Consider the following 60948-nt stretch of genomic DNA (forward strand, 5'->3'; position numbering starts at 1 on the left):
GGTTTATTATGGAATAACATAAATTTGTATAATTACTTGCATAAGCGTGAGAGTCCGAAATTTATACAGATTACTAACTTTTGGGCATCACGATACGCATCTGATTAATATGTTAGTTATACTACTAATGTCGAATTGATGGCGAAAATAACGCCTGTATAGTTCAGAAAAGCTGGGGCCAAATTAAAAATAAATTAAACGGTCAGTTTGAATTTTGGAGGAAAATGAATCGTGTAGAATCATCAACCAATTGGTAAAATAGTCGTTAGATTATTCCATAGAAAAATAGTCGTTAATGGCAGCCCTAATATGATGTTAACATGTCGTGTATGTATTGTCTATGCGTTCAGGTATTTTTGAGCTTGGGAATCAATGCAGAACAAGCATGCCATGTTTCAGTCTCAAGCAAAGGAGATTGAGGGGGGACATGATCCAGGTATATAAGATTCTAACAGGTTTGGATGCTGTTCAACCAAATAGTTACTTCAGCATTAGTTTAAATACACGAACTCGTGGCCATAGGTGGAAATTAGCGGGAGAACATTTCAAGCTGGATTTAAGGAAGCACTTCTTTACGCAGTGTGTAGTCAGAGTATGGAATAGCCTTCCTGATAATGTAGTGCAAGCTGAATCCTTGGGTTCCTTTAAATCAGAGCTAGATAAGATTTTAACGACTCTGAGCTATTAGTTTAGTTCTCCCCAAGCGAGCTTGATGGGCCGAATGGCCTCCTCTCGTTTGTATAGTTCTTATGTTCTTATGTTCTTATGTTCTTATGATGCCTATATGGACAGGTTGTGAATTAGGCTGCAATCTTCTCCTACACAATGTCTCTTTGTCCTACATTGTGAAACCTACAGTGCTATTCCTGTCCAGCTTTAAGTACTGACAATACTTGGATTTTTGGCGTCAGGAACATACCAACGAGAACTGGCTGACAGAGAAAAGATATCCTAGCCCACGCTAGTTCCATTATTCCTCAAGTTGTGGCTGGTATTAACTAACTTAAGACAGTATATTAAGTTAGCCTAGTATGGATGTACACGCATATATTACAATCCAATCTGCAGCAATGTCAAATAAACTGTTTTGGCATTCCTTAACACTGAACCCTAATTTGCACTTCCCATCCTGAGAAATTCCTTTTTGTTCCTTGTTTGTTGCTCCATTTTCTCTGAAATGTCATTGTGAATGTAGTATATGTGCGCTTACATATACATGCAGCTAATTTGTATTGCCAATTTAGGTCATTTCTGGGTGCGAATTGGGTGGTTTTTCAAGCGCGCACACTTGCAAACATTTCTGCAATAAGTAGGGCTTATAAAACTGTAAGACGCGTACTCTGGTATAAGCAAGGTTTTATAAATTTGACTTGTACTATTCATGCAAACAGTTTTCATCCATATGTCAATTCTTCTATGATATATGAACATTTTTATAAATTAGCTCCCTGACTCAACATAAATCGCTGATAGCCATCGTCACGATACCATGTATCTCAGATTGCATTTTGCTTGGTTTTGATTTTGTTAAACGACTTTCATAACGCAGGTCCCATATCAGTGCAAACAACTGATTACAACTGCAAATGAGGTAATCCTGATTCAGGTGATAAGCAATTAATGTTCCTCATTAAGGATCTCTTGGCAACAATTAGTTTGTGAAAGAAGGTGCTTTACCTCTTCAAATAAAAAAATGAATGTTTCAGAATTCAGTTTACATCTGAAATTTGTATGCCGATTGACTTTCTTCAAGCTTTAGTAAAGCAGTAACTGTAGTAATTGTTTATTATAATTGATTTTAAAGTCTTTGAGACAAAGCCACACCTCCCAAGAAGTTCATAGGCGGGATTATGGAGTTCTTTATATAAGGAACCTTCTGGTTAATTGCCTTGGTTCTGCAGTACGGGTGAGTTGTGGCTTGAACAGTTTTTTTGTTTTGGCTGTTAGTTCAGTTAGAGTAATTTTATCGTTTGTGTTTCTCCCCCCCCCCCCTGTTTAGGTGTTTTGGTTGGCTCAAGTATTGTGAGTCTTGACTGTTTAGTGTAAAATGGTAAGTGTTTTAAACCACATCCTGATGAATCCAGGAGGCTAGATGCATTCAACAAGCTGTCACCCTGCTTTTCACTTTGGTTTAATTATTGCTTTAAGGGTTTGTTTCATGATCTTTAACTAGTTGTGCATCAACTGTTTATTCAGAGGGAGTGCATTTCCGTTCACATTGGCCAAGCTGGTATTCAGATGGGCAATGCATGCTGGGAGCTGTATTGCCTTGAACATGGTCTGCAGCCTGATGGAACAATTGCAGTAGGTGGCTCTATCCAGACAGATTCTTCCTTTGGAACTTTTTTTAGTGAAACTGGTGCTGGTAAGTTTGTCCCAAGAGCTGTTTTCATAGACCTGGAGCCCACTGTTGTAGGTAAGGGATTCAATGTTCTTGTGGTACTTCAGATACTAGTTTTAAACTAAACCATGTATTGGTACTATGGTTAATTTGGTTGGATTGTCTGTACCATCGTGCGTCTTAGATGAAATTCGAAATGGGCGCTACAAACAGTTGTACCACCCAGAGCAGCTCATCAGCGGTAAGGAGGATGCTGCCAATAACTATGCTCGTGGCCATTACACGATAGGCAAGGAGATCGTGGACTCCGTACTTGATCGTATGCGCAAAATGGTGAGTAGAGGTTGCATTATTGTGTGGCGCTTTTGGTTGAAACCTGACTAAGACTGTCTGTCTTTCAGGCTGACCAGTGCACTGGACTGCAGGGCTTCCTCATCTTCCACAGTTTTGGTGGAGGGACAGGATCTGGATTCACCTCCTTGCTGATGGAGCGTCTCTCTGTGGATTATGGCAAGAAGTCCAAGCTGGAGTTCTCAGTCTACCCAGCCCCCCAGGTATCCACAGCAGTGGTGGAGCCCTACAACTCGATCCTGACGACCCATACTACTCTGGAACACTCGGATTGCTCTTTCATGGTGGACAACGAGGCCATCTTTGACATCTGCATGCGTAACCTCAATGTTGAGCGTCCTTCTTACACCAACCTCAACCGGTTGATTGCCCAGATTGTGTCCTCAATCACAGCTTCCCTGCGCTTCGATGGTGCTCTGAATGTTGACCTCACAGAGTTCCAGACAAATCTAGTACCCTACCCTCGCATCCACTTCCCCTTGGTGACCTATGCTCCCATAATTTCTGCTGAGAAAGCCTACCATGAACAGCTGTCTGTGCCTGAAATCACCAATGCCTGTTTTGAGCCTGCTAACCAGATGGTGAAGTGTGACCCCCGTCGTGGAAAGTACATGGCCTGTTGTCTGCTGTACCGCGGTGATGTGGTGCCAAAAGATGTCAACGCTGCCATTGCCAACATCAAGACACGCCGCTCCATCCAGTTTGTGGACTGGTGTCCCACAGGGTTTAAAGTGGGTATCAACTATCAGCCGCCAACTGTAGTGCCTGGTGGAGATCTGGCTAAGGTCCAGAGGGCTGTGTGTATGCTGAGCAACACCACTGCCATCGCAGAGGCCTGGAGCCGCTTGGATCACAAGTTCGACCTCATGTATGCCAAGCGTGCCTTTGTTCACTGGTATGTTGGGGAGGGCATGGAGGAAGGGGAGTTCTCAGAGGCTCGAGAAGACATGGCAGCCCTTGAGAAGGATTATGAGGAAGTGGGTGCTGATTCTGCAGAGTGTGAGGAGGAAGAGGAAGAATATTAATGTGACCTGTTGACATCTTTCATGGAGTGTCTAAATAAATGCATTTAAAACGTCAGCTGTGATTGTTCTTGGTGTCAACTAGTCTCTTCAGCACCACTTCCCCCTCATTTAATTGATCATCAAGCAGTGGTTTTGGGCATTTTGTACAAGATGGACACTTTTCATGGAGCTTCACACTGGCAGATCGGTAAACACTTTTTTTTTTTTTTTTTTTTTTTTTTTTTTTTTTCCCCCCCCCCCTGGTGTGCCTGGACTCTTCACATAAATGACTCGGGGGGGGGGGGGGGCATCTTTCTTTTGAAAGCTGAACTCCTGATTTGTGTCACATTTCAAACATACCGTACACTTGCATGCAACTTGCTTTACCTTTTTAGTTTTTCCAGTGGGACACTTTACAGTAAACCATAATAACTATGCTTTAACTGAAGTGGCGTAAATGATTCCGCTAACTGGGGGGGGGGGGATCTTCGGTTGTCACTTGGTCCAACAGAGTGACCACTCCAACACTTTTACCTAAATATCCCATTTGTTAAATATTTGTACTTGCTACAATCTAGTGCCATGGTATTTTGGTGTGCTTGTATTATGGTTTTGGTTCACTATAAGAAGTTTGGTGCTGTTTGCAGTCAGTCACATTACTCCAAATCAGTGGGATCGGGGGAAAATTACATTTCTCCTGTTTTGTCCTAACTTTGCATAACAGTGGCAGCCGTCAGGGACATAAACGGTCACCCGACCCTGACTGGGGTTCTGAACGAGACCCATAAACGTGCACTTGGGTGCTGTGCAGGACTTTCATTAAACACAGAACATAAAGAATGAAAATCGGAATATCTGGCTGAATACACCATCAGTGGAGATTGATTACAAGTAAAATTAACCTGTCTTCAAAAGAAATATTGGTGTCAATACAGGATTTCATGAGAAAGACAAGATGTTAGACACCCCAGTTTGCAGGAAGTGCCGATCAACAGTGAGAGCGAAAGGGGGTTTCAGCCGGGGTTGTCTCTTCGCTATCGATGTAGTCGATAACGATGACATCGTTGTCGTGGATTCTTTTGCCCACGATAATCATGTACTGAAAATCCGATATTGTGACAGCCCTAGTTGAGAGGACTGCAAGCACAGTCAAAGCCCGGTACCAGAATCTGCGTGGGCTTCATCGTTTCACAGCAATTAAGAATCATCAGTCTTTTGATAACCACGAATCTCACCATTAAAATGGGCATTCCAGCTGTTCAGTTTCCAAACTACCTTATAATTCGGAAAGATCGATGTGCTCCATCTGCATGTGACGCTTTTAATTGATTTTCCACCAAGAGGCAACTAGAAAAGCGTCATTTTATTATTCTTAAGACCGGGCAGAACTGGTCATGCAGCATGGCAGGAATTTTCCAAGTGAGTCAATGGGAATGGGGGCTGGAAAAATTTATAGAGGGGCCAGGGAGTAGGAGATAGTTTGATATTGGGAGCTGGGGGGGGGGGGTGCATGGGCACAACGTAATTTAAATGCAATGGTCTATTTTTTTGGGAAGGATGAATAGAGTCAAATTTAATATTATGGGTACATGTCCTCCATCCCACCTGCCCATCATCCCTGCCCCGAGGGACCCCAAAGTCTAGGGCTGATTTTTAATCCAGTCCAGTATTTCCTGAGGCTCTAAATTTCACACTTTAAGTTATACAGAGAATATTGATACTGTGCTCAGCCACGTTGTCAGGCTGGTGGGATCCTCATCATCTTGGGATGGATTTCTATTTGGGATGGAATTTCGGTTTGTTTAGTATGGTGACTTTTTTTCAGTAGGTGTAAAAGTAATTTAGCATCCATTTAAAGTGTTTTATTCCCAGTAACACCACTAGATGGCAGAAATGGTCTGTCCTCCAGTAAGAAGACCTACAGCTGGACTACTGAGTTCGATCTGATATTGAATGGGCTTTTCCCAGACAAACTAATCTATATTTACACCAATTTTTAATGTAATTTTGAATTTTTCTGTAATCTTTTATGCATCAAAACTAGGATTGGTGTCCCGCTGAGGGGTGGCACACATAGGGGTTGTAAATCTTAAGGATTTATATCCTGCGAATGATGCTCAGTGCCTCAGAAATCACTATTCAGTGCTAATACTAGGCAGCAAGAAGTTTAACCACCATAACCTGACCCCACCCGCTCAGCAAACTGTACTACCTCCCTCTAGCTGACAAATTTGACCGTTAGTCCTGGACACCAAGCCTAACATGGTACCTGAAGGGAAAAGAACATAGAAATTTACAGACATTTGAGATTCACCTCAGAAAAATATCTGCTTAAGATTTTTTTCCTATAATCCTCTTGGGCAAGGTGTTGCTTTTCTGTAAGGCTGAGTGGTCCAGCCTTAGCATGATGATAGGTCTGCTATAGCTTCAGGTTTGTGGGGGGGGGGCTAGCATAGTGCCTAAACTAGAGGGTTTGGGGGTCACCAAACGGTACATACAGGATCCAGTATGTTCTCCTTTTCCATCTGACGCATCGGCATTCACAGCACACTGCACCCTTTCAAGACAGGGATATGCATGGTGTCCCACCCACCCACCGTGCGCCACACCCAGCTGGTGAATGCACCCTTGCAGCAGCTCTGAATCACCGAGGTTTGCTCCTCAGGAGATAAATAATGGAGAGGCTCATTTTGACTACGTATGGGATTGCTTCTGCTACAGAGTTTACTTTTTTGTGTGTGTGTGTGTGGCGGGGGGGGGGGGGGGGGTGGACTCTTTAAAGAATTATCATCCCGATCCTAGCAGCTCTGCTTTACTGTCTGGTCCACTGCCCATTGATTATCATCACAAACAGGGCCTACATCTCTACTGTAGTTCCAGATCTGACCTCCAGACTTAGGCTTCAAACAGACAGGGCTGGATGGCCTGAGTCTCAGTAAGCTCTTTTATCCACAGGCCCTGCCAAAGACAACCATGGTGATGATAAGGAGGGATGAGAGCCCTTTGAGTGGCTCCAGCTGGCCCAGGTTAAAAGCTGTTCCTATGCAAATTGGCCTGTGTGACTCCCAGGGTCGGACTGCGGGACGCAGACTGGAGCATCATGGGAGCATGACGAGTCTGAGCAGCCCGAGGAGGGAAGGAAGGAGAGACCGAACCGCGAGGCCCGGCTGGCTGTGTGTGCTGGAACTTGGGATCTCAGTTGCAGCCCGTGCTTGTGTTGGAACCTCATACACAGCAGATGTTGCAGATGGGGGCCAGGGGGGGTTGTGTTTTGGGCATGAATGGGCGGCTTTGGCTCCATGCAGGACAAAGGAGCTGACAAACAAACACTTTTTCAGTACTAATAATACAAACGTTGCTTCCTTCCTCCGCACCAGGCATTTGTATTGCCTTGATGTTGTCTTGATCAGGTCCCTGGCGTAAAGAACTGGGCACTTTGTAAATCGCATCCTGAAATTACGTACATCCAGATGCGAATAACACAGCATTTCATTATTCATGTTACACCTAAATTCATTTGGCTCTGTGACTTCCTGGAGGACATCAGGAGTGCTAAAGAAAGGAGAAGCCTACTGAAGTAGAGGGGTCCAGGGCCCAGATGCTCCTTCTAACGCTGATCCAGATGGCCTTTCACTCATGGGTCAGGCTGACCCCGTCCATCCCTCTCCTCCCCCCATGTACCACCCAGGTGCAAGTGCCGGATGCAAGGCTTTGGGAGCCCAGCATGCAAGAACATCTGTCGAGGTAGTAGGGGGTGGGGGGCTGGCTGAAGTCAGGAGCACATTGTGAGAGTGCTGGGCTCGAGTTCAGCATGTTCATGTCTACATGGGTAGGAGCAGGAAAACAAACTTCATTTGTGACCTATATTATCCATGTATACATTGTCACAGTCTGAAATTATGTCGGTGACATTAATAATGAAACGCTCACTCAGGAAACGCTCACTCACGAAACGCTCACTCACGTAACGCTCACTCACGAAACGCTCACTCACGTAACGCTCACTCACGTAACGCTCACTCACGTAACGCTCACTCACGAAATGCTCACTCATGAAACGCTCGAGCTATTTACACCCTGAGAATCAAAACTTGGTCTCGTGTTTGTTCCATCAGAGTGTCAGGCTGTCCCTCCCAGACCTCCACTCCCCCAGAGCACCCAGTACCATCTCTAGGTCCCATGTCACATTTACACATCTTTACTCTGCCGTTGACACCCCCAGCATGACTGGTGGACAACCTTAAAGTCCCTCCCCACCACTGATACGCATTTACAAACATTACGAGCTTAACCTTGTAATACATAAAAACTCCAAAGCGCTGAAATAAGTGTTAATGACACCTGAACACCTGTTGCTGAAACAGTATCGTATCATATGTCATTAATCCAGTTAAATATTCCAGGAAATATCATTTTTACTCTTATATTTCTTCTTCTTCTTCTAATGTCTTTATCGTCAAGTTCTAAAAAAAAAAAAAAAGGACCACAAACAAGCATAATTTGCTTTCACCTAAAACTGGAAACTATCTGGTCTTAAATGAGCGAATGAATTGGTTCCAATAGTCACACAGCATTAAAGGAGAACAGAGACCTTTTGGTTTGCTGTTACTATAAAGCAAACACAGACTTAACTTTGTTTACTACCAGGACTTTGTAAATCAGAAGGTGCCGGAACACGATGGGCATATGAGAGCGGAGGGATAATGAGGGGGGCACCGGTCCTGGGATGCATACAAGACACAGTGCTGAAAACATGGTACGTACTTTTAAGTATAATCTAAACTAATAAACTACACAAAACTGCATTAAAAATAGTCTGCAAATTAAAATACTTACTTCATTACTTTATTTAAATTTTTTCTTTTATGTTATTGAACCAGCACCTTGGCCAAGAGGATTATGGGAAAAAATCTGAAGCAGGGCTTTTTCAGCGGTGAATCTCAAATGTCCATAAATTGAACCAGAGAGCTGCCAGATCCACGGAAATAGGTACTGTACTGGAATGTAGACAGTCAAAAACAGAGAGGTCCCGGACTGTGCTCTGGCAGGATCCGGTACAATTTAAGCACTGGTAACTAAAATTTGTCTTGGTATCTGCTGGGCCAGTAAACAGCAGGCTAAATGAAAACCACTGGAGGTAAGTGAAACCACACTGTTGGGTAGGACAGCTCCAACCAGAGCATTGACGTCCTAACAGTATGATGATCATCTAGTACTGCAAATCCTGTTACGGCCTACTCTAGACAAGACACAACCCAGCGACCCAGCGGACTTCAGGGAAACGAGCAGCCCAAAATGGTGGAGCTGGTGACTTGGGTGGAGCAAACCAAGGTCAGATATGGAGTCAAGGAGGCTCTTCATGGGCATCCAGCACTGGATATAGAGGATCTCAGAGGAATGTGGGGGAAGAAGAGACCAAGTCAGGAAAGATCATACAGAGAAGAGGTGATGAGATGGGACAGCAGATCTGGTAACAACACTTACAACAGATCAGTTCTTTTCATGGAACCAGGTGATGATCTCATGATCCAGTAGGTAGTGGATTTAAGTTTCATTATGGGCAATACCCCACTAATCTTGAGCAAAATGTTTTCTTACACTGAATGATTCCAGAAAAATATACAGTTCTATGACTGGGCGAAAAAAAATATTTCAGTTTGGACGATCAACCAAGACACCAACGTCTGTTTCTCAGGAGATGCACGAAAAACACATTGTGACTCGCTGGTTGATGAGCTTTGCCTTACTTTGACTCACAGATCCGGTGTCCCATGTAAATGCCTTTTTTTTTGGGGGGGGGGGGGGGGTTAGGGTTAGGAAGATTATGTTTTAAGATTCTCTGTGTATAATGTATTCTGGCTGGTTCTTGGATCCAGCTGCCTAAAATCTATGCATTTGTCCTGTTCTGAAATGCTCATGTTGATTATTCTCTAGAGTTCTCACGGACTCTTTGGAGTTACAGATTAATGGAGTGCTGTGACGCATTTACCACAAAATAAGCAGGCAATCATTTCTCCTCTGTTACTTCTCTATGTATTAAATACTTTCGTTTCTCCCCTGGTATTATTTCCATTTTTATCATTTTCATCATTGCAGATTTATGAATTAACACCCTCCATCCACTAAGAACGTTAAACAACAAGCAAGCACTATTTTATTTTCTGTCGTGTGCAAAATTATAAGAAACAGCTGGTAAATCGCAGCAGGTGAGTTGTGATACTCGGATATAAGGAATCTTATGAGTTGGGCTGTAACGTTTTAAAAAAAAATTACAGGATGAACTCCCACCGTGGTCCACATGTGAGTGGACGGCGTTTGTGTCAGTCAGGGGAAAGGGGCGCCCCTAATTTCTCCATCCCATTAATGTCACTTTGGGTTTCAGATTGCAGACCGTTGCTTTAGAGAGAGTCGTCTGCTTCTCCTCCTCTCTCTCACACACACATCACGGCAGGACGGACCGCGGACGCCGTAGATGTTCTGGTTCCTTCTGATTGTCGCACAGACAAGGCGGGCGTATCGGTCCCTTCCGTTCATAAAGATTTTGGTGCGGTGACAGATATTTTGAGTTTCACCGTACTGTTTTTTTCCCGGTGATATTTCGGGTTCTATGTATTTTTGCAAATGCGTCTTTTCGGTGCGATTTTCACGTGTGATGCCTACCGCACGGGGGCTGATTTCTTCAAGAAGTGTCGATAACTTTTTACTGTTTTATTTGGCCAATCTGGGCAACTTTGGAGTGCAGGTCTCCAATGCGACAATTTCTTGAAAGAAAAAGAAAATCCTCCATTTGAAAAAAGAGACTGGAAATAATCACATATTGCACATAGCAAGCTCGCCGAAAAGTGATTATGAGGTACTTGATCGTGTTGTTGCATTGCTTTTTGGTGCGAGCGCTGGTAGCTTACGAATGCACGCCATGTGAGCTCCGGACATGTCCGGGGAAGCCGCCGCATACCTGCCCGGGCGGCCGGATCCTGGCGCTGGACCCGTGCGGATGCTGCGATCATTGCAGCCGCCTGCAATGGGAGCCCTGTGGCGGGCCGGACTGGACCTTCGGCTACTGCGGCTTGGGACTGACCTGCGTAGCTGTTAATGGCACGACAAGTGTGGATCTTCCCGATGTTGGTATATGTAAAGGTTGGTGGTATCTCTCAAAAATACTCTCGTTTTAGTTAGACTTTAGTAAAATACATTGCGATATATTCAATGCAGACCTGAGACTTGTACTAGTTCCGTTTATCTTATTTTGTGTACATACGACTTTTAGTAGATTCATCGCATGTACATTTATTTGCATTGCCAGCGAACTGTCAAAAATCTCCATTCCGATTTTAAAGAGAATTATTGTGCAAGAACTGCACGTGCAAGTGTGAATAAGCGCTTAAAGAGGCATTCCCCTGACTGTCCGCCAAATCACCGCGTGTGCCAGCTGACCCCCAAATAATTTAATTAAGCCCCTACGGGCTGCTGCTGCGAGCGACGTGAACTGAGCCCCGTCCGCCTCGCACAGCCGCCTCTGCTCCGTCTGCAAGCGCGACGATGGCTTTGGCTGATGCACGGATATCCATTTCAATGCCCCGGTGAACTGAGCTTAACAAATATTGCCCACATTTTTATTTAACTTAAAAAAACAAATATCTAATTAACACGAGTAACATGTATAACACAAAAATGCCAAATTCAATTCTGCAACATGGTCTGAATTAGTTCCTGGAACAATCTGACCGTGTTTAACGACTTCTACTCTCTTGTGATGTGGTTGCACAACTGAATGAGTTACTGAGCCGTTTCTGCTTCGTCACGGGGGAGGGGGGGTTCTCCACAGCATTGCCAAAGTTGTGCCACTATTTTGTTTTTTTTTCCCCCAGCCTGACACTGATAGTATAGAATTTCTAGCTATGTATATTGGGGGTTAGGGTTAAGATTCCAGCTCAGTCTTTCTTACTTTTTAAAATGCACCCCAGGGGCTGTGAGACAGACAGAGGTGAGGCTCGCTGTGACCCTTTCTCACGCCTGACCTCACCTGGGATGTGTCCAGTTCTAAACAAGCTGATTGCATGTGACTGAACTCACAGGAGGTGAGAGAAAACAGCCCCCCCCCCCCCCCCCCCCCCCCCCCAAAAGGCGGTTCCCATGTTACGCTGCTTTTCCATGTCATCAATTCCTGGTTATCCTAGGGGGGCGTGGGGGGGGGGGGCTTTGTTTATGAAGTCAAGGCAACACTAATTCTCTGGACTTTTTCACCTACCCCTCCCACACTCTTCAAATGAACAGCTTTTAATTTGTTATGGATTTAATAGCCTCAAGCTCATTAATCTATAGTTTCAAACCCAGAGTGTATCAAAGGAGGCCTCTGGCAAGGTGAGGTCAGGCAGGTCTTTGAGGATGAGGGGATGACGTGGGCAGGGTGGGGGGCACCTGATCCATCATCTCCTACATAATCAATGAATAGCCGAAAGAGATTAGTGCCATAATTAGGTGCCTGAAGGAAAGTGCCTCGGACTCAGGTCACTTGCTTGAGGTATGAGGCACCTTTCGTCCAGGGTGATCTCATACCTTCGGGGTGGGGAAGTTGGACCAGCAGGACCACTGTGCCCTGGGGGGGGGGCTCACTCCGCCTCCGCTGTCATTTCTATGGTGGTGGTTCTCATTATTCCCGCTCCAGATTCCCAGCTCCACAGCTGGCTTTCCTTCAAAGCTGAAGTCCACATGGAGTTGCATCCTGTCCACTCTGCACTGACCCCAGGGAATCCCCCCGCATTGGCATCTGGCTGCGGGTCGCTACTCAGCTCTGCCCGCCCCGGTCACCCCCACACGCCTGGTGGCATCTCGCTCAGGTTTCAGTGTCTTCCTTCTTAGTGCACTGTCAGGAAGGGGCCCAAAAAGCATCTTGGCACTGTGACGGACGGGGGGGGCTCGGTTCATTTGCTTTAAGCCCAAGGTCAGCTGTTCCTCTAATCCCGAGAGCCTGATCAAAGACACTGGGACATCACTGTGGCGCTCCGGGAGCCAAAGGGTGGAGAAGAGGCAAAAGTAGGACCTCTTGTTGGGAAAGGAAGACTTGGAGTCGTGGTCACAGGAGACAAGGAAGCGACGAGAGGATCCGGCTCGGCGCTTTGATTCATCCGAGTTCATCCCGGTTCAGTTAATATTCCACCCCCCCAGCCGCCCCCCATCACCCTCACGGCTTTGGCATCACCTCGTATTGTTTCACTCTGAATCTCCCTCGGAGCTGTGAGGCACCTTGAGAACTTTCCGAAGCTTCCTGCTTGGGCTGTACGATATCACATCATGATACGTGAAACATCTGCGAGTGACACTGTGTATGTACAACAAAGCAGGAGATGAAATTACCTGAAATAAACTATGGCCAAATAGAACATTTTATCATGTATCAAGAGTGTGTCAAATGAGTTGCCGGTGTGCCCAGAGTTGTGTCAACTAACACCAAGCATTGCCGACAGATGCAATGTGATTATTGTACATGTGCACATTATATCGTGCAACCCAACTTCCTGCTGGAGTTAGAGTGACTGTGACATGGGACTTACTGTCGTAAGTCGAAGGCGGACCAGCGGGGACGGATGAAGGTTTCATGAGCCGCCTGTGATCAGTTCTCCATGAGTGAGGCCTGGCCTGCAGGTCAGAACTCTCACAGGGAGGATCTACATGCTCTAGTGAGGCCTGTTAATTCCCAGCCACGCACTGGCAACCTAACGGCGTCCTTCCTAACACAGGTGCTGGGATCCACCTCCTAGGAGCCTCCTGGCTGAAAGTGACTCTCCCTCTTCGGCATATGATTATAGATCAGCATGTTTGACTGGGTGACATTCCGGGGGCTGACGTTGGGTAGGGCTGGACATGGAGGGGGGTAATCACAGCCTCACAGCACAGGAGGATGCAGTGAGAGCCCCCCCAGGCCCTATCGAAAAAGAATAACAGATTTACCAGAGGCTCTTTCACTTGTAAAGGTGCGATGTGTCTGGGTGTCGCTTCACTGGCTTGAATACTCCATCACTGATTCTCTTTTTCCCTCCGGGCAGAACTCCCAGACAGGCCCGAGGCAGGGCTGGAGGACGAACGCTGCCCCCTACAGACCGGCTGCAACACCATGGGTGGCCAGTGCTCCTGTGACAGTCAGCGCACCTGCATCAACACCTTCACGTACCCCAACATGGAGGCGTGCCTCCAGGCCGTAGGGACAGGTGAGGCATCCACAGGTCACGGGCAGAGCTATCCAGTGATCGTGAACGACTGACATCTGCGAAAACGTTATACAAGGACAGCAATGAGTCGAGGGCCACCAGACACTGACTGGATGCCACTCTGAGCTGTGGGCAGTGTTGGGGAAGTTTGTCACAAAAGGAATCCATTACAGACAGGTGGAAAGTTCAGGTCCTGAAAGTACAAATCCAGACCAAGGTTTTGTTTCAACCAACCAGTTGAGCATTTAGAGTCACAGCCACAGAGGACTCAACTGGTCGGTTGAGTAACATCTCTGTGAGTAACATCCCTACCACTGGTTGTGGGTCTGTCCTTACTCAGTTTTACCTTGATCCAACAGCCCAACCATACCGAGAAGACAGTCACCACGAGGGGACGCCCACCCCTGCCTGCGTGTTTACCGGCTGCAACCTGACGGCAGACGGCTGCGTCTGCGACGCGCACGGCTGCCAGGGCCGCTTCTCCTACGCCACCCTCAGCCAGTGCCAGGCAGCCGCAGGTAAACCCCGCACCACATGTGGGTGCACCACGTGTCCGTTCTGACCGCCGTTGTCTGTCGCTCGAGCAGAGAAATGAACACAAGGGAACATGATTGATTTGAACCATTTATAAAATATAAACATACGGATCTGATTACTAGAGCAGACACCAGGAGTGGGGGGGGGTTTGTTTTAACGTAGCCTGCCAATTCTCCCTTCTCACGCCCCCTCCCCCCCTTACCCTTTCCCATTGGCTTGCTCATGATAAGCCCTGGATAGACAGGAGGATCGCATATCCCTCCTTTATAGACACACAACTGAACACGGCAGGATGGGGGGGGGGGCTCTTCGCTCCATAAATGAGAGTCTTGACAACAGGAGTCCCAGCACGTACTTTCAGTTGCTTCTGCTTATGATTGAATTGCCATTATGCAACTTTTTTTTAATGCAACTGCAGGCAGCATTAACAAGCTACATCTACTACATGTTAATAGCTTGATTGCTGCTCCCGTCGCATTTTCGCAACGTGTAGGTTGCTTCAGACGCACGCTGACTGTCATCCGCACCTCTCTGCCGATGACTTATGCCATGAGAAGACAGAGCGTCTTCAAAGTCATGGCTGGAGGTCGTCCTGTGTGCCGTTGTTGCTGAAGGACCCACTGCAGTTTGTACTGGACTGCATTTACCATTAGCAGGCGGGGAGCTGATCTCGGGACCCATGCATACGTGCGAATCCTCTAAGAAACGTCAGTCAGCTTCTTTCTGCATTCCCTGCATCATGCCGTGCCCTGGCAAAGGTGACCTTAAACTCAAATGCCAAGGCCACAGCCCATCTTTTTAAACCTAGTCTCGTTCACTGTTGCATCCTGCAGTTTCGACCTGGTCTCGCAACTCGATCTCGCTAAGAGTTTCGGCATTTTTCTGTCACTAATTCCCAGCTGCCTTGAAGGCCCATCTGTTATTTGTCTCCAACATGGGACGTATCCATGTGTGCAAGTGGGACATACCTGTTTTGCCACCTAGCCTAAAATGGACATCTGCCCCTGCCTTCCCCGGGCGAGGGGGGGGGGTATGTTTTGCACTGGGACGTGGTGCTAATGGGTGTCGCTGGCTCCCTGTGCTGGGATTGGGTGATAAGACTGCCCTCAAGGCACCGGTGGACAGGAAGCAGGATACAAGCTAAGGGTGCATGATAAGTAGCTTGTGTCAAGTGCAGGAAGTGGCCAAAAGCATAAAGTCTGCTCTCAGTTACATAATAAGGCCTGATTTCATGGCTCTGATTCATGGCAGGGGCACAAACCTCCCCCACAGAGTGACTTTACATTTGTTTATGTCAGTGTTTCCCAACCCGGTCCACGGAGACCCACAGACGGTCCACATTTTTACTCCCTCTCAGCTCTGGCAGGGAGAGGGAGGAAAAACGTGGACCGTCTGCCGGTAAACCGTAAAGCAATTTTACTTAAAGCTTTCACCAATAATGTGTGATGGATACCTTCATAATGCAATTTAATGGTCGGTATAAGCATTAGGGATGCTTTGTTCTGCATTGTAGAGGCATCTACACCACATTATAGATGAGAGCTTCATAAAGCATTCATAATGCATAATAAACGTGGCTATAATGCTTTGATGAATATTTATAGCCATGTTTATAATGTGTCATGAATCTGAATAGATTCTTATGGACATGGCATTGATAGGAAGAGTTACCCTGTTATTTTATTTCTTCACCTTTAAGGTATAAGTCACACAGATATCAGTTAGCATTTGAAGCGTTTTCAATCTCCTTGCTGTTACTGGAGCGAATCAGCGTTGTGCCTCTGCCAGAAAGCGGCTTTTATCTCCATGAAAAGCCCTGACTTGGCGATTGCCTTCCTGCTCTAGTCCAAGGATGGGCAGGTGTTACCAGGCTGAAGATGCAAGCTGGGCGGGGAGTCCTGGCACTATGGCCGGACCGGGTCAGTCCTAGAGGCTGTTGGGCCAGACAGTTGACCCACGGCCAGCAAAGCCTTCATCGCCCCTTTTATCCTTTCCGTTTCCTTCCCCAGGGCTTCTGGTCCGCCAGCGGCCTCTAACGGCATCTCCGCTTGTGAGACATCCGCAACCCCCCATGCTCCCTGACGTCACTGCTATCCTGCTATTTCCCCCGAGCCTCTTACATACAGGGCCAGCAAATCTACTGCCGACACATGGCGGTCTCAGGCGGACGGACCGGCGGCTCGTGGGCTGCGTTCTTATGCAAGACACAGAGTGAGAGCTCTCTGTGGGGGTCTGACTCTCCGAGGGGACGGGGGGCCTTTTTACGAGAGGCCCCTGGCGGGACAGAGCAGCTGCGGCTCACTTCAGGCCGTGAGGCACGGACCCAGAAAGCCAGGGAGATGCTTTCCGGCATTTAACCACCTCTGGTGTGCTTTTCCCAGCAAGGACGTCGCTTCCTTGTGCTTCCTCTGGAGTTATGTGTCCCTCGATGACAGCAGGCCGTTACAAGTGCGGCTCTGGGATCCCTATTTCGTCAGGCAGACTAATTCCGAATAGAACAGAGAAGAAAACCTGTTGTAAACATATTTGTACCACACAGGCGCCCCTTAGTCACTAGAGGCGTTTCGGTTTGAAAGGTGCATCATGTACGCGATGGATAGCGACACGTGAACGGTGCAAGTCGTAATGCTTGTGTCACTTGTGACGGAAAGCGGTGAGCATCTCGAGGTGGGGTGGGGCGGATGCATGGTGCGGTAATCGGACATAAAATGTTCGCCTTGCAGACACGGGTGTCCCACGATATCCTGTTGGCTTGTCGAATGCTGCGTCTTCGTTAGAGCGGCACTGCGTTGTACACGCTTACTCCCAGCATGGCCAAAGGCCAGCATCTCTTACCCACTATTGCTGGCCCGATCTCGCTGGGGGGGAAGGGGGGGTGCTGACTACGACTCCGCCACAAACGGCTCTCCCCAATGCCAAGCAACGAGGCGGCCCTCTCCGGAGTGCGCAGCGCGCGGCTGGGAGTTCGTCCTGGGTGTCCTGGCAACTCCCCCCCCCCCCACCCCCCCCATAGAGCGGTGGGAGGGTCGCAGCACTCCACGTCCGTTTACAGGCTAGCTGCCTCACACGGCAAACAATGAGTTTTCATCTTTTTTTGGGGGGGGGGGGGGGGCCTTTGTGAGTCCTGCTGCCAGTGGACGTGCCTCCTGATTTATGGCTGCCCTGAAGCCACTGTCCCTGTGTGCAGGGAGCGTATAAAACCTGCGGACCTACCCAGCGCCGCCCGGGACTGCTGTACTGAGCACGCTTTGTTCCGCACTGACTTGTTTCCAGAGTCGGCCAGCGAACAGAACACGCATTGTGTGCTTTTTTCCGTGAGTAAACTTGGCCTGTCAACACAGCCTCCTCTGCCTACGGGAGCGCGGCGCGGCGGCCGAAGACTGCGCTCCTTGTGCCCTGGGACGAAAAAAAAGCAGCCATTTACAAAGAGGTGTTTCTCTGTCATGAATGAGCTTCTGAGTCGACTGAAAAATGCATTGTTCAGACCCGCCCCTTCTGTGGTAATAAGCTAATTTCCGCATCCCTGCCCCTGATCTGTGCGTGAGCGAAGTGTGAAGTGTGAGTTGCTGGGTGCTGTGTCATATTTCAGCAGTCAGAGAGGAGGACAGTCGGGCCTTTCTGCAGCTCGTCCTGTGTTGCGCATGCCCAGGGAGGGCTTCCATGCACCACTGCGTTGATCCTGCGCCCGCTGATGCACCAGTCGTTTGTGCAGTGAGAAAAACAAACACACACACACTAGGGGAATCCAGTGGGTGGTGAGCGGCGGGGGAGGGGCCATCGGCCATGCCGATTCCGCTGCCCCCCTGTCATGTCGCTGTCATTACCCCCCCCCCCACAAATCTGTCTTACTTTGGTCGCCCCAGGTCCTGGAAACCAAACAGGCCACCCGAATGTTCTCCAATGATCTGCATTTCATCAGCGTGCCCTGCAAAGGCCCCTTAGAGCTGACCACTCTGTACCCGTAGGGGGGGGGGGGGGGGGCAGGGGGCTCATGCTGCCACTGGTCATGCGGATACTTCCAGAACTTTTCCAGAGGTGCCATGCCAACTCCGGGGAAATCGCCCGCGCTTTTGCAAGAATCCTTCGGCTATATCAGAACGACAGGCCGGATGGCAAAGCTCATTCTGGGGGTAAAAACAGACCACTGCAGGCCTCAAGTTAACGTTTATTTAACTTAAATGCAGGAATGGGGCCAGCAGCAGTTAAAAAGCCTTTTTCCTGAATTAATATGTGGGATATTTTTCCTATATGACACTATTGAGTGACTACAGTAAGGGTCTGTCAATGTAGGCTTTGTGAGAACCAGTAAAGTAACCAGTACCTACACTTCAGCATCTGTCTGTTTTTATTCATGGGGTAAAACCCAGAATGTCCTCCTTCAATCTTAGTAGACTGTCGGATGTTTTCCCAGCCAAAGGCCACTCTCAGGCCCCTTCACCTTTCGTTTATGTGTGATGGGACCTTGAAACAGACGTGCTGCATGCGGGATGGTCCAGGCCAAAGGCTTCAAGCCAATCCAAGGCTCTAAAAATAAAAAGGAAGATTGTGCTAAGTCCACGACGGGGGGGCAGAGCATGCAGGGGTGGTAGACATGCTGCTGGACGGCACTGCTTTCCCATCTGGTAACCCCCCCCTCCTGCCGGGTCCGCTTACGAGGTCTCGGATGTCTCGGTTTGGGGTACATCCTGCAGCCGCATCGAGTTGCATCGGGGAACCACTAGAGTGTGGTGGGAAGTACATGGTTTGGCCGCACTTCAGGGACACCCGGCTCATCTGCCACTCATCACGCAAGTAATGCTCCTGACCCGAAAGCGTAAGCGCCGGTGGGATCCCCGGGGGCTTGTAGCTCTGCACCATTTGTGCTCCACTGTCCTCCATAGTGCCTTTCACAGCCTCTCCCAAATTCACTTTAAGTTCTAATAATGCTCAGTTTTTGGGATTCGCCTCCCTCCCGTCCGCAATGCTCACTTCAGCATGCGGCCGCAGCCCTGGCTTGAGGCGGCGACTGCGGTTGCCCGGTGTGCAGGCGGAGGGGCTCAGAGCTGTGCTGTTTCTGACCCTCATCCAAAATACACCCCGGAGCCCGCAGTGCCCCCTCGCTGGGGTATGAGTGCGATTTTCTTGGCCCAGACAGAGGAGCCGAGAAACAGATCTTTCTGTGTTCACTGACGTTTCAAACCAATAGAGCCAAAAAAACAACAATTCGTTTGGGGGCTGCTATGAAAATGCCATGAAACTTAAGTGGTGTTTGGATTGGGATTCGTATTCTGGATCGGGCCCGAATTCGAGATGTCCTCCGTCGCTGATCAGTGATGCCCACCGCCACAGCCTCGACCTCTCCGCTGGTCTGTAACAGTCCGTGGAGGCGGTTCCCGCGAGTCCCCGCATAGCAGCTACGAGATCCTGCAGTGTTTCCGATACCAGACCTCTTGTGTTCCCTTACAGAGGAGCTGAGGTGTGCAGGGGTCACCTGCTCAACACCAGAGCCACCGGATTGCCCCGTCGACTCGGTGCTGAGCAAAAGCTACACGCCCCCTGTTGGCTGCTGCCCCACAGTGCTCCCCGTGTGCACCTGTGACTTCGGGGCGTGCCTGAAGCCTAAGTGCCCCAGCGGGCGACAGCTGGTGCTGCTGAGGGAAGCCTCGGGCGAGCCGGGGGACTGCTGCAGCCGCTACGAGTGCCAGAGAGGTAAGGATCTGGGGGCTTGGTCTGTTATTGTGCCCTGCAGCTCAGAGCCGTCAATCAGCGGCTGATAACATAGGAACGCAGAGCCTATATACTCACTAGTCCAGCATTCCTGCAATCGACTGCTATGAGGCTTCAGCTTCTTATCACGCTGTGGACGTGGAAGCCAGTATGGCCACATCTCACGTTCCTGTACTTAATGGGGGGGGGGTTTGTGCATAGAGGGGTGTGGGCAGGCAGGGCCTAACTGTTCACTTTGCGACCAAAGAAAATATGTGGCGTTTAGCTAGCGGCGTAGATTCACATTCCGCCCGTAAATGTGTGCCGCGCCGTGGAATTAACCGCCAAACGAGTGCAGTGAGCAGGAAAGTGCTCCGTCTGTGGACGCAGTGAACGGGAGTGCACTGTCAGACAATTCCTGTCTGCTCACAAGACTCGGGGGGGGGGGGGGAGAGCTGCAGCAGCTCGTGGATGGGAATGTTTTTCATGTGTGGTGGGCCGAGTGGACGAGGGCAAAAGGGCCAGCGGGGGCCGGGGAGGGGAGGGGCAGGGGATCAGCGCTCCGATAACAAGCATCCGCCTCTCTGAGCCTCACCTTTGTCTGGTCCCCGCGTGGCTGCACCCCTGTCAGACGGAAAGCAGAGAAGAGTGGGGGCAGGCAAACCCCAGCCCCCACTAACCAGAAAAGGAGGAGCCAGTGTGATACGAATTTGCTACTTAATTAAGGTTGTGCGGAGGGGGGAGGTATTATGGAAGCGGAAAGCCAACAGTGATGATGGATGATGTTTGCTTTCCATGAGTGTGGACGGATCGCACAAAATTTCGGTGGTACTGCCAACGTGATCACGAGTCGGAGACACAAGCGCTAGCCGGGCTCGTCCAGAGAATTGTCCAGAAATTAACCACAAAACATTAAACCTCTGCTTTGATCCACCCACTTATGGAAAAGAATTACAAAGAATCTCATTACAAATGACTGTTTATACTTTTAATCTGCATTTTTTCCTGTTATAAAAGTGCCATTTAATAATATCAGCACAGTTATCTCTGATTAGGGGGTGGGCCAGGCTCTGTAATGCTTCATCAATGCCTTTAAAGCCCCCAAATTAAACTTAAAAAACCAAGAACATGTTTAGAATCACATCTCTGTGCCAAGAGTTATTTTTTTCTAGGGATTAACATGACTAAATATAATAGAAATTATAGCATCCCGTCATGTGACTTCCTAATATGTGCGGCATGTTGCCTAAGCTGCCCGTTCCCTTTGGTTCCGATCCAGCGGGACGATCTTGTCACTATCCCCGCCAGACGTGCTCCGCCCTCAACCCGGCAGACCCACCTGGTTCACGTTAGGTCGAGTCGGGCGAAGGGATTGCTCCTGGTCCGCAGATGCTCCTTCTCGACCCAGAATGGAGAACTTGCACATCTGTCACCGCTGGCAATCGGGAAGCCGTAGGCGCCTGACAGGCATGTGAGACACAGCAGGGATTGGGCCGGCCAAGATCTCCTGGCTGAGATAGGCTCTTCCCATACCTTCCTGCCCCCAGAATCCACCCACCCCTTTCCCCGGGGAAGAAAAGGAGGCGATCATGTTCCACGGCCCCGTGTTGACCTCAAACCCGGAGCAGACGCTGGTATCTGGGGAGGTTCGGCCACGTGGGCGTCCCGATAATGAGATCCGAAAGGCTACCCATCCTACCACTGCGATGGAAATTATTGCGTTTTCTGCAAACCCGTCCCTTAGGGTTACTGTTGACGCTACTGCCGTCGGCCCCAACTCCAGCCCCCGCATCTGTGGACCGTCTCCCCTCCCCCGCAGCTCCCTGGCGCTAGCACAAACCAGCGTTCTCTTGCTCGATGTGTTGGCTGCGGGGTTCAGTATCTTTGGGCCTCCGTGCCCCCTCCAGAGTGCTTTAAACACCTTATACAGGTAGCTGAACGTCAAACTAATGTTTACATGCCCGTACATGATCCGGTTTTAATTTGCCACCGTTACTGAAGCGTAAGGATTTGGCTCACTGGGTCCCCATCCTGGGTTATTCCCTGCCTTGCACCTGTAGCTTCTGGGACAGGCTCCGGATGGATGGATGGATGTGCGGCAGGTACCATTCTCGCTGCGGCTGGCTGTTCAGTTTGATGTTAGTCTCCTAAGACCCATCATTTTGACACGAGTCATTACCTGTTCCGGTCCGCAGGGTCTCCGAAGTGTATCCACAAAGGGAAGGAGTTTTCCGACGGGGAGGGATACCGCATGGACCCGTGCTGGCTGTGCCAGTGTCGAGGGGGCATCTCCTTCTGCTCCAAAGCGGAGTGTGCAAAGCTGGAGTGCGACAACTTCTACATACCCGAGGGAGAATGCTGCCCCGTCTGCATAGGTACAGCTGTGACCAGCAACGGCACGCCATCTGCTGCACGTACAGGGCTCTGAAGCACAGGCCGGGTGGTTTGGCATGGCCTACCGGTTGCGGATTGGCTTCACCCGTACTGCTTCCTGGGAATGATGGACAGCACTCTGTAACCCCTCCAGCTGTGGGTCTCCTCCCACTCCACAGAGGAGCCCTAACAAATCAGAGGCCGGGACATCTGCCTGCAAAGGGCCGATGTCGCAATCGACGGCCTCGTCTAGGATGCGGTTTCGCGAGGAGTCATCACGACTGGGGTTTAGATAAATGCCGTGCGGCTTGGCCCCCGGTTCCTCTGGGCCGGGCGATTCCAGAAGCCGCCTCGTTGTTCTCTGCCGGGGACGCAGACGGAGGTCTGGCGGTCGCACCGCGAGCCGGACCTTCAAGGCCTGCTCCTCTTTACGGGGGGCTACAGGCTTCGGATCCAGCTGAGTTTGCGATCGTTAAGTTTCTGCACATAAAAGGGCAGCCATATTAACGAACAGAAACATTTTTTACGGGCGAACTGGAGATCGTGCGGCACGGCACTGCCTCCCTAATTGGTGCTGAAGCTTCGCACGTGATCAGGCCGTAAAATATATTTGAGCGCAGGTAGGAAGGCTGACCTGACTGGGGTTCGACTCGAACGTTTGACGGTAGCACGTCAGGCCTGAAGATGTCAACCCATATGTGCTTATATATTCTGGGGATTGGGGGCTCGGGTATTTATGGGCCTGACCATTGACCCGGCGCTGGCTGCTGTGAAGTGGGGGGGTAGAATGGGTAAGCTTGAGGCCCTTTCTTGAATGAAAGGGAGAGCAAGAATGGCACAGCACCTCCCCCACCGGAGGTAATAGCACACAGATGGGCTGGAGCACGAACAATCTACACACCCCCCCCACCCGGCATCTCTAATCATTCTCTGCCCAACACTGTTGATATTATGAATCATACACGAGGCATTCCCTTGTGACACTCGCACATATGTGATTGTGTTTTCCTGTAAATGAAGGCCCTATTTCCAATGCTCAGAAATGAATCGGGTAGGTCTCCGGTGCTCAAGTATTTACTCACACAGTGGACGCCAATCTCCATGATGTCATTTCCTGCTCTGAGTGACATGATCCCTGTAGGTGCTGGGTGTACTTTCAAAAGTACGCTTCTGGGAAAGCCAGAGCAGATATTTACGGGGAATTGAAAGCTAAGAACCGGAAGTTAGGCTGGCAGAGCGGATGATTCGCACGGGAGTGTGTGTGTGTGTGTGGATGGGCACGAGTGTCTGTGCCCGCCGACGCCCCCTGCTGTCTCACCACAGACGTGGAGCTGCTGTCTGCGGAGAGCAGGGAAGCCAGCTGCTGGGTGAGCGGGAAGCTGCGGCTGCATGAGGAGCAGTGGAAGGAGGATGACTGTACCTTCTGCCAGTGTGTGGACGGTGAGACGCACTGCACCGCCATGGCCTGCAAGCAGAGCTGCCGGAGGCCACTGCGCATCCCTGGGGAGTGCTGCCCCTTCTGTGAGGGTGAGTGACTCCCCCCCCCCCCATCAACTGCCTCACAGGGGATTTCCCCCAACTGAAAAGCACACGGTAACAAATATGGAGAAATGGAAAGTGAAACTTATTTTCTAATCCTAATTCTCAAGATCAGTGTTTCTCAATCCAATCCTGAAGGACCCCCCCCCCCCCCCAGACAGTCCACATTTTTGCTCCTTCCAAGCTCCCAGCCAATCAAGAACAGTGAATATCTGGTACAGATGTGCTGGGATCTGGATGAGACCAAAAATGTGGACTGTCTGAGAAACACCTGAGATGACCTACACACACTCACACACACACACACACACGCACTGCCAGTCTTCTCGAGGGCGTCGTTCCTGCTCTTTTCCTGCCTCCTCCAGCACAGCTGGAGCCCATAATTAACCGCTCAGAACCTAAACAGTGCCCTGTTGCGTGGGAAATCAGAGAGGTACCGCTCGCATCCCCGGGGGACGTCCGCTGTGATGACACTGTGAGTTTGGAAGGAGAGCCTAATGTGCGGAGAAGCTTAAAAGGTTTTAATTCAGCTGGTTGACTTCATCGTCCCCGTGGGCGACCTCTGTGGAGAGCTCTGCGGTCTGCATTTGATCAGGACCTACTTGGGGCTGAGAGGCTCGGCGGCTTAACAACACTGCTGTGGTCAGGTGGTCACACAGAGGGCCAGACCGAGGCTGGGTAAAGCTAGTAAACCGAAATCTGCTGCATACAAACAGGTTTGGCCGCACTCCCCACGGCAGCTCATTAGCATATAAAGAACTGTAATTCAGCCTCATTAGTTACAGTTCGTTAAGCATCCGTCCGGCCAGTGGCAGGGGGGGCCACGTGTCCTGTGATTAAGGAATACCCCCTCTCTGGCTGCCTGATCACCACGGGGTGGGGGGCTTAATGCTTGTTTTAGATCTGGTCCCTCTCCCTGCAGGCAGCCATTCAGACAACACAAACACAGCCGTTCATCAAAGGCGAGAGATGATGGGAGTCTTTCTCGGGTAGAAAAATAAATAATGGATGCGTGCAATTAACTTTAATTGCAGTTTTGGTCTAGGAGGGAAGATTAGGCCAATGGCGGCATTGGGGCGTCGCCAAACGGTAGCTAATGGCAGCAGCTGCTCTGGCTGTAGCAGGTGTCCCCACGGTGACGCCTCGGCGACCGTGTCCCCGCAGAGCCCTCTTTCGAGACAGTGAGCCCCCTCCTGTGCCCACCCTTGGAGAACTGCTCCCTGACGACCAGCGACTGCCCCCGCGGCTTCCTGCAGGACAACAACGGCTGCCTACTCTGCCATTGCGTGAACAGTAAGAGCCCCCCCCCACCCCCCCACCCCCCACATTCAGCACGGCTCCACATTGGATTAGAACAGAAGTGTCAGTGCTGACCTTTTTCTTCAGACCCCATATGTCCAGATCTGATCACATCTTGCTCCCTGCACTGTCCCTCCGGCTACAAGAAGGACGATTCCGGATGCGAAGTGTGTGAATGCAGCCCCCAGCCGTCCAAATGCCGCCTGGTGTCGTGCGGCAAGAGCTGCCCCTACGGATATGTGTAAGTCCCCTCATCGTGAAATGCGGGCCGGCGAACACAGGGAAGTCATGCTAAGGGTCCTGACATTCTCAGCACGGTAACACCGGGAACACTGGGAACACTGGGAGTCTTGTTCCTAGTTAAAAGGGTTGGGAGATTGCCAGGTTCAGGTCCGGTTGATGCCCGACGGGCAGCACCGCTGTGGGTCTGCAGTGCCGCCAGGTGGGTTTAAATTCTGATCCGGCAGGCCATGCATGTCCCCCACCCCCCCAATCCCCTTAACTACAGGAAACATGTGGAAGCCCCCCTTTCCATAGATCATCTAATAGTTTAAAAAACGCGGTTAATATAGGTGTTTGCCCAAACGTGGTTTTTGGAGGGAGGGGGGCGTTCCATTAAATGTTTAAAATGAGGACCAGGAACTTGGACCCGACCCAGCAGTCAGCTTTCCATTCCGGGGGGGGGGGCTCTCCACTCTCCTCAAGGCCGTCTATATTGTTCCGATTCTGATTATGTTTGGCTCCATATTTGTTTAATTTTTTTCACACTTTGTGAAAGTGACAATTGCCTAATGCTGAAACCTCTGACAGCGAGGGGGGGGATTATGCTGCTAAGTGGGTTTCAGAGCTCTCACTACCCACATCTAATGGTGCATTTTAATAGGAGTTTTCAGTGAAATAGTTAAACGTGTGTAATGGCTGTCAGTACACTGGCCTGAGCCTCCCACTGGCTGAACCTTGGTGTGCTCTGGCTGTGACAGACCAGCCCCAGACACGGGGGGTCCAGCTATGGGAAAAATCCAAAATGAAGCACCAAAATAGCCTCTGAATGGCCTTAGTAACCATCCCATGGTGGAGGGGGGGGACAGGCTGCTGCAGCTCATCGTAACACACGGTGTTAACGCATCGAGAGCGAGATCCCGAGGCCAGGCGGATGTATCTCCGCTGCCGGAGTGTGTGCTGCCCTCCCCAGGGCAACCTCTGGCTGTCATTACCGGATCCTCTGCTTGTTTCACTTTCCCGACCACCCCCTCCCTCCCCCCCCAGCAAGTTGCCCTTCCATGTGATTACTCACAGGGCCCCCCCTCGGCCAATGCTGCGATTGCTTATTCACAAATGAGCCATGAGCTCATACTTAATTGGAAGCATGTCCGTTTCTACCTTAATCGCCTGGCGGGATTAGCAAAGGGCCCGGCCTGTCTCGGCCATTCCTGTTCCGTGCCACGGCTGCGGAGGGGCTCCCCCGTTAACGACTCGGGTCTAATTGGGGGCACTGAGAGAGGACTGTGGTAGGTGTGTTAATGTGAAAATCGGCGCTCTCTTCGGCGGTCGTGGCACGCGTAAAGAGGCACCCCCCCCCCCCACCACCACCTCCCCGTTCAGGCATTGGCCGCTTGCATTGCTGGTGCTGTCCGAGGGAGTAAAGGGGCACATGTAAAAATGGAGGGCCCTGTGGGGGTGTACTGCGCCCGCCGACGGGATCTCTCTCATTTTAGGGTCCCGCTTTTATCCGCTCGCTTCAAAGACAGCTCATATATTTCATGGAAAACGGAAACAGATGCCCACCAAGCTAATGCTGCCCATCTGGTTCTAGAGCGCGGTGTGTGCGCGTCTCAGTAGCCGGCCCCTTCCCACAATGCACCGCTGAACTGATGTTCGCATGTGCCCCACAGGAGGAACAAGCATGGCTGCGAAATGTGCCGCTGCGTGAAATGTCCACCCTTCACCTGTGACAAGAGCTGCAGCGACGGCTACCAGCAGAACAAGAAGGGCTGCTCCCTCTGCATGTGCAAAGGTGGGGAGAGGCTTCTCATGGATATTCATCAGGGCGGTGGACAGACCTGCCCTCCATGTTCAGTAACAAACCTGTGCCATTGGCACTTCTGCATATAGAGCACAGGGGGCGGGACTTCCTGTTTTGAGGAACAGGAAATTCCGTCTGTCTTCTTTCACACACCAAAAGGTGTGCTTTTGTCCAACAAAACAACATCGCTGACAAATCTAAATGTTTGTGAATTCCAAAGGTTTATCTGGGACACATGCTATGAAGTTGTTTACTGGCTGTTTCAGTTCTGCCAGGATCCAACCGTGTAATTACATTTCAATAAGTAATTTTGTGATTTAAATTATTTTTTACTGTTCCAAATGTATTTGCCATGTTTATACTTTTATTAACATTCTAAATATTTCAGTGTTTTTCTCTCCTCCGCAAGCAGCCCATCCCATGACAACCCCACCCCATAAAACACAAACATATCTCAGAAATATAACCGAAATTTATTTTGAAGACTTCAGATCTGAATGTTGCGGCCCCTCGAAATATTTAAAGATCAGGAAATAACTTTTTTCTGTTTGCTCAGTATAAATTTGGGTAAAGGCGGGGGAAGTAAACAGAGATCTCCTCTCAGGCTCTGAAAAGGCCTGTGTTATTTTGAACCGTGTGCTGCTGGCACTCGAGCTGCTCGAAGGATTTGAAACACAGAAGAAGGCTTAATTGTTACCTGTTGTGGGACACTGGGCGCATTAATCCAATCTCTGACCGTTATTATTCACTTTTCCTTGCACTACATTTGAAAAACAGAAGGAAATGATTAAGCTTTATGTCTCCCCACACAGTAGTTACGCTAAGCTCGGATTAGAGCGTTTTTTTTTTATGAAGGAACGTGCGCTGCGAACCCTACTGTTTGTCTGCTTAACGTGTGACTGGCTCACAGAGGACATCTGGACCTGCTTTTGCTTATCATCATCCTGTGCTGTGGAAGGATCCCCATTATTTAGACGCAACCAGCCACTCTCCAGTCATGCTTTGGCACGAGCCGCTCAGGTCTGGTCGTCACGGTAATGGTTCAGCTGCTTCCTTCCTGGAAGCATTAATCGACGTGGCTTCCAGGACCTCAGCGCATTTCACGTGCCTCGTTAATCAGTGCCGTGAGTCTGTCCTCCTCGCCCCCGTGAAAACGCTCATTCGTGTGTCTTTCAGAGACCAGCAGTCCGGCCCCGCAGTACTGCTTCACGGCCAGCGGGCAGCGTTACAAGGAGGGCGAAAGTTGGTATGACGGCTGCCGCGATTGTTACTGCCACGGCGGGCGTGAGATGTGCGTGCTGATCACCTGTCCCGTGCCCAGCTGCTCGCAGCCTGTGCTCAGGCCAGACCTGTGCTGCCCCACCTGTGAAGGTACTGGCTGGCAGAAACATGATGGGGCCCCGGGGCTGAGGGTGTGTCGGATGGCAGAGTTCTCTTCCAAAAACATGTACTGCACCATGCTCATACTGTGCCAGTCGAAAGTTTGGACACACCTACCAAGCTTATGTGGACTTTTCTCTACATTTTAGAATAATACAAATACATTTAAACTATACAATAGCATATATGGAATTATGGACCAAATTTGTTATGGGGGCAGGTCTGTGGATTGGGACTCAGAAGGTTCCCAGTTCAAATCCCTGAGTCAACAGAGTGATCCCACCATTGGGCCCTTGAGTAAGGACGTTAACCCCAGTTGCTCCAGGGACTGGGTGACCCTAATTTCTCCTCTACTCCAGTTTCATGAGGTGGCCTCCTGGGATGCTCTTCCAGCTGTCCTGCAGGAGGTCCCTCATATATGATGAGCTCTCATTGGCCGCTTTTTCTTCACACTCTGGCTAAACTCCTTCAAAACCATTTCTACTGTGTTTAGGTCAGGTGTCCAGGTCATGCGATGTGACACCATCACTCTCCTTTGTAGGCAGCTTTTGACTGGTACTGTATGGAAGGCACATCACATGCAGCTGCTAGAGGCGTATGGCCAGTTTATCATAAATGAAAGTTCTGTTTGTCTGTATGTGAGCACTCACACCCCCAGAGTCTATCCGGCCCCCTCGCCCCTGCTGTACTTGTGCGTGCTGCTGACGGGCTGCATGGATCCCACATTGCAGATGAATCGGGCAGCGGACAGCCCGAGGGGACGGACCTGGTGGTGTGCCAAGCCCCCGGGGGGGAATTCTATGTGGAAGGGGAGACATGGAAGCTGGATGGGTGCACACACTGTACCTGCAGGAGGGGGAGGGTCCTGTGTGAGACTGAGGTGTGCCCTCCCGCCCTCTGCCAGGCCCCTGCCAAGAACAAGGACACTTGCTGCTACGTGTGTCCAGGTACTGAGATGCTCTCTTCCCTGCCCTTACTGCTTTTTTCCAGCACAGATGATGCTAATTGCTGGTTACCTCATGGCATGGGCGCCAGATGACAGATTGGGTCCTCAGAGATAAAGCGAAAACACTTCAGAGATTAGGCTTTTTCACGTCAGTTGTAGGTCATCTCTGGAAGGAATCTCAGCAGAACTTTCGCAGTCCCTCGGTGGAGAATAGCCCTGTTTTTAGGCCTCACACAGGCCCATAAACGGACCAGCCCAAACCGGCTGGTCTTTTACGTGGGGGCTGTCGACAGAGAATCACATGTGGAACCCAGAGCCTGTTGGCTACGCATGGTTCCACTCTTGCAATGCACTCTGACAGTGCCCCCCCCCCCCCAACAAAGAAAATGAGAACAGCATGGCAGCCCCTGGCCCTCCCATCATCCATGTTCCTGCCCCACACAAAAAAGCACTGCGACCGAATGGTGTTAAGTTTTGATTTCATGTTCATGTAATCTCCTCTATGTACAGAAGACCAGCTCAAGCCTCTCCTCCCGGTCGACGGCAGCCAACTGGGGTACTGCTTCTCCAGCGAGGGGGACATCCTACTGGCTGGCGATTCCTGGAAGGTCAATCCCTGCACCAGCTGTACCTGCAACAATGGCACCATCCAGTGCTTCTCACACCAGTGCCCGCCAGCCAACTGCAGGGTGCCCGTGCTCCTCAAGGGCCAGTGCTGCCCACACTGCCTAGGTAAAAGAACCGCCGACCACCTCCTCATGCAGCAATGCTTGATAACACAGAATGGGGGGGCGGGGGAGTTTACAGTTTGCCGACCCCGTGGTCTAGGTCACCACCTGCATGGCTCAGCCAGGTGATCAAAGGCTTTATAATTAACTCACGGGCAAAAATCAGACACGCAGGTGGAAGGGGACAAAGAAGCGGAACGGCGGCGACGGGGCTGTGATCCGCCGCAGCGAAGTAACTAAGTCAGACCCAGCTCTATTAATAGGTGCAGTTTAGCATCAGTAGGGTACTAAACATAAACCATGAAGGCAGGCCAGAGGGGAAGCTTCGTTTCCAAAAGCCTGAGGACAGCTAGCCTCGGCGTAAACCAGACTGCGGAACCTCCTCCGAGCACCACAAGTCAACAGCCCCCAGTCAAAATAACACGGGGAGGCCAGTTGGTGAAAACATTACTAGGATCGTGTTAAATAACACGATAGTCAACAAGCATTTTCGGCCATTTCACTGCAGTCATTTTAAGCAGCTTTTTCACACCCTATATATAAACTGTGGACATCTCAGCAATGTTCATCTCCCCATCAAATGGCTTAACACGACATACGGCAGCAAAGATCACAATCCAAAATATATTATGTCCGTTGCAGAGGGCAAAGCTACAGCAGAGACTCTTCCCCTATGCTCAGAGCATCTGAGAAGCTTGAGGAAATATTAAGCTGAGGCTTGTTAGCAGTTAATAAAACACCTTCTCAAATCTGGTCAGCCGCCTTAAGCGGGAGACAGGATCCAGCGTGACGATGAAGCTCTGGCAGACATTCGTGAGTATTTACTTTGGGTTTTGTTTCTTGTTCTTATGGTTTTGAAGATATGAGGACGACCAGTGCTCCGCTGTTGCTGTCCACGATGGTGCCCAAGCAGAATACCACAGTGCTGTCAGAGGACGGCACCACCCAGCGGCCGCTTGTCGTCATAGTAACCAGTAAGATGTGATCACATGCATCGCTCATTCACCCCCCCCCCCTTGTTGCCTTGGTTCTAAATGAATGTTTTGATATTTGATGCCAAGGGTCATTTCGTAACATCTAATTTTGCAAGAATTGTGCTTTGTTTGTCTTGGTGGTTGATGAAAAATGCAGCGGTAAGAAGCCAACCAAATGCAATCCTTTGACATCATGGTACAGGAATTAGCTCCTTATAGCCTCAGCAGTAATAAGCCATGTTTTACTTTCGCTTAACCCTAGGAGAATATAATGCAATCACAGATTCAATGGTGTTTTGGTGGAACTGGCTCTAGTTGCATTTTGCCATACTACAGCTGGCAGCAGCCTTGGTGAAGGTTTCCCCAACCAGACAGAAGTTGCTCTGATCTACCAGTCCATGGCTTGGATCCTGGCTGGCCTCCTCCTGGCCATCGTGATCTTCCTCATCGTGGCTCTCCTGGTCAACAAGAAGAAGAAGTGGGTGCAGATGCCATGCTACAGCACGCCAAAGAAGGTAAGGGGGCTGGTTTGCATGTAGCATTGCTGTGGGAGTAAGACTAAGGCTCCCCGAAAGACAAGGCGACTCTACTGCATATCCATTCCAGACGGTGATCCTGAAGAAGCACGTGAACAAAAGCCCTGTGTTCATGGAGCCATCCAAAGAGAACAAGTTCCAGGCTATGAAGATCTCCGACTACGGGATGAACTTTTCTCCAGAGGCAGGCTCCCCGTGTGGGGACAGGCTGAGCATCCCACGTGCAAAGCTCTTCTACGGGCACGGTGAGCTGCTGCGCTAAGCCCTGTCTGCACTTCCCGGGGAACTACAAGGATATCTTCACCCAGAGACCACAGAGAACACAGAGAGAGACACAGGCCATGAATTACGATTAAATATTATTGGACACTGGCTGGCAGTAAGAGGCTGATTGTTTGGGAAAACAGCTTTTTGAGAGTGAAGCCTTCACCGGATTGCGTCTTGAGGAGCTGAAAGTTGACTTATGAGTTTAGAGATGGAACTGGGAGCCACTCTGATTGCAAAGAGGACCTTTTGTTTTGGAGACAAGAAGACAGCTGCCACATCTTTTCTTAGTTGACAAGAAATGCAGACTGGAGGTTAATAAAATATATATAAAGATTTAGGAAAGTGGGCTTCCACATCTTATTTTTCTGAGGTATATTTATGTATATTTTCTTTTGTTTTTGTATTATTCTTAGTCAATTTGGCTGTTGTTGTAGACACTGCAGGTTGGCCAATCTCAAAGCTGTGAACATTTGCCTTACCATTCCCTGTCAGCTCATGAAGCAAGGTCGTCCTGATTCGGCAAGAGGCAGCTCCATGTTTAGGGACGTAAACACTGGACCTGCAGAACGTCAGAATGAACATGCGAAGCACATGTACATCTCAGATATTTTAGAATCCTGCATGCAGGTTCTGGAAGGTCCTTTCAAGTTTAAGTTCAACTTCAACATCTTTCCTCTTCTCTGAGAGTGACTTGTTTTGTGCTGGAGCCGTTTATCTCATTATATTGCCAATTCATTTAACTGTCCGTCATCGTCATTGAACAGAGGAAACAGGAAACCGGACACAGTCTGCAGCCAAGAGAAGATGCACAAACCCTGGCAGAAAGAGTCAGGCATTTTTGTGAGGTGACTTTCGTAAGGACAGATGACGTGCCTTAAGGTTATTCCCACAGCCGTTCATGTGGAAGACTTTACAAGAATGTACTTTTATAATCCTGACGAAAATAGACAATACCAACTTTATTTACATTTGCAATTCAGTTATTCTATCAAAATTCACACTTCATCTGTTTAGGACAAGCATGTTCTGTCTGGTGTCCGTTTTAGTACAAAACGTTTTTTCGGTTTAGTGGGTAAAAATTAGCATAGAAGGCAAACCCCCGCAATGCCGAGTCTCCCGAGTGTAGCGCTGTCCTGACCTCAGAGACGCCCAAAACATACCCTGCAGATTATTTATAAATCAAATGCGTAATATAAGACCGTAAAAGACAACAAGGCTCTAAACCACAATTTTAGTTTTGATTTTGTCGCAAGTCATAAATTTGCGATTTGGAGTCTTTGGCGAGTCCGTCGCCAGCTCCCAAAATCGAAAAGAAAAGCTTCTCTGGATTCGTTTTCAGCGCAGAAGCACGCTACTGTATAAACGCTGAGGGGTAACGGGAGATGCACATGCGGTATTAAAAAAAATACCGACATCAGAAATAAGTCAGTATTGCAGAAGGGAGGGGGTGCGATCAGCAAAAACAGCAAGCTTTAAAAGAAGCCGAAAACACTGTTTTTGATTTTGTGATTTCTAAGTGTAAAAAGGTAGATGAAAGACGCTGACAGAGTACCTTATTTATTTTTTCATGTAGTGTTATTTATTACTAAACAGTTCTTTAAGAAAGCCTCTTTGCCCAGTACTCGCAGTGGCAGCAGCTGCTATACATATTAAATATTATATTAGATATTAAAAACCATCTCCAACCCGTCTCCAATCCGCTTTATTTATTTCCTCAGTGGCAAACGGCAAAATCCTCTCAGATTTTGAATTGAACCACTGACATATTTTCTTGGAAAAAGTATTGAACAGCTTGGGAGGGTATCTACATGAGATTTGTGTAATGAACGAAAGTTTAATGAGTTAAAGTTCCTCCCACAGTGGGCTGCCTTAAACAGGTGGGGGGGGGGGCACAAACTGTGACATTTATAAACTAGTTTAAACAGATGGTGAAATGTTGTTCAAGCTCTTTGCTCTCCTGCAGATAGTTGTGTGAATATTTTGTTTATAACAAAATAAAAAAAAATGACTACAACCTTTACTCTATTTGCCCAGCTGCTAAAGTTCTTAAGTTATTTTTCAACACTCTAACAGTTAAAGTCCCAGTTTACCAACTGTGTTTTTCTCAGGCTTGGGTTCTGTGGACACACACACCCACCTGTATTCATATTTTTGTGGAGACTGTCCATTCATTTCTATGGGCAAAACCCTAATCCCAGCAATGACAACCTTAACCCCCACCATACCCATTTTTTAGTGTTTGATTGCAGTCACAGATTTTTATAAAATTTAATTTACCCTCAAAAATGGTCCCCACAACAAAACAACGGGATTTTATCACATCCACACACACACACACACACACACACACACACACACACACACACACACAGAGCTGCCAAGACACCTTTCCTGGACAGCGAGACACATCACCCTCGCACTGGGCGCGCTCTTTCTTTTAGATTTTACAGGCTGTCAAACACACAGTATTATATCCTGTCACTCACTAAGTATATCTCCTTCTTTTAAGTGGCTGAGCAGCTGCCTGCCGTTAGACCCCCAAAACGCCCCACCCATGCGCATCATCGAGTTGCTTTCACTGGCCAAACACTGAACATATAGGGGGATACTGACTAGAGGATACTAACTACTCGCAGCATCCTGATAGGTTCTGAAGGTGCCACATTGGGCATAGTCATTAACCATAAGGAAATTGAGTCTGCATCCCTTTGATACTTGGTCTTTAATAACCAATCCCATGAAGCTGAAGGCTACACAGCCCCTGTCTCCCACACAGGATACCAGGCAGCCACTGGTGCTCTCTGCCAGCCGCCTTCAGGAGTACCTCTTTAAGAGGCAGAGACGCTCACTGAAATCTGAGCAGACTGACTTTACAGCTCCAACTTGTTCTCTGCTTATAGCTGCCTCTTCCAAGCAACACAAACAGGTTCGCCTTTAAATCGCCACCATTAGAGGCGAGAGCTGAAACTACAACCAAAAGGTTACCCAAACCTCAAAGCAGACCTGTGACCTTTGGTCTTAAGACTTTGACAACAAGGATAGTGAATCAAAACACAGAATTGATTCTACTGTTCACTTGCTACTGTTCAGTACAACCAAAGGCATCAAATCCCATATCAGCGATCCAGAGACCAACACAAATGGGCTCTAAACCCAAAAAATGTCTGGAAATCCAAAGGAGCCTATGGGATTTCTGACAAACAGAATCTTTTCTGCACATTCCAGAGCGGACATCTACATATCCTCAGGATTACCTGCGCTAAGCTGTTTCCGGGTCCTCATCTGCTATTGTCATTTATGATGTACTATAATTTGATGCTATGTTGGAATTAATCAGGACAAACTAACAGACCAAGCATGCCCCAGCGGAACCTGAAACCAAAGATGTATGTGTACATTACTTAATTTTTTTGTGTTGCGTAATCGAGTTACACAAAGAGGCATGGATCAGGTGGGCTACTTGGATTGGCGTATAGAAAATACACAGGAAACGAGCTGCAACTTCAAAATGCCAGAGGCCACAAAGGGCATCCTAATTATGGCACGCAAGCTCAATTCCCAACGATGACTGGTGGGATTCCGAGCCTGGCTGACACTGAGGAATGTCATCATTAACACATGTGCATCCCATGAATGTTCCAACAATACAACCGATTTGTGGGTTTGGTTCTCTGCTGCTGCAAAGCATTCATTCAACTGACAATCACTGAGGGGAAAAGGAAACATTGTATAAATATTACTACACAACTGGACTTATGAATCACTCAGGAAGGGGAGGAATAATAAAAAGAAGCAGCCTTTACTCTCTGAACGTTTTCCAAGGGCGGATGGGAAACACGGCAGGGACCATATGTGTGGCAGACAAGACACGTCAACAAGACTGAAGCTTGATTACAAATGTTATGACACAAAGCTTATCGTCGTGATTGTCCCACCAGCACTTGCAGATGCTGGCTCATCTCCCCGTCTGCTCTGCTAATCCACAGATTCGCTGCACTCTGTAGCACCATCCAAACGGAGGCACGCTTGCGTATGGGTCAGCAGCACAAGGCCCAGGCTCCCAGCACAGCACTTAAGGGTGTGTTTACGCCAGCCCGGCACTGCACTGCACGGCCTCCATCCCGGCACAAGCCCCTGGCAATCAGTTCACACTGTCTCACGGCCCTAATTATCCTTACCTGCACGCCATCGGATACCGGAATCTACTTCTTCCTGCCACCCCCCACCCACCTTCTTGGTGAGGTCTCATCATATTATGTCACCTTAGTGTCAAGTTTCACACCAAATGGCACAATTGCAAAATAAATTAAGGAGAAAATATTACCTGCAGCCCATTAAACACAAGAACAAACAGGAGAAATATGGCAGCTCAGCACACCTGCGTCGTAATATGGAGTCAGCGAGTCATTCAAAGCAAAATACATAATTTATTGTCACAGTAAATAAAACTTAATTTGCCAAAATATAAAACTGTCCATTATGTAACATTATTCTTCAAATTGTACTTAGTCAAACATCAGCTCATACGATTTAACACTTTGTCTTTTTTCTAAAATAATGAACGAGGTTGGTTCCAAGGTGCAGGAATGGTACACGCTGATCGGAGAGAAACCGTTTCTGTCGGCGAGGGAACGACACGTGCAACCAGCTTTGCATGTGGTGGGTGTCCAGCAGAGCCTCGCATGTTCGTAGAGGCGATGGAGCTGAACCCCCTCCCTCAGTCCAGCCCAGAGATTACAGTAGGACCTTGTAATAGTCGTCCTTGTAGCTGTACAAAACGACCACGGCCACTCTGTCACAAGACACAGAGACACGACGGTGAGAGCACAGCCCTGGGAGCAGCAGGATTAAGGGGAAAAGGGCAAAGGGGCACACGTAGCAGAGGAAGGGTAATGTAGGGTAAGGGGGGTCTGGGTTGGGGCTCTGTTAACCTCACTGGCGAGCTGCGCAGTCGGGGGCTGCTGACTGCGCAGGCCTTTGACTAGGAGGCCAGCAGCCAGCTGCTCACCGAGCTGTCTGATCCGCGGTAAAATCGTACGGGGAAAAAAACAAACGCATAAAATCCGCACTGAATATCCCCATTGTCAGGGCACACAAATAAAGGTAATTGGCCACAGAGAAGGCTGACCAGAAACAAGAGAGAATTAAAAGCAAATGATTTCCAGGTGATGTACTGAGAGCAGTCATTCAGCTCCCTCCCACCACTCTAATCTGAAGGTGGAACAAAACAGCCCCGTCCTGCAAGTGCTCAGGCATTGGCCACCAGAGCCTTGAAAGACTGGAGATGTGCGCAGTGTCCGCAAAGTCTGTCCTCTCCATGGCGTAAGGTCAGCTTTTGACTCGTTAAAGTAATGGGGGGGGGGGGGGGGGGGGGTGAACTTGCCTAAAAAAACTCAGAAAGGTTCCAGGACTAGCTCCCACACAAGAGGAGATGTGGCACGTGCCTGTGGGGGTTCAGGTTCAGCATCTACGAATGGGCTGCTCATGTATCTAAGGCTGGAGAAACCCATCACTGAACAAGCAGGAGTGAGCATGGGTGCAGGCCCCCCCCCCCCGGCTAGGGGGAGATAAGGGCACGAATTCAATCAGCTGCCCCGCTTTTAAATGCTCTGCGGTTCATCCTAAAGTGTGGTGATTCCAGGAGATGCTGTGCTTGAGGTCAGGAGTCAAACAGGTGTGAAGGGGGGGGGGGGGGGGGGGGGGGGTGTCCGGAAGGCTACGCACCTCTGCATTATTTTCAGGCGGTGGATCTCGTCGCAGATGGACTTCAGGTAGCGCTGCTTGGGGAGCCGTGAAAGCAGGTTCTTCACGCTTATGTTGAACGGCTCCTCACCATCAAACTGGGTGGAGACACACACACACACACACAAGATGATGGATGCTGGGACACTGTGACATCACGCAGTCCGCACCGGCGTTCTGACCCGTCATCGTGGCATCTCAGCTATTCACTGCGTGCTCCTGCCTGACAGCGTGAGGACCACAGTCACGCTCATTGCCGGTAAACAAAGCCAAGTGCTCTAATCCTTCAATATAGCTACTGATACGCTGCCCTACTGTGCTGATGGCTTCCTGAAGGCGCCTTTCTACGTTTCCTCCAGGAGCAAGCTCCTCGTACCCGCCTGCCAATTGGCCGAGCCAGCCCCCCACTCATCGGCAGAGGGTCTCTAGCTTTGACTGCATCGTATGCCGGTCGCGGTTCTTTATTCCTCGTGTCGTTTAACAGGCTGCACCAGACATTTGGCTAGAAATGTGCTGGGCCCTGTGGATTTCTGCTCTCATGATGCTTCCCGTTGGCCGGAAAGGTGGGCTGGCAGCTTCTGATGCTATCGCTGAACACAGTAAACAGGGACTCCTCCCCATTTCCTACCCCGCACCAGGCCCCCAAGGTCGCCCCCGTCCTGTCTGGCCCATGCCGACATCCAGAAAGGTGACGAGTCTTTAGTTCAGGCTAACAGCTCAGCACGCACCTCCAGAGACAGGAAGTTGATGAGTGTTTCCTTCTGCAGGTCAACCTGAAACAGAGCAACAAAGGAGTATGAGTGTGTGTGGGGGGGGGGGAGGTACAATGGACCATTTTATCATGACAAACTTTAATTTATGTTTTGCAGATCCCAGTGGAAACCAGATTAACACTGATGTATGAGAGAGAGCAACGGGCAGTAAATATTTACCAAATCCACACAGAGCCTAACACGTACCAGCCCTTGCAGGGTTTACAACTTCAGTACCACCTGAGGCTTTTAACTTGCTACAAAAAATGATTTTGGATGCAGGCTAAACTAGCCCTACAAATAAACCAACACAACCGCATAGTTTCTAAACAGAACGTCAATCTCTCATCTCTGACGACCACCTCTAAGGCCAAACAAAATGAAGAATTTCGGAAGAAGGAACTCGGCCTAAAACTTCACGTTTGCCAATAAAGCTGCGATTTTAAAATGAGCTGTTTACAATGTCATGCCTCACAACGTGGATAAGAAGCAGAAGTCTGGTGTCAAGAATCAGCCTCGAAAGGCAGACATGTTGGGGTGCTGTGTTGTGCAACGTGTGAAGCTACTCGTGAGGGGAAAAGGCGTTTGTTCATGAATCTATACGAATGTGCGAAGAGAACAAGGCTTCGATGCCTCCCATGAGCCTGCAGCGTATAACAACAAATACAATGTTTGCACACGGCAATAAATCACACATTTTACGATCTGCTAAATGATTGGCTTTTTTTTTTTTAGCTTTTGCCTAGTATATCACGAACTAAACAAAAACATAAGTGATTTACGGACAACTGCCATTCTCCTTCTGTTCTGTTTATTGCGCTGAACCCCTGTACACAACATGCTGCCAAAAATACAACCCAGATCTCACGCGTTTCTCCGACAGGCTTTCGGCATCTTAACTGAAAAAGAAGCGCAGACGGAGTAACGGGTCACTTACCGCCAGAACTTCGATATTGCTGCTTCTATTCTGCAAATAGCTACCGAGGTTTTGCAGCCTGGTTTGTATCTAGAAACAGGCACAGAGAAAAGGGGCCGTCGCATTTATCATTACCGTAATGGGGAGCCACTGGGAACCATTTACCTCTTAATGGGAAAAAGATTCTCACACAACATTCTGGCCCCGATACCAAGGGAACATGTTTAAAAGTCACACAGTTTCAGGATAAAAAAGGAAGAGACTGGAGAGAGTCAGACCCCCCCCCCCCCCCTGCCCCCCCAAGCAGTGAACCCACCTGCGTTTCATGGCGCCTTCTGGTGCTGGCGGACACCTTTTCAGGAGCGATGATGTTGACGCTCATGGTCACGGCGATGCTGCTCCCGTATGGCTCTGATGACCCTGCCGAAAACAGACCCCCCCCCGCCAAGTCAGCAGCACTCCCATCCTGCCACCCCCCCCACTTCCAACACACACACACAAAAAAATGCTGAAAAATCTTTCCATGGGCCCATTTTATTAAGGGCCTCATACAGCCACAGCTAACGTTAAAATAGTTTTACTATTACGTCTTAAAAATGCTTAAAAATGTGGCACAGGGTAGCCGGGGCAGGTGGGAAACGTTAAGGAACAATTGGCTTTGCCGTTAAGCCCAAAAACATTAATTCTGAACTATAATGGGGTGCTTCTCCTATGAGCATGGTTTTTAATGGAATCGCATAAAAATCAAGGAGCGCCACTGGAGTGAAGAAATTAACACCCCTGATAGTTAGGCCCACCCCATCCGCCCAATCCATCTCATACGGGTCCACAACCCGTCTCGAGCCACCGGGGTGTTTAAAAGGCCAAAGGTCGCAGCTCGGGGTACAATGAACACACCAACTGTGAAAAACACACTGCTCCATTCACAGAAGAAGTTAGGGCGCGCCAGTGAAGCAGAGGAGTTACATAACTGCATTATTCCACAGAACTCTACTCTCCCTCATGAAAGCTTGGTGCCTTTAGTGTTCTGCCCCGCTGATGTGCAGACGTAACTGTGTAAGAACACCTCATAATTCTTCCAAACAGTGCATTACGAGTCAGCTGGCTCCACTGTACCTGAGATAGCAAGAATTGATCCTTTGGGGTTTTGAAGGGAAACACTCTCACACATATCCCTATGACAGAAAAAAAACACACTTTCAATAAAACACAGAGCTAATCAGTTTATCACAACATTATTTGCTATAGGGAGATGATGCACAGACCTGCCATTCCTTTCGTCAAAAGACCTGGTCCGACATTTCTGGACTATGTGATCCAACAGGTCTGTTTCCGGAATACGCTTCTCTGACTGACGATCTTTCTCGAAAGACTTGACCTTAGATAAAATGACAAAGACACTGCATTTGGCTTCCATCCACGGAGTCACAAACGCAATGCCACTTCATGACAACCACAGTAAATCTGGTTTCAGTCCAGCTGGGCTTTGAATGAATCTGATTTAATGCATCACTGCACATTAACTGCGTTAATGAACATGTCACTTCCGACATGACACATGCTAAAAAGAGCAAAGCGAAAAAAATGCCGTATGTAATATCACACTGCCATGATTTGATCCTTTTTGACTAAAACGATTAATTTTGTATTCAACTAAATTTGTGATCGTTCATGGAGGATGGGAAATTAAATCCATTAAATTAATGATTTACTGAAGACTCAAATATGTAATCACTTTTTACTTTACAGTTATTTCAATCCATTTAAACACAAATTGAGAGTCATAATTGAGGAGGAACTAGCACACAGTTGCCAGGACAGAGAAATGGGGTCTCATGGTATCAAGTAGAAGCATGAAAGCTTGGGATAAACAGGTATCTGAAAATAACCAGACACCTCGAAATAACCGTGCATCTCGGAATAACTACATGGTGAACTAAGGAGAATTTTAACAGTGTGCTCACTGGCCCAAAGGTGCAAGTTTGCTTGTGTTTCACCATGTTTTCCCCCGGGGACGAGGTGGCCGCGGCAAGGCACAGGAGGATGGACTCACCTTGACGTAGCTGCCTTCTTTGTCTGACACCAGCACCACGCAGGTGATGCCAGCCTGGCGGGAATGCTCCAATACAGCTTCCTGGGGCTGAAGACACCAACACTGCTAGTTAGGGCAGCGGAGCCCCAGCCCGATCTTCCACACCCGGCACAGCACTGACGTCCTGAGCTGAACTCCAGCCTGGGGCCTTGACTCAGAATCAGAGGCACATCGTCTGCCAGGGACCCCGCTAGTCTCCTACTCCTGGGCAGATTTTTCTGTACCTCCACATCTCACTAGCACTTAGACCCAATCCAGAACCAAACATGGTGGGGGAAGGGGGGCGGGTTTGTCATGTTATAGAATGGTGGATTACCACACGAGACAAATGTTCCTGCAGCTGAGTAATAAATTCCAGTGGCTGGCGAGGAACGGATGCGGGTCACGTTCAATTCCGACACGAGAGGCCTCACGTGATCCTCGTCGCAGGCAGGCATCTCACTGGCCCACGACTACGATCGGACGCCGAATGGCTCTAATCAAACATGGGGGGAGGATTTAGTAGGCCTGCCATTGTCGACAGATGTCAGAGAAGCTGACATCATGATGCGGCCCACTACAATCCCCAGAGCTGGAGGATTTCGGGATGTGGAGAGCCGTGGCCATGGTTACCCAGACTGGCTTTTAGCCACATGCCACAAAACGGAGAGCACATGGCCACCGGCACCCATATTTGGGCGGTGAAAGTCGAACTCCTGGAAATGCACCAGGGCTGGGAATTAGCGGCGGCCGGCGGGCACTCCGACGCGGCACGAGTATGTGCCGAACAGCTGGCACAGCGGCAGCATTCAACAGCCCCACCTCGCCAGAGTCTGGGGGTTCAGGGAAAATGAAAAAGTCTGGGCATGAGTCAGCGATGGAGCGGGAAAGTCAGAGAAGTGTGAGAATTCGACTACGTGCGAATGCAGGCATGGGGGTGGGGGGAGGCGGGATGTGGACAACAATGGAGACTAACATGGACAAAAGGGGGAGAAACAAGAATGGGGGGCATAAAAGGATTCTCTGCAGCCGGGCTGTAACATAGACATGAAGCATGTGACTGGTGTGAGGGACGGGGGGGGGGGGGGGGGGGGTTTTAACACATCCATCCAGTCTCCTATAACCATTTATCCAATACAGGGTCATGGTCAGCCAATACAACAATGAACACACACACACACACACACATACAATGGTAAATTTACAGATGTTGATTCAACTAGATGTTTTTGGACTATGGAAGAAAACCAGAATACCTAGAGTATTAGTGTACTGAGTTTCCATAGTCACAAAATCATTATTAAACCGAAAGCGTGAGAACACATTTATTTGTACTTCAAACGACATCCGGACAAAATCAAACCGAATGCGTTGGCAAAAACAACCGGTTGCATCTTGGTCGTCCTATGTCACGGCACAATCCGAGGAGCAGAATGATTTTGATGCAGCAGATCCAAATAAGTGGATTTTCCATGGCAACAGGTACCGTACTTTGGCTACTTCAAGTACAGTACTTCAAGGTACAGAATTTGAAAAATTACTGTAGTATCTTATAAGGCTGCACCATGTGTGATATTAATTCCAACATTACATGTGATGCACATGCAATACTTACATCGCTAGTTAGCTATATTAAAATCAGGATTTCTTAATGTAAATTCTGTACAAACATTATAGCGCAGGGGTTAGTGTTTCGTTAAAATATTTTTACTCTGTTACTGTCATGGGAGAAAAAAAAAAAAAAAAAAAAACAGCAAGTTTTGGAAATTTTAATTATTCCTTTGTCACAAGCACCATCCTTCACATGTTTCGGGAATGCCCCTTCATATACGTATTTTGGAAATATGTCCTTCATATGTTTCTTGGTGCTGCTTAGGTGTTGGGCCCTTGTCTCCATTTACTAAATGATAGTTCTGCACTTGGGCTTACTTTACATGAAAAGCGTTTATTTGCAGGCTTCATTGCCGCCGAAAAAGCAATCCTTCGACTGTGGTTTCGAGCAGACACTAATTTGAAGAGTTTCTGGATTGTATCTTTGCTCAACTTTAGAAGAGACCACAGCTTGACTGAACAAGGCTAGCTTATCCTCGGTTAGTGCATGGATGGGACTATGCTTGTCAATTAATGATACTCTGGGTCGATAAGGTTTATGTTTATTATTTGATCTGCCCCCCCACCCCCTTTTTGTTTGCTTGCATTGTTCTTTTTCCTCTCGTATTTTTTGTGTGGTTTTTGGTCATGTATGTGTCTGTTTTTGTTCATTTGATAATGTGAATAAAAAGTAGAACCATAATAAAAATTATTCCTTTTATAGATTATCTAATGTTTAAAAAATTGTTTAAAGTTTACCTCTGCTACTTTTGCATGAGTGCTGCATTCTCCAAGACAATTATAATCATTTTCATCCTTTGCTTTCTACATCACTCAGACGGTTCTGTGAGAAATTTATGAAGTCATTTTTGTTGTTTTATAAATACCCCAATATTTATTACAACCACATCACTACATTTACAATAAAATCACATTCCTAGGATTTAAATTTCTTGTCATGTCACCTTGATCTTTTTCTTGTATCTGAACCATTTCCGATTAAATTTTTTGTTTTATTTTCTTTACAGCATTTTTCAAGTCTTCAAGGCGTCATTTGTATTGTGTTTCAGAGGCAGGCTACTTTCATAACCAAAATCTAAGCGTTTCGAGTCCCACCCCAAAGTACCGAAGTACCAGAGAAGTACCCCAGCTGGTTTGGCACTTTCGGTACTGGAACTTTTGTATTGGTACTCGATCGGGAGCCAATGGAAAAGCGAAAGTACCAAAAAGTACAGGACTTGGCGCGGTGGAAAAGCGTCCATAGCGATTCTAAATAAACATACTGTGGTAAGTAATTTTAATAAAGCAGAGGGCAGCTGTTTCAAAATGGAAGCTGCTCTCTTTATTAAAAGCCACTATTGGTTTAACTGCAAAGGCGGCGCAGACTGGGAGGTCTGCGATTTACATGACCCTCACAGTTACATGCTTACGAAACATGCGCATTCCATGGCAAATATCAGTTGACATTTAGTATTAGCAAGAATACAAGATACAGATATTAATTTACAATATTTAAAGTGCAGTGCAGTGCAAAGCATGCCAAGGTGCCCCATTCCAGGGCGGCACATTTATGTCAGCCAATCGTGGACAGTGAGCGGGATCAGCACAAACGAAAACGTTTGCTTTGGGGACCATGTACAGGCGGTGCACCGAAACGGTGATCACCGCAGCAGTTACGTTTCATACGTCGTATTGCCAAAACAACGATTTCAACGAAAGATCGTTCGGGCCAACATGCTGAGTTTCGTTTTGTCTGGACGTCATTTGAAGCACATGGCCACCTTCAGAGCCGACCGCTAGGCTAATGAGCCATCAGTAGTTTCCACCCGCTTTTCCAAGTTCAGACTGCGGTAGTATTACGATATTTTCGTGAAAACTTGGAAAGCAAACAGTGTATCACAAAACATATGTAGTGTGACACACACACACACACACACACACACACACACACACACACACACACACACACACACACACACACACACACACACACACACACACACACACACACACAAAAACTTCTACAGTCAGGATGGAGAGATTGACCTTCACCAGTATGGCAAAAGGTTGAGAAATAAACTCGCCACATTCCAATTTTAAATTACCAGTAGCGGTGTGGCAAATGGCCAGTGAGAACCAAGGGAATCCCATATAAGCATGGGGTGGACATTCAAGCTACAGACATGGGGGGCAGGAGACCCCCCAACCTTCCCAGGAAGCCAATACACCCGGCTAACGTAGCATCATGTGTCCAACACTGACATATTTTACACGTCTCTGAAGCAACAGTGAATAGTGCAGATATTAGCCTCTTGAATGGTTCGTATCCTTCTACCAAATTTCCTTTTAAAGCGAAGACCTGGGTTATCAACTGAATATCTTTGCTTTTCCAAGAAAGAGACCTTAGTGACATCGCCCTCTTTTGGTAGAAAATGGCCTGAGAAACGACACTGACACAAAGCACAAGCGGGAAGCGAAGATGACGGCTGACCTGAGACAAGTCGTAGACGATCTCCGCGGAGACACCGCAGCTCCACAGCTTCTGGACCACGACGATGGCTCGACTCATGGAGGTGTGGCCCATGGGGAGCACCAGGGCGTCACAGGAGCTAACAGAGGGCTGGGCGGTGACGGGGGCGAGGGGGGGCAGTGTGAAGAAGGCAGCCATGCTGTGAGGTAACAGTACTGTAGGTGCTGAAGGTCAGCACCTTACTGAGGGCTACGGGAAGGAGAACCGGCTCCCATCGCATGCACAAACATCAGCAGAACACAGCGCCATTTAACATTATTAGGTTTTTGTACTACATAAAAATAAGATTAAAAAGAAAACAGAAAACGAGTATGTGCAGTTTAAAACCTTCCTGATACCATTATCTACGTTGGACTAATTTTTGTTTCAAGAGTCAGTCATTCTGAACAGACACGTTGCACACATGAAAGGTAACGCACAGGTTCCTCCATGTTGGCTAGGGACACGCAGATCCTGTCCAAAGACACGCTGGCACCGACGGCAGAGAGGGCGACAGGCGGGGACGTGGGGCCACGGAACTCCTGGAACTGGGTGACATCACAGAGAACATGTTTGTTCGGCAGACAGACATCACTGAAATGATACCAAAGCCCCTAAAAGCAAGGGAACACAGCAAACCAAGCAGTCCCCTATTTCACTGGTCTCCCCTCTCCTCTATACTTTGAAATTAAAAAAAAAAAACAAAAAAAACCATAAGCCACTGAGCCTATCACAGCTCAGCTGGACTTGGGGTTGAGAATGACTCAACATGGCAAGACATAAGATAACACAAAGCCCATCCTGGCCCATGCATCTGCCTCCTGCTCACCCACAGGTTCCAGCCCAACCTCTACTGAGATTCTCCTCCACCCCTGGTCCTGAAATCCTTTTCACTCTCTCACACGACAATAATGACAATCACGTGACAATACGATGATCAATCTCAACCCAGATGCCAACAACCAACGAGAAGCTCACCAGGTGGTCATACCGTCCACCGGCTGCAATGACTTCGAGGACGGTGCGCTTGCGCCGTCGCACGAACGCCACAAACTGGAAGATGACGCCACGATGATGCTGCACTTTGTAGACCAAGCCCAGGTTGACAACCACCTGTTCAAAAAAGAAAAAAAAATTGACACTTGCATCACTTCCTGTTGTGAGTAGGAGACTTCACCGTTACAGAAAGCGCCCCAGATGTAGGTGAGCACATTTGACAGACCTGCAGCTTGATGCCCAACTTCCTCAGCAGGCCAGTGACCTCCTCCAGATCCTTGACGCCCTGCTTGGCTAGCTGGGTAACGGCTGTTTTCCGCTTGGTCAGGGAGTTGATCAGGGGGAGCAGCTCATGGAGTGCCCCCTTCTGTTCGATGTATTTGTAAAGTGTCTGTACCTGCGAATGAAAGGCTCGAAGGTCAGGGATGTTATAAGTGTTGTGTATCGTCGTTAAACCATCGTCATCACCACAGCAGCCACCACTACACATTTATGAGCACTGGATCCCAAGGAGAGCTAAACTACGCTGAGGTAGTTATGGGCCTGTTCTTCCTGACTGCCTCGAATCAGTAAGAGCATGAGGTGGTACTCACGCTGTTGGTGGAGAGGGACAAGTTGCAGAATTTAGCCTCCACCTCTCGCCGGGTTAGTTTTTCTGTCTGAGAGATGGAGGAAGCGAAAGAGGATATTAGCATGTGACGTGGGTCTCCTATCTCACATGCACGAACAACCGGAGCCTAACCATGGTGTCGCACAGGATGTTGGAGGCCTGCTGGAGCTTGTCTTCAGGGATACCGCTGTGCAGCAGCACCGCCTTCAGCAGGCTGGTGTGGTTCAGGTAGATGCTGTAGTTCCTCTCCTGTCAGCACCAAAACCATTACTATGCAGCCACGGCCCCAACTATAATCCTACCCACCAGAGACCACAGGACTTAAACAGAAAAGAAAACATGTTCCGCACCCCCCCCCCCCCCACGATTCTTTATTCAGAAGCAAATCACACGCAGATTTTGAAACCCTATTCATTGACAAAATGTATAAATGTGGCCCTAACAGGATAAAACCACAGTCACAAAGCAACAGGCCTTCCTTAGGCAGTGCGAACAGGTCAGTACCTGCAGGGTGCTGAATTCCTGGATGATTTCAGAGATGGTGTAGATTGTCTCAGCGTCAGGGAGTAGACTGCTGGTGGCAGGGGTGACGATGTCAAATGCACACTCCAACAGCTCCCTGGGGTGCGTGCGGTCGGGCTTCCGGGGTCGGAACACCCGGTCGATGCTGTACCTGCACAGAGACCATTGCCAGGGCGGGGGGTCGGGGGGCACTTTATAGAAAAAGCACTCTGCAAAACTGCAAAGCTGCATCTTGATCTGAAGCCGTCGTGACAATGGACGTCCCAGGGTACTTTACCGTTTTAAACTGGAAATGTTGCTCCGGGCCACGTATCTTGCGAAAACCAGCTGCGGTTAGAGGCCAAAAACATTTTTTTTCTTTTTTTAACTAAACAAACAAACAATACAAAAGATTGCAGGGTGGATACGAAGGGTTACAATTATCCATCTAAAGAAAGCAGCTGCACTATTAAGACACCATGCAACAGAGAGACTTCCTGTTTACTGCCGCTCACCCGGAGGTCATAGGGCAGGGTAACCAGCATGCCGCTGTGATCCATGAAGCAGGCCAGGTCACTGCCTTCGTACAGTGCCTTGCTCTTAGGCATGAGCAGGGGGGTCTGAAAACGCACCGCACCTGGGGGGGGTGCGAAAAAAGGATGTATGATACACAGGCACACTGGTGGGGGGGGGTTAGGGTATCTGTGGACCGAAGGAGATGAAACAAGGGCAGAAAAACCTTTGGCCAATGGTGTAAATGACAAAGTGCATGCAAGGATTACCGTGCTTTTTGAATATCCTGGTTATCGTTTCATACACGTATTGTTGGAGTCTGGCAGCACTGGCATTAAAACTCCCCTGCAAGATCAAGGGAAACGCAGCAGACTTGAGACAAACAATGCAATTATAAAGTGTAATTCAATAACCACAGCAGACTAACGATCCATGCATGAATGGAAGATCGTGGTCAAAGCTTCATTTACTGCTCAAAGCTCGAGAGTGACACCTATGGGACGCTTTCCAAATGGCAGCTCTTTCAAGCCATATATGAGGTACCCTGATTCATACCTTATGGAAGTCTATGTCGTACGCATAGTCTATGCCCGGGGCGACGCTCTGGTTGAACAGCCGGTTGACCATGGTGCGGTAGGCCTTGCCGTTAACGTTATTCATGGTGTGCTGGAGGACCTCATGCAGCTCGGACTCCTCCATCTGAGGGGGAGGCAGCAGGTCGCTCTTCAGCAGCTCCACGGCGGTGGGCCGCTTGGCGGGGTCGTGGTTCAGCAGCCAGATGATCACCTTCATCTGTGGGCGGAGACCACAGGCGCTCAAATCCATCTCGGCCATCGCGTTACGAAGCCATTAAGTTACTGATTGTTACAAAGTGTTACGTGGGGTTTCATGAGGTGGCTCTGTGAGCAAAGGACCCAGTCAGCCAGGGTTACGCCTATAGGCATAACCCACAATGCCTGTAATTAACGAAGTATTACCTGTGTTCCTTGTTCAGACCCCCGAAAGTCTTCAGGAAACTGGATGGACTCCTGTAAACGATTGTGACACTGAGATGATGAGGGGTCTAAAATCCATAAAATCCTAAAATCCCATTCCGTCCAGGCCCAGGTGACTTACCGTGCGCAGCTGGCTGAGGACAGCAATACGCTCGGACGCGGTGGTCATGGGCCGGTATGACATCTCAAACAAGATGATTCCAAGGCTAAATAGGTCCACCTTCTGAGGAAGAGAGACACAGGAATGTGTGGGGCATGTAGCACCTGTGGCACTTGAATCCTGCTGTACATCATAATACCATTTTTATCATCATCATCATCATCATCATCATCAGTCTTAACACAGCATTAGCATCTGGCACTTAACCCCATGGCTACTATGCACAGCGTACAGAAATTGGTCATAGGTTTGAGAAGAAGATACTCCTGCCGATCGTTTTCCAAGGTAACGTGTTACAACACAAATTACACCGAATCCTTCTACATGCAGGGCTATGGTGCCATGGATGGAATTTGTCGGTCCAATTCATGCCACAAATGCCCGACATGTACCCGCCTGATGCTAAAGGAAACGGGACTCGTAAGACCGGGTGACCTTCCACGGCTCCAAGGTGCAGCTCTGACGCTGATCACTGCAGACACTTTCAATAGTGGGCAAGGGCCAGCATGGGAATTCCGACAGGCCTGCAGCTACGCGGCCCCAAACGCCTGTCAATAAGTCTAATGCTCGTAATGTCTTGGCTCACTGGTTTATTATCAGTGAGACAGACAGACAGATTGGTTTGTATTGTTGCATTACATCTAAGATAAACTCAAGATTCAAAAAGTACAAAAAACAAAGTTGTTCAGCGCCTGAACGTGACAGCTGACTACCATGTCAGGGTTTAGTGCCTTAGCCCTACCTGGTTATAGCTGGATTTGGTGCTCCCTTGCACCTCAGGGCCCACGTACAAGGCGGTGCCCACCATGCCCGTCAAGTTATCTGGGAACACAGGCGGAGTGGCGACATGGATCTAAGGGTCTCTTACAACTCAAAATCCAACCTCGTCAGCTTTGTGGTTAGGTTCACGTTTAACCCAAACCATTTCATTAATGGAAACCAAATCTTCTACACAAACTCGAAATAAAGCACCTCTGAATCAAGGGGTACAAAATGTTTCAATTCAGAAACACTTGATGCAAAGCAGCAGGTTTGATTAGGATTAAGACAAAACTGCAGAAGGGGAATAGTTTGAGCTTCTCCTTACCTGTAGGGTCCGGTTTAATGAGCAAAACAGAGCCACTTTCCTCCATCTCCTGTTTGCTTGCAGCCTGTAAAGTATAATTAACAGAGCTTAGTTATTTAAAGAATTATTTTTTGAAGACCTACTGGTTTTAAGTTCATTCCACTGGTCCAGCAAGTTTGTTTGTTTTCTGCTGAATGTAAACGTTGACATTAGTGTGATATTGCAGGTGGATATTACACACGATCACTCATCTACAGAACAACGCAGCACAACCAAGACCTAGAGTTCTCCGGGAGGAAAAGCGTGAAGCAGGAAGGGCGAGTTTATGCTAATGAAGTCTGGTTAAGAGGAAGCCCGGTGACCCGGGAAATGTGTACCACATTAGCGGGATGGTCCGTGGCCAGGCCAAAGTCGCCGATTTTCACATGGTCCTGGGAATCCAAGAAGATGTTGACAGGCTTCAGATCTCGATGAATCATTCCCTGTTGGGGAACAACGAGCGGGACAAAACTGATCCCTGGGATATGATTAAAAGCATGCCTTGGGATGGATTGTGCAATGCCCCCCCCCACATGCGAACGCGGCTGTCAGATAGATGCTTGGGAACATTTTGTGGCAGAAAAAAAAAAAATCTCATTAGTTTAGCAAGGCTGTGAGCAAAACGTGGAACAGAACATACTGTTAAGGAGACAATGGGCTTTAGGACAGCACAGAACCTGCTAAAAAAAAAAAAAAAGTTAGACAATACTGCACATGTACATTCAGTCTCACACGGGAAAAAGGCTTCCAACTACAGCCACAGCTTAGCATAAGTCTCCTCTGCTCACTGAATGTTGCCTCCACACAGATATATTTGGGAAAAGGATTCACAGCTGCATATTACGCAGAAGGCAATGGCAAGTATGAAAGTGGGGGGGGGGGGGCTTTCCACACTTATGAAAAACAAAACAGAATGCTCCATTATCCACTCTGAGCACAGCACCTCCCTGGGCAGGACACCTGCCTACGCCTGCAGCTGGCCCATTCCGTCCACTCCTGTGGCCACACAACAAGACCCAGTCATCACCAGCGTGTCCTTTTGTAGCCCTCGAAAAAACAAGACCTCGCTTTCTGCTTCTATTGAAAGTGTACTGTTCGGCCAGTAGGGGGCGCCAGAACGTCTTCCTATAGGTCATGAGGCGGCAGACCTGCTCGTGGATGTACGCCAGTCCGTCGAGGATTTCTCGGAAAAGCCTCCAGAGGCGGCTGCTGTCCAAGTGCAGACCCTTGTCTATAGTGTCTCGCAGAGTGCTCTTTTCACAGTACTCCATCTGGGGGGGGAGCCGAGAGCATTAAGCAGCCACCGACCCCTTAAGAGACTAACTGCAGCGCCTTCTCAGTGCCGGACACCATCTCACCTGTATGTACAGGTAATGTGCGATAAGCTGGGGCTTCTCGGAGTCCGTGCTCTCCATCGCGCTCTCCTCTTTTCCCTTACTCTGGGCCTCCTAAAGTGGGGAGCAAGCCCTTGGATTAGGCCGGCTGGTGTTCCCGTGAACGGGGGTAAAAGGACATGCCGCCATCTCTGACCTGGGAGAGGCTGTCCTTGCTCCCGTGGTCGTTGTCGAAGATGATGTCGCTGTCAGAGTCACTGCTGCAGGGACTGAGGAGACATAGGCCACCCACATACACATGCAAGAGACACGTAAAATCAGACCAACACCACCAACATACCATCATAAAATGCCAATTAACAGACTGTGATATTTACTGACTACTAAAATCTAACTTATGGAACACAGAAATTTTAAAAGGCAAGTCACATGTCGTCACTTTTTTTTATATAAATAAATTTTAGATATACATATTGCTATATACGTCTTGGTTGAGTTGACTGCTGTCTGCAAAGCAAATTGCCCCTTGGGGAGCAATAAAAACCAATTTAACCTAAGCGAATAATGTGTTCGGTAGAGAGCAGAGTTCTCACAGGAAGGAGGGGCAGAAGACGTCTTCCTCTTCATCTTCGTCTTCGTCACTAGACTCAGAGTTGGCACCGCTGCACTTGGCGCTGGTGGACCTCTCGATGGAGGTACTCCACTCCACGGAGCTGGACAGGGCAGGCGGGGGCGCCTTGTCCTCCACATCGTCTGGCAGGCCCAGTTCATTGCGTGGCCGGCTCACACACCGGGGGGGCTTCCCTGGGGAGCTCGCCATCTCGGAACTATCGCTACTCAGCACGCCCACGGACGGCCTCTCGTGCCTCTCGATCCAGGCGTTATAGTACCGCACGATGTTCTCGTGATTCAACCTGGACAACAGCGTCACCTCTCCTTTGATCCGCCGGAACTGTTTGCTGGCCGGGTTCACCAGTATGCGCTTCACGGCGTAGTAGCAGCCGTCCAGCTTGTTTTGGACCTGCCAGAGGGACACAGATACAGGGCGCTGGAGAAAATGAACGACTCACTGAAAGATAAACCCTTTGTCTGCTTGGAACTGTGAAAAAAAACAACAAATTAGGTGCCAAACAAATAACCAAACAAAATGCCAAACAAGCTTATTCTGCAGGACAGGAAGAAGAGGGTCGTTAATGAGCTCCAGAAGGGGCGAGGGAGCCACACCTTGATGACAGCCCCAAAGGCTCCTTTCCCCAGCATCTGCAGCTCCTCAAACTCATTGTAGTAGCGGGAGAATTGCTTCTGGATGTCTGTGCTGAAGGGGGTTTCCAGGATGCGTCCGCGGGAGACGACGGTGGAAGCAAAGTCTTCACCTACGTCTGCAGGGAGACGATGGACATCAGCCTGGGGGGACCGTGTGCGCTGAGATTCCAATTGGCTATATGCTCACAGAGGTACTGATGTATTTCCAGTAAAACCTCAGCCAGTCAAATAATTTCCGCTATCCGTACAGTTGCACTATATTCGTCAAAAGTTGTACAGGTTTACGTCTAGCATAACTTGCCCAGTTGGTGGCGAGTGTGCATATTAATGTAATACCAATGGCATGTCAGCTGAAATTTCTTTAAAAAGCCCAATAACTGTGATAGTGCTGACAAAGTAAATAAAGAGGGGTTGATGCGGTGGAGGACATAAGGCAAGCAAGTGATACTGATAATGTTTTATAAGTCATATTTTAGTTGTATTTGTCTAATTTTCTAAAGCTGCATTGCTCCTATTTGCCTGTTTAGGCACAATGTCTGCAGTGTTTTTAGTGGCCTCTACCGTCATTGGGAAAGAAAATCATTCCTCTGCTTTGTGGGCCGTTCGCATGAAAACTGGCCACACGGTTGGTGCCACTGTTCATTTACAAATGTGCCCTTACGAATCCATAATGAAAATTAATTTATGAAAATTAAATATGTCTAATCATTAAAAATTAAAACGAGCGCGGGATGTGAAGCGAGGCGTCAAAGCAACGCAAATATTGACACAATCTAACACGGGTCTAGCATGTTGTTTTATCGTGTGTTTACAAGTTACGACATAAATGCAAAAACTACTGAAAACACTCAGCATTCTTTTCACTTTTTAAACCCCCCAGTTGAATGAGAGATAGGGGAACTTCCATTGCAGTTTCGGAGAGGAACTTAAAGAGTAACGCGCTTTTAGCTAGAAACTTTAGAACTTAGCATGTTCACTGTCTTAGGGTTTAGCTATGTTTTTGGCAGGAGGTGCAAATCGCAGAACGGAAAGAAAAGTTTTTTTTGTGTTTGCTTTTTAATCTAATAATGCAGTTCAACCCAGTGGAAACAGAATTTGTTGTAATTATCGATATAAGAAAAAAAAAGTAGCGATAATATCGATTACCTGCCCAACCCTAGGAGAGAGCAAATGAGAACATGAAAAAGTGAATTCCCAGACATTTCAGGCATCTCTAGGTCCTGAAAAAGAGGTAATTTGTTCAATTTGCTAATGAGAAAGTCTTCACGCAGCCACTGCTTAAATCATTTGAAGCCGTTTGTTTTGGTTGATGACGTATGGCACAATGCTTGAATACTGTGACTAGTGTCAATGACCATAAGTATGGTCATGTCTTGAAGCAGCCGAGTGAAAAACACCGTAGTTAGTTGTTTAGTGCAGTGTGCGAGTGCTGAAAGTGAAACAGCTGGCCGTTTCGGAATGCAGAAGAGAGAATGGATAAAGCGGATTACTGTAACTATAGTGGTTCGATCCTCTGCTGGTTTACCTGCCCAGAAACAACTAACCAGTGGGAAGCCAGCTAATCACCTTGAAGACCTCATTTTTCCCCACCACCAGGGAAAAACTGTACAACAACATTTGATCAAATTCAGGTAGAGACATTTACTAGGAAAGAGCATCACTGTACGAGTTGCAGATCTGCTGAAGCTTATAAAAAGGTGTGTAGGGGGCCACCTTCTGGACTGTCATAGCAGTGCGGTGAGGTCCTGGGGGATGGGGGGTTGAAGAATGCGTGGCTCAGGAGCTGCTGCGTGTTCCAGCGCTCCGCGTCGTTCAGGCACACACACCTAGGTGGCAGCAAAAAACAATTTCAATAAATAAATCACTGGAGGAGGCATGAACCTGAGAAGCAGTCAGGCTCTGTAAAAAGTGACGTTCACAGGAAGCTGCCCCTCACCCTCTGACGCCCCCAAGCCCGCGGTGTCATTAAACAGCAGAACACTGCCCACACTGCCGAGGGCCCCCACACTGCCCACAATCCACAAGGCTGTGTGAATAAACTACCTACATCCATTCCAGGTGCTAAACCCGGAAAACTAATATTTAACTAGCATGTGCCAGGAATTATTAATGCTAACATTCCAGCCACGAAATGAATGAGTGGCCTCAATGGACCTGCGGGGACTTTCACCTGTTGAGGAAGTCCTGGAAGTCGGCGGGCAGGCTGCTGGGTACTGACACAGGGTACTCCTTGACCTCGCTCCCCTGGCTGAGCGCCAGCAGTAGCAGGCCGAGGCTCCACACGTCGCCTTTCTTGCCGGCCTTGGCGGGCACTGCGGCCTCGGAGAAGCGCACGCGCGTCTGCTCGAACACGTCCTCTTTGCAGACATCCGCCAGCCGCTTGGACAGGCTGTAGTCCGTGAGGCGCACGGTGTCCTCGGCGTCCAGCAGCACACTGGAGGCTGTCAGCCTCTTGTGCACCACTGAGTTGCTGTGCAGGTAGTCCAGGGCGCTCAGCAGCTGGGCGGCGAGCTGCCGCAGCCGGTCCGTGGGAAGCGGGGCCCCGCGAGCCAACGTCTGGGACAGGCTGTGGCCAGTCACATGCTCCACCAGCAGGTCCACCACCAAGCTGTCCTCCAGCTCTCGGTGACTCAGTGCCATGTACTGCACCAGGTGAGGGTGCTCCAATTTCAGCAGGGAGTTCAGCTCGCTCTCCATTCCCTGGATCTGGGAGGGGACATCAGCGGAATCAAAGAATGAGTTAGGAAAAAAGTGCTGGATCAAATACAAATGACAGCAAAGTACAGGTGTACATTTCCCAAAAGCTCATGTTAGCAACTTAGATAGCTGGAACCATTCAGCTGCATGCTTCTGGAAACATACCCCAGATCTAGAACTTTCCAGTGCTGTTATAATATAAATACACACATCCTGCTCAGAGCATGTTATCCACCTGTTTTTTGCACTTCTCTATTTTTTCCTTCTCCTGGTCTGTAAGGAACTTGCCCATCTTCTTGTTCCAACACAGCGTCCACTCATACACCACAGTGAAGTCCCCAGAGGATGCATCGAAAGCTCGGTACACACTGCGGCTCAGCGCCTCGCTCTCCCCTGCCAGGAGCACACACAGCATTCTGGGTAACTGAGGCAAACGTATACCCTGGAGGTAACCACTGCTTGATAACCATTGTGATACACTCAGAGTGAACACACATTTACACTATGATCTCACATCTAGGCTCCAGGCTGCCCTACATGCTATACAATTAAACTCTAAGGCAGGAAGACGCATCCTCCCTACACACTGTACGGGTTAATCTCAATACCAAGAAAGCAAAGACCGTACTAGGCAAGACCAGTCTTGCTAACTTGCCTTCCAAGAAATAACTTGGGGTAAGAATGAATCACGGGTTTGGTCTTGTTCAGCGAGGATGCAACCGACGCATCCCTGATATTTGGCAAGACCAACATCGAGGGTTTTTACCATCCTCTGTACTTGTGTTCTTTGTATTGGAACTGCCATTCGGCAATGGAAGATGACACAAATCGGGTACATGAGAACACAAGCATGGTGAAGAACGCATACTAGGATTCACCCTGTGTTTTCATATGCAGAACTCCAGCTCGTACCAATGAGTCTCCCTTTGTGAACCTTGATCTCCCCCAAGGCACTGTTACTGAAATGCAGCACCTCTTGTTGCCGGACGCCATCATCGCTGCAGACGGAATGATGCGTTTCCCGCCTGGAATCGAGTGCACAGAGCTCAGGGACAATAGCCGCATCAGTCAGCTTCACCAAAGCACACTGCAGCAGTGTGGGGCAGCTTCCTACCTGTGCCGGTTGCTGGAGTTTGCCCGTCGCCGATTGGTGCAGCCCTTTCGGGTCTCTGACTGTTCTGGCGCCGGCACCTGAATGTCCGAGGCAGGCTGGTCTGCATTCTCAAAGCGCTCCTGGTCAGTGGCATGATGGATTGGCAAAAAGCAAGGTATTGGAAAATGGAGAAATATACAATCGGACTGAAAGGCCACACATTTCACGGGGACGCTCCTGGCCGCTTTGTTTGTAAAAGATTTCATATGGGAACCACCAGTCGCTCACAGAACCACACCAAAGAGTGAGCCAGCACTGGTACCTGTTTAGCTACTTTCCGCTTCTTCTCCTCTTTCTTTTCGTCCTCTCTTCTTTGGAGTTCTGCCAAGATCTCGTTTTTCTGGAAGAAGCAACAGGCATCGTGGTTAGCAGAGGCTGGAGCAGACAGCCACCGGCACGGCAGGCCAGGCCTCACCGTCTGCTCCTCTTTGTGACGTTCTAGGTCGATCCTCCGCTGCTCCTCCTGGACCAGCCGCTCCTGCTCGCGCTGTTGGTTCTTCAGCATCTCCTCATGGAAAGAGCGAGGTGGTGGCACATTGTGTTCGGTTAGGAAGCCCTGCACGTAGTCGGCCAACTCGTAGATCATCACCTGAGGGCGACAGCCAGAGCCATGAAATGAGCCTCCATCGTTATGCAAACTCAGGCACTGGTGCTACTGCCGTTAAAATACATTAAAATGAACAGGTCAAATCCTTACTTAACAAATGAAGCCCAGTAAACATGAAGGTCCAATCAAAATGAACAGATGATGACATCTAACAAATAATAACATGAGGGAAAAAATGAAGCCTGAGCTGAAATTTCAAATACACACACAGCCTACAAAATTTAGGCAAATCTTAAAGGGGATTGGGGGGTACAGGAGTTTAACCCACCTCACCACAGCGCTCAGCAGCCAGCTTGGTCAGCTCCACATGGAGGTTCTGCAGGTTGCCATTGGAAAGGCCTTTGGCATTCTTTAATTCAACTTTTGGAGGTCTGATGACCAAACAAAAAAATAATTAATAGGCAGTTAACTAACGGCAACAGCTGCATCGCTCTGGAATTCATCCCACTGAGCTGTCAAAGTGGATCAAAGGTTCACATCAACAACCACTCAAAGGACAATGAAGATGTGCTCAAGCAGAGAAGCAGAAACACAAAAGCTGTCAACCATGACCCCATTCACGCTTGCTGCTAACTCTTGTACATCTGCAACAGGGTCATTCCACATGAAATCACCCAGAGGGTCACCCTCTCAGATTCCCCTGAAGAAATTCACAGGTGACCTTGTACTAAACTTAAAGAGAAATCTGGTCTGTGTCTCTAATAGTTTTGAAACTACATCCCTTTGAAATTATCGATTTTTTGATCCAACTTCCAAGCTGTATCTTGTATATTTTTCCTGCTACAAGGGTCTGAAAATGGCCAAAAAATCCAAATGTAACAAAATGCAACCTTTCAGAGCTTCTCATGAATTCTACAGGAAAAGTCAGCCCTAATCACAAAGTTTCTAGGCGGTACGTGCCATATCAAAGGAGAAATGAATGACTGAACCAAAAGATTTCTTCAGCAAAATGCATAAAATTGATTCAAATTTTCAAAGGGCTGTAGTTTCAAAGCTATGTTTGATATAGGAGTACCTGTGAATTTCTTCAAGGGAATGTGAGAGACTGGCCCAGGAAAATTTCTCAAACTGGGTGATTTCACATGGAATGAGAATGTTTATACTCTGCAGCTGACCTTTTGCGGCTGTCCCTTTATTACTATACTGTACAAACAGCTGGAAAAGCTCATCTCAATACAAACTACAAGTATTTACGTCATGGATAAAATTAATACGTCAGGGTAAAATAAACAGCCTAAACCAGACTTTAAAAATGAATGTCGTCTGGAATACAACGGCTCCAATTTAAACCAGGGTGTCGTCGTCATACAGAATCACGTCAGTGTCATTTCTAAAAACATCAGACACCGTGCAGTTTTAAATGAAAGCACTTACACATCTGGGTAATTGGGTGGGCATTTCACCTCCAGGTCCACCGAAACGTAGCTCTCCTTCGCGTTGCTCAGTCCCTTCGGTCGCAGATAAAGGTATACCTCAGGTGGGCGTTTAACCTGAAAAGCACCCGAAAGAAGAATATGCAATGTCATTTACAAGTGACATCTCCGCATTTTATAGGACTACAGATACTTAAAAATATAAAACCTCAGTGGCAAAGCTGGAAAACTCTATAACAAGTTATAGCCGGAAATAATACCTTCCAGGGCTGTTTTTTTCGTATATCTTCAAAGTCGTCTCCAAAGATCGATGCAAGTGCTTCAAGTTCATTTTCCTGTTGAGCAAGATAGCTTTCGGCCCCATCCGTGGGATTTTCAAAACTCATTCTGTTGCACAGCAAGCATAATTAGTACACGCCCCTCTCCCGAAAAAACATCAGGGTTCCTTGTCACTGGTATAACTGTCTTATTATCTGGGCCATTGTGAAAATAATCTTAAGTCAAAGTTCTTGCTATGGTGGCAAAAACGTCTAGTAAAACTTAAACTGCAACGTGAATCATCCAGAAAACGTAAAGTTTGGCGCGTGGCATCTGGTCATTTTGTCGCATATAACAACCGTCACGGTTCCGCATGCAACTGCAGAATCACGTGACATAAGGTGCCATTGCGGCTCCACACATCTTCCTATCAGCGTAGCATCCTTCCCAAAGCGAAGACGCCATAGTTTTGAAACTTTATACAATTAATTACAAATAGCAATTTCGATCATAACGATTCTGAACATAATCGAGCACCCAACTCTATGGCGTACCCAAAATAGAACATGTAAAATATACATGTAACTTACTTGTATATTTAAATATTTTGCTTCTATTTTATCCATAGCCTTTATTAAGTTGATTAGATATCTTCATTATCCTTCGATATCTGCATATCAGTACTTGGTTCTGGTGGACTGTGAGCTTACCCCAGGAACTGCAGGGAACAACGCAGGGGGGGCCCTAGATGGGATAACAGTATATGTGCATTGTAATACTTGTATATAAATTAACTAAATTTGTTGTAAAAACAAACCACATTCACAGTTCAAGTTCTAAAGTTCTATTGTATAAATCCCATTCTCAAACATGTCTAATCTTCCCCTTCTTCTTCCCAGGCATTTGTCTGATAACAAGCTCTTGTCAAGCTAATTATAGCAATACTGATCATGGTTTCCCAGTTCTAGGTAACAATAATAATACTGAAACAGCCCTTCACTCTTTTAGAGCTCCAGACTGATGGAATGTTTAACGTAACGAGAACTTTTGGATATGGAAATGGAATCTTTTTTATGGAGCTTAGCTTGAAACTGAGACGTGTTTGGGATGGGTACAAACAACACACTGAATTCTGTAAGGGATTTGCCCGCAACAGCTGCAACAATGACCAGAGATGGTGTGAAGGCAGATAGGAGGAGTGGCAGTCAGACACACACAGACAGACAACTATCTGTGGCACCCAGCGTGACCCTAAAAGGACAAAAATCCCCCAACAGCACAACACCACCGTTATAATATTCAGCCAATGCCACCCACCTGTTCAGTAATCTCCCCAAACCTTTACTAGACCATCTTCACATATCACCAAATGCCCCCCTCCCCCCCCCCCCCATCTTTGACATTTCATTAATTGATGCAGCTCTAACACTTTATCAATTAGCTTACAATGGTCCAAAGAGCCAGCAAAAACTAAAATGAAGGACTTTTCAGTAAAAAAAAAAACCTTCACTACCGCCTTTTCCCAATGGAGCCTTTAAGCATGTATACTCACTGTCAATGGGTAATAAAACACGAATCAAACACCAATCAAAAACAACATCAAAAGACCAGCATT

General features: G+C 48.3%; 3 protein-coding genes across 6 annotated transcripts; 2 read left to right on the forward strand and 1 right to left on the reverse strand.

Moving 5' to 3' along the window:
* Positions 1-1722: 1722 nt before the first annotated feature.
* On the forward strand, positions 1723-3772 carry LOC125708063 (tubulin alpha-8 chain-like). The gene is made up of 5 exons (XM_048975568.1): positions 1723-1906; positions 2000-2050; positions 2197-2416; positions 2526-2674; positions 2743-3772. The coding sequence occupies exons 2-5, from the start codon at positions 2048-2050 to the stop codon at positions 3715-3717; spliced, it is 1347 nt and encodes a 448-aa protein (XP_048831525.1). The 5' UTR covers positions 1723-1906; positions 2000-2047; the 3' UTR covers positions 3718-3772.
* Positions 3773-10051: 6279 nt separating this feature from the next.
* LOC125707847 (cysteine-rich motor neuron 1 protein-like) lies at positions 10052-34208 on the forward strand. Of its 2 annotated transcripts, XM_048975221.1 has the most exons (15): positions 10053-10833; positions 13740-13901; positions 14261-14419; positions 19884-20126; positions 22319-22498; positions 23820-24023; positions 25200-25328; positions 25422-25575; positions 27227-27348; positions 28534-28728; positions 29469-29684; positions 30194-30415; positions 31272-31385; positions 31722-31900; positions 31992-34208. In XM_048975221.1, the coding sequence occupies exons 1-15, from the start codon at positions 10545-10547 to the stop codon at positions 32181-32183; spliced, it is 2760 nt and encodes a 919-aa protein (XP_048831178.1). In that variant the 5' UTR covers positions 10053-10544; the 3' UTR covers positions 32184-34208. The 2 variants fall into 2 exon arrangements, with proteins under 2 accessions (XP_048831179.1, XP_048831178.1); XM_048975222.1 differs by lacking the exon at positions 22319-22498 and having other exon boundaries at positions 10052-10833.
* Positions 34209-36595: 2387 nt separating this feature from the next.
* eif2ak4 (eukaryotic translation initiation factor 2 alpha kinase 4) lies at positions 36596-59694 on the reverse strand. 3 transcript variants are annotated; one of them, XM_048975211.1, is made up of 39 exons: positions 59336-59694; positions 59077-59192; positions 57971-58073; positions 57511-57684; positions 57358-57435; positions 57057-57175; positions 56855-56967; positions 56178-56335; positions 55416-55951; positions 54959-55071; positions 53207-53361; positions 52576-53003; positions 52179-52251; positions 52007-52096; positions 51797-51919; positions 50987-51091; positions 50631-50694; positions 50286-50365; positions 49505-49606; positions 49366-49416; positions 48944-49180; positions 48658-48733; positions 48391-48512; positions 48174-48223; positions 47879-48047; positions 47507-47623; positions 47358-47423; positions 46991-47161; positions 46747-46881; positions 46209-46316; positions 45751-45879; positions 41652-41738; positions 40864-40976; positions 40715-40773; positions 39915-40018; positions 39620-39688; positions 38659-38703; positions 37913-38028; positions 36596-36980 (listed from the first exon to the last, which is right to left on the reverse strand). In XM_048975211.1, exons 1-39 carry the CDS (start codon positions 59459-59461, stop codon positions 36923-36925), a joined length of 4938 nt encoding a protein of 1645 aa, XP_048831168.1. In that variant the 5' UTR covers positions 59462-59694; the 3' UTR covers positions 36596-36922. The 3 variants fall into 3 exon arrangements, 2 of the variants coding, with proteins under 2 accessions (XP_048831168.1, XP_048831170.1); XR_007382382.1 differs by lacking the exon at positions 36596-36980 and having other exon boundaries at positions 38559-38703; XM_048975213.1 differs by lacking the exons at positions 57971-58073; positions 59077-59192; positions 59336-59694 and having other exon boundaries at positions 56821-56967; positions 57511-57572.
* Positions 59695-60948: the final 1254 nt, after the last annotated feature.

This window comes from Brienomyrus brachyistius, chromosome 14 (genome assembly GCF_023856365.1).
Source record: "Brienomyrus brachyistius isolate T26 chromosome 14, BBRACH_0.4, whole genome shotgun sequence".
Classification (NCBI taxonomy): domain Eukaryota; kingdom Metazoa; phylum Chordata; class Actinopteri; order Osteoglossiformes; family Mormyridae; genus Brienomyrus; species Brienomyrus brachyistius.

What these genes read in the sequence shown, in the direction of transcription:
- LOC125707847 (XM_048975221.1), top strand. Translation starts at nt 10,545, where the DNA reads ATGAGGTACTTGATCGTGTTGTTGCATTGCTTTTTGGTGCGAGCGCTG. An exon ending in GTGCTGCCCCTTCTGTGAGG is followed by an intron (nt 24,024 to 25,199) that starts GTGAGTGACTCC and finishes GTGTCCCCGCAG; the next exon opens with AGCCCTCTTTCGAGACAGTG. An exon ending in TTGCTGCTACGTGTGTCCAG is followed by an intron (nt 29,685 to 30,193) that starts GTACTGAGATGC and finishes CTCTATGTACAG; the next exon opens with AAGACCAGCTCAAGCCTCTC.
- LOC125708063 (XM_048975568.1), top strand. An exon ending in CCTGGAGCCCACTGTTGTAG is followed by an intron (nt 2,417 to 2,525) that starts GTAAGGGATTCA and finishes CGTGCGTCTTAG; the next exon opens with ATGAAATTCGAAATGGGCGC. An exon ending in TTGATCGTATGCGCAAAATG is followed by an intron (nt 2,675 to 2,742) that starts GTGAGTAGAGGT and finishes TCTGTCTTTCAG; the next exon opens with GCTGACCAGTGCACTGGACT.
- eif2ak4 (XM_048975211.1), bottom strand. Translation starts at nt 59,461, where the DNA reads ATGAGTTTTGAAAATCCCACGGATGGGGCCGAAAGCTATCTTGCTCAA. An exon ending in CCAAATCCAGCTATAACCAG is followed by an intron (nt 49,607 to 50,285) that starts GTAGGGCTAAGG and finishes TCTCTTCCTCAG; the next exon opens with AAGGTGGACCTATTTAGCCT. An exon ending in AACATTTCCAGTTTAAAACG is followed by an intron (nt 48,048 to 48,173) that starts GTAAAGTACCCT and finishes GTCTCTGTGCAG; the next exon opens with GTACAGCATCGACCGGGTGT.